This window comes from Nuphar pumila, chromosome 5 (genome assembly GCF_984573655.1).
Source record: "Nuphar pumila chromosome 5, dmNupPumi1.hap1.1, whole genome shotgun sequence".
NCBI classification, from domain to species: domain Eukaryota; kingdom Viridiplantae; phylum Streptophyta; class Magnoliopsida; order Nymphaeales; family Nymphaeaceae; genus Nuphar; species Nuphar pumila.
The window spans coordinates 41,234,492-41,306,580 of NC_143253.1; the positions used below are offsets into that span (position 1 = coordinate 41,234,492).

The window sequence follows — 72,089 nt, forward strand, 5'->3', positions numbered from 1 at the left end:
ACATGTAAGCATTCACATTCTTTTTTCTCAAAATAACATACTCATGTCCAACTCATGACTATGATATGCATTATTTCAATTATCAAATTCTCATGTCCATTCTCAGGGCATTAATGCACTCTTGTATTACAAGTTATATAAGGAACATACCTTAACTCGACATTTTCCATGTATCAGACACACACAAGCACCTTACGTGCATCAAACAAGTCTCTGACTTGCATCAACAGGTCAATCACCTGACTATAAATATGTCTTTTTTATTCACATATACAATTCATATGCAATAACATGTAAAGATTAACAATCTCTACATGTTCACATCTATATGTTTATGCATATGATAACAGCGATTCTAAAAATCTAATGCATTATTTCTCTTGATTATTCAGACTCATCTGGTACAAAAGAGGATATACACTCTCAGAAATAGTTACATGAATATTTATTATTCTATGTATTTTATTTGCCCTCCTATGGTTTAACTGAGTCTTTCTGAGTTATTCAACTATGCAATGCAGCGATTGAAAGAATGGACCCGTGATCTCAGATTTCAGCCTACGCCAAACCAATATCATCAGCTAAAATTGGGTATGCATCTCTAATTGTACATAGTTATGGTACTACCATCTAGGACTCATTGGTAGACCTATCTCCTAACCTCCGTGTGACAAAAACAAGAGGCGCCTTCAGCTCTCAAAAAGTTAATATGTCTTAAGTCGGGCTTCTCCGATTTCTCTCAGAAGGACAAAGAGATCAAGACGGACCCAGCCATCTCATGAGATCGAGATGACACCCAGTCATTTTTTAGAGCCCAGCTTCACCGGCGCCTCAAATGGACCCTTGGTCCCAGGGTTATCTTTATTATTAATAATAGGTCACCTTCTAGTGCTATTATCTCATAGAATAACTCTCTCATGCCCTCATGCATGACTAAAGAGTTCATGTCACATGCATAACTATATAGTCCATGTCATATGCATGACTTAATCTTGCATGCTCTCATGCATGTTATATGTCATCTTGTAACTATACGCTCATGCATACTACATGACATATTCATTTATGCCTTCATGCATGATCCTATCATGTCATGATTCATCCACACATGCTCTCATGTATGATTCATTTATAACATGCTTTCATGCATGATTCATTTACACTATGTGTTATGCATGATTCAATCATACATGCTTCTATGCATGAAACACATTATATATAATTCAATTTTTCATGCATGATACATGTCACGTCATAAGGCAACTCACAAACAAGATACATGTTAGAACTCATTCATGTTCACATACATGATTTATTCATTTCAAAACATACATTTATAATACATTCATTGCATATATGACATGTGTTACCAAAATATCATTTAATACGAGCATTCATAACAGTCATGCCATCACATCAATCATGCAACATTCATTTTACACAAATGCATGCTCAAACATGTACCTACAACAAACACACTCTATATTCCACTATCTAAAATCATGACAAACATGATCTCCTGAACCACAATAAGAAAAACACTTTTATTCTCATACATTCAATATAAAAAATATTTGGAGTCATTTTTTATAGGCGTTTATAATGTTTATCAATGATGAGTTGAAATCATCCTTTAAACAAGGCAAAAAATTGAAGCTCTATTAAAACAACCATATCTACATCAATATATATCCAAAATGAGTGAAACAAGATTTTAAATTCAAGATCAAGATAATCATAATGATTTTATTTAAATTTTTTGGACTGGTATTCATAGAGTTATCGATTTATTTTTTAAACTGATCAGAAAACAAATATATCAAACATCACAGTTTTAGGTTTATAAAAACCCTTTTTAAGATTATAAAACCTTTAAAATCTGATTATTTTCGGTTTATTCTGACTTAATATAGATTAATACATGAATAACACCATAAAGAATCATATTCAAACACCAAATCCAAAACAACACTGAATCCAACTCAGGTTTGGATCCGAACTTAATTCACTCCAAGGTCCATAATACAAATGTATATGCAAAATCGTTTATTCAATTGTTTAAGCCATATATTTTAAATTTTATAATTATTCTTGAAATATTCTTCATAACCCTGTGTAAACCCCTAATGTTGAGCCTTTTCTTGTTTCATTAGTTAATGACCCTGTATGACGTAGTCCATTAAACCTTCTAATATTGAGCTACGTACTTTGAATGTTTGTAATACATTTATTTTTTAATTAATAAAATAAATATATCAAGTTCATTTTTGAATGATTGGAATATATATATATATATATATATATATATATATATATATATATATATATATATATATATATATATATATATATGACCACGTTTAGTGAAAATAAATTGAATGAAGTATGAATAGGTTATTTTTATTTGAATCCCGCAACAAGTTTTTGAGAGATTTCAGTTTTCGAAAGTTTGCTATATATATGTGGCTTTAGTCTAGTATTTATGAAGTTATGTCGTTTAGATTAGCTTTGCATATATTTTTATGAAAACTTCATGAGATATGTGGATTGTGTAAGATATTTGCGAGGCTACGAGGTTCAATTTTTCAAGTTCACATTTTTTTTTTTGTAAAATTTTTATTATATATGCAAACTTAGGTATTTATGAAGTTTCAAGGCTTTCGCTTAAAAGAATGTTTACAAATATTATTATGTAAACTTGTAATGTTCGCAAAAAAAAATGTGTGAACCTCTTTTTTTAGTGAGTTTGTGATACTCAATGAGCAAAGCAATATATCACAAATACTACGTGAGTTTTGCACATGCAAAAGGATCCTAACAAAGTTGGCTATTTATGATTTTAGTCATCGAGCAAACTTTGATAAATTATATTGTTTTTAGAAAAAATGCATCATTTTTATCGTACAATATAGTTATTTTAGTATTTTTTGCATTTTTTTATTGTGGCAACTATATTCAAATTAACTTCCTATTTTTCTCACTAGACAAATTACAATCTTTAGGATCTTTTGTGCACTTCTCATGTACAAGCTTTTATGTTTTCAATGCATATATATATATATATATATATATATATATATATATATATATATATATAGAGAGAGAGAGAGAGAGAGAGAGAGTTGAGTGGTAACTGTTTGCACTTAAGTGCCTGACCAAAACAGACGCCCAATGAGTGCCCATCGTGTGTATGCTCAGCAAAAAAAATCCCGCTGAAACACCTTTAGCCACAAAAAAGTTGCCGCAAAAGGTCTGGCACCTTTAGCAGTGATTTTTGTCACTGCTAAAAGTCTGGTTGGCACCTTTAGCACATTTTTGTCGTCGCTAAATGTATTTCAGCAGAATCTTTTTGCTGAGCATCCATCACTATGGGCAATGAACGGTCATTTTGGTCAGGCAAATTACAACTTTTAGTGTATATATATATATATATAAAGTGATGCATAGCTGCGCAACCCTTACCTGCACAGCTACATGAGAAACTCGTTTGGCTTATCCATCACAGGCGTGATGGACGGCAAAAAAAAAGTGAAACATGCACAACACATTGTTTTGCTTTTTTACAATTAGGCTCACCGCCACTAGAGGTTCCAGTAGAAACTGAGACCTTTAGTGACAGTCAGAAGTCTGTCATTAAGGGCCCTAACAAAAACTGGGGCCTTTAATGACATATTTTTAACCATCACTAAAGGTTCCAGTTTCAGCTGCGACCTTTTGTGGTGATCAAAAACCACCGCTAAGGGCAAAAACAGCATTTTTGCACATTTTTTGCAAGCCGTCCCCGTCAAGGGACGACCCTGCTGTTTGCACTAGTAGCTGTGCACGTAAGGGTTGCGCAGCTACCACTTTTTCATATTTCTTAACATGTTTAACGCATTAAGGGATTCAGTTCTAAGCATTTTGTGGGTCAGTTTGCCTATCGTCATGTTTAGGTTTTATCATTTTCCAACTCATCATGACATGTTTACTCAAGAACCTGTTAACGCTGTATAGTAATTTCAAAAAAGGAATGCTTGTATGCAAAATAAAAATGTTGATCTAATGTGTTTCTAAAGAACTTAGGAACCTGAACATGTCCATCATGCAGAACTAGATTGTTATGGCAGTCTGTCCACGTGGCAGGCCCATATATAAATGATGTTTACATTAATTTATTTTACAAATAAAATGAATAAATGATATATATATATATATATATATATATATATATATATATATATATATTCCACAAATAATTAAGCAAAAAACTATAATGAAAAAATGCTGAATAAAGAAATTAGAACAACAACTACGCCTTCATCCCAAAACAATTGGGGTCGGCGATATGAACCAACAAAGAAAATCATTATGAGTCTTCCACATGAATCCTTCTCCTCCATTCATTTCTATCCAATGCCATGTCCTCGGTGAGGTTCAAAACATTCAAATCCTTTCCTATCACCTCCATCCATGTCTTCCTAGGCCTACCCCGACCTCTTTTAACTAATATATTTTCACATTTCTCCATTCTTCTAACTGGAGCATCATTAGGCCTTCGTCGAATATGTCCAAACCACCGTAAACGATTCTCTCTCATCTTATTTTCAATGAGTGCAACGCCTACCTTCTTACGTATCTCCTCGTTCCGAATCTTATCTTTTATTGTATTTCCACACATCCATCTCAGCATACGCATCTCAGCTACACTCATTTTTTGAATAAAGAAATTAGAACTTAAAAAAAATCTCAAGCTTGAGAATTGTCTGATATAGATGTAAACCAACAAAAAATCAATGGGCCCTTAAAGCCCTTAAAGACAAAACTAAAAGTGATGGATCTCTGAAGAGACGCTAAAGGAATTGATCAAGAATATGATATCGTTTATTTATTTTATTTGTTGTAAAACAAATTAAAGTAAACATCATTTATATATAGGCCGACCACATGGACAGACTGCCATAATAATCTAGTTCAGAATGATGGATATGTTCAGGTTCCAACATTCTTTAGAGACACATTAGACCGACATTTCTATTTTGCATACAAGCATTCCTTTTTTTAGATTGACTACGCCACAGCGTTTACAGGTTCTCTAGTAAACATGTCACGACGAGCTGAAAAATGATAAAACCTGAACATGAGGCAAACTGACCCGCAATCATATCATGATTTAAACACTCCGCAGTCAGAAAAATGCTTAGAACTGAATTGCTTAATGAGTTAAACATGCCAAGACCAAATGAATCCCATGTTTTCTACTTTTCAAAGCAGTGTATCATTACATCACTGAAAAGGGTCACATATCTACATAAACAGACATGCATACATGGGTGTACAAAGGTGCGTTTCAAGTACAGTCATTTCCAGTTGATCGAACCATTGCTTCTCATTAAGAATCTACAAAAAATAATCAACCTCAGACTCTCATCCAGAAACAAAAGCTAAACAAACACTAATAGATTATAATAGAAACAACCCTTGTAATGACCTAAACTTTAACACACTTGCCTGCTACATCAGCTTTACAAATTGAGACCCGCATGAACTTGCATGTCCAGTGTCCGCAGTCAAAACACTAGCTCAAGGTTAATTTCTTCTATGTTACAGCATTCCGGACCAAGAACCTCTTGGCTCCAGAAAAATATCATTTTGCAGTGGAAGCTCAACATGGAGCTGCATCAGACTAAAGAAGAAAATGTGGGAGGGGGCATGACTTTGCACAGTTCAACCAGCATGATAACATGCCAATAACCCCTACTTCTGTAGGATATGCGATGTCCTTCTCTCGTCTTTGCAAGACACCCAAGAATTCATCTGAGCTTAAATTTCCATCATGATTAGTGTCAAAAATATAGAATATTACCTCAACCATCTCATCTGTTACAGTGACACCACAAACCTAGAGCCAAAGAAAAAAAAACATTTAAACACGAGGCATGGAAGAAAAGCAAAATCAGAACCAGAGGAAGAAATATATATATATATATATATATATCAAAATACAGTACACGGGATGCGGCTCTTTGGAAATCCTTCTTTGTCAATAGACCATTTACTTTCCCATAACTAAATATGGCAAGAGCAAGCGGCTGTATTCGTTTGCGCAATTCTGCGAAGGCCTTGAATTCCTGCAAGTTGCAAAATGTGAGCAGAGGGAAGATGTTAAATGTGGGAAAAAACTTACATTACATGCATCTGACCTCTAACGTTATGCGAATCTCTCTGATATGTGGGTCATTGTCAATTTCATCAACCCGATCCAAGAATTTGTTTATATGATTCATGTCGGCAGCAGCAACCATGGAGAGAGCAAAATCTTTTGCTGATATGGTACCTCTTAAATTATAATCATAATGAGCAAACTCTAAGTGCACAATCTGTACAAATGACGCGCCTTCTCTGTCAATACCTAATCAAATATTTTGCTCATGCTACCATGAACAGCATGTGAAATGGTGCATAGAATTTGATGTCTCTCATAAATGTTGGATGAAGATTTATTTTAAAGTTTCAAACTGAAAAAAAAAAACCAAAGAAAACAGTCTCCAACAAATGCCCCATCTATGAATGGAGAACATCAAGCAAGATCAATGCACATAATCAATTTGATTTGATGGGAAGCCATCATGCATAGAATGATCCTAGCCATCATTATACTCATGCTAATCTGATGCTGAACAGGAACTAAGCACAATGACAGTAAATACACCACATATATCACAATGAACATATAAGTGAATTAAGAAATAATGTAAATATCTGATGGTCCAAGAGGTTAATGATACAAAATTATCTTAGCAGCTGGCACATCCCAAGGCCCTTGTGATAAGTAAATAATAGAAAATTGATCTTTAAAGGGTCTTGAAGTGTTATTGAAAAATATAAACTGATCAGAAATTGTGAGAACATGCACTCATACACATGCAAGGAACAGCAATACCCCTAGGTGGATACCATCAGAATCCATCATCATCATTCCTTATCTAAATCAGGTTGCCTACATGGTATTTTCTCATTAATTCCAAGGACCCTTTGGTTAACATGGTACCCTCTCTATTGATTTGGTAATAGGATTTTTTGGTTTAGAGTTTCTGGTAGATGATTAGAGTTGTTTGGATGCACATAATTCCATTTTGTACATGGACTAATTATCATCATGATCATCTTAAATTTTACCGGTACCATCACCACTATTAAAATCTATCCTCATCATGATCATCAATTTCACCACCATTATCTACCATTATAATAGCATTGCCACCACCATCTTACCCCTTTCTCTCACGACACCTTAGTTTTAAACTTTTCATCATCATCCCTCTTCACCAATACCACCTTCTTCCTATTTGACTTCACCACTGACACCACCACCCCTTTTTATTATTCCTTAATGATTCCTTATGACCATCCTCCTCTCCTTCACCACCAACATCAGGTCTCTCTCTCTCTCATTTCCTGGCAGCCATCCAAGAATAGGGGTGTCAATGGATCGGGTATGACCCAATCCCGACCCGTACCAGATCCTATAGGATCAGGGTTTGGTTACAAAGAAGGGGTCCAATTATCTATTCGGGTCGGACCCATAGGTCCGATTATTAAATGGATCAAGTATGGTTTATGAAATTTTATACCAAACCCAAGTCCGACCGGAGTTTCTATTAACTAAGATATGCATTTTTTCAATATAAAAAACCTTAAAAATATTATTTTATCGGGTATGGACTGGGTCTGGTTTATGTAATTCTTATCGGATCCGGGTATGGTTTTTCATATGAAAAATCTGATCAGCCCCAAATCCGGATCTGATATCTGCATCTCACTTAGTCAAATCTGGGTTTGGACCCACCCATTTTAGCGGGGTCTGACCCGTTGACACCCGTACTGAGAATGGATTGGCCCAAAAATAATTAAAATTAGTAGATAATGGCACCACCTGACCATTGACAAGACCATTTTCAGTAACTTTTCCAGAAATATGGTAACAAAAAGATGATCAGGAGGGTGCACTTATAATGGAAATGACACAATTATGCCCAGTCATCTCGTTGGTGGCCCAAAAAATAAGAGTTGAGGAGCAGGATTGAGACAAAAGGTTCTTATGAGTAGCAATTACAAACAAGGTAATCTGTGAAAAAGACACCTGCCTCAGGTTTTTCAATTTAGGATTGAGTGTAGCTTTTAGAGCAACTACATGGGGGAATCAACCAAATGAAATCCAAAGCTGCTTGACCTGCATTAACCATGCATAGGGCTGTACAATAAGCCAAGCTAGTTACGACTGTGTGGGCTCACCCATTTAAGCTCAGCTTGAACTCATCGAGATAAGTAAAGGATCTGAGCTCGAGCAAGGACTCAAGCTCACAAATAAACAAGCCAACCTTGACCAGGCAGTTGAGCTAGATTAACCCAATTAAAGCTTGGCTGATATGGTTTATATAAGGCAAATATTGGGATATCGACAAGTTTTTTTCATTAACAAAAAAAAGACATACCCTAATGGGTAACATGTTTGCCTCCTACCTGTTAAACATACTTAAGAAGAGGGAGAAAGGCTAGGGTTAGAGGAGGTACAACAATCCAAACAAGAGAGCAAAATGTCTTCACTATTGTTTATCGTGAATCACTATTCAAAATACAATACAAGAGTTGACCCCCCTTTAGACCTGAAAAAGAAAAAGAAAAAGATTAGTACACCCCTTCACTATAGGGTATGTACCAGTGTTGTTAAAAAGCACGCCTCAAGGCACAAAAGCGCACCTCGCCTCAAGGCGAGGTCCTTTGTGCCTTTAGGCACCAAAAAAAGCGTAAATGCCCTGAGGCGTACGCCTCAGGGTGAGGTGTGCCCCTTTTATTAATTTGGTCAAATGGGGGGTCAAAGGCCCAATTGAGCAAATTTTGGGGCTAATTATTTGAGTCCCCGGCCCTAATTAGGGTCGAGGGCCTTTTTTCACTCGCTCTCTCGTCTCTCCTTGGTCTCTCGTCTCCCTGGTCTCTCGAAAGGAAGGCCGAGGAAGAAGAAGGTACGCATTTTTTTCCTTTTTTCCTCTTTTGCTTTCCTTCTTTTTTTCCTTTCTTTTTTCTTTTTTCCATTTTCAGTTTCTGTTTTTTAGTTATATACATATATATTCTATGTTTGAACAGGTGTATATTACATATATATTATATAATATGCTTCTAAGTCATGTAATTAGTTTCTCAGTTTTATATATATATATATATATATATATATATATATATATATATATATATATATTTGTGTGTATTTGTGTGGAAAACAAATATACATACACGTTAGGACGTTATATTTTACTATCAATCCTATTATGATGTGTAGTTTTTGACATCTATATAATCAGTTTCCTCACTTATATATATGTTATATATTTAATTAATTATATACATTTGTGTGTATATATGTTGATTCTTATTGAATATGAATCTGAATTCATTGAATTATATAAAGCATTGCCTCAATTTTTTTAACTCTTTGAGTTTTTATAAATTTGTCTTAATATATTTTTTTTATATGCATTTTTTCAGTTGAACAATGAGAAAGATGTAGGATGGGATCATAGAGCTAAAGTTGCAAATCCTACTAAAGATCTCAAACTCATAGGACATGTAATTTGCAATTATTGTCGTAAAGAGACTACTGGAGGAATATACAGGCTAAAACATCACTTAGCTGACACGAAACATGTTGCACGCTTGTGAGTTCCACCTGATGTGAAAAGGTTTTTTCAGAATCATCTAAGGGATCAGAAGCAAAAGAAACAAGAAGAACAAAACAAGTTTAAAATTGAAAGGAGTGTTTATTTTGGATCATCAACAGGCGATAATGTGAACAAAGAAGTCAATGGATCATGTAGTGTTGCAAAAACAAGCACAGTTGAACACATAGATCTCTATATCAACAAAGAAGCACGACAAACCATAATAAACACTGCTTGCAAAATGGATGAGAGAAAAAGCATATGTCATGCCATTGGTAAAAAAATTTATTCGAATGCCCTATCATTTAATCTTTGCAACAATCCATATTTTGGTTCAATGGTAGAAGCTATTGCAAATTATGGGTGAGGGTTAAACCATCTTCTTGTCACGATATCAGAACGTGGATTTTGAAGGATAAGGTAGATTGTACTCATGAAATTTTAAAAAAGTTCAAAAAGAAATAACCTAAAGTTGGTTGCAGCATTATAACAGTTGTTTGAAAAAGTTGTTAAAGAAGTTGGTGAAGGGAATGTGGTGCAATTCATTACAGATAATGCACCAAATTATGTGACAGCTAGGAATATGTTAACAGCATAAAAAATATATTTTTATACACCGTGTGTGGCGCATTGCTTGGATTCAATGTTAGAAGATATTGAAAATATATCATTTTTTAAAGATATTGTGGAAAAGGCAAAAAAATTATAAGATATATTTATAGTCGTGCATGGATATTAAATTTGATGAGAAAGTTAACAAAGAAGAAAGAACTTGTATGTTCACTCATCACTCGTTTTGCTATAACATATCTCACGCTTCATAGTATTGGATGTTAAAAGAAAGAGTTGAAGTTGATGTTATTGTCTTCAAATTTTAGATCATCTAATTACTATAAGAAATCTTATGCTAAGAACATTTCTTATATTGTTCTTAATTATCATAAGTTTTTGGCTACCATATCACATGTAATTAAAGGTACACTGCCTCTCGTAATAGATTAGGCAATGGATAGAACAAAGGAGGAAATTGCTTTAAACTGCGACAATGTTGAAAGAAAATATAAACCTATTTGGGACATCATTGATAGACGATGAGACTTGCAACTTCATAAGCCTTTGCATGCAGTTGCCTATTATTTAAATCTTCATTTTCATTATGATAACAACTTCAACCCGGATGGAGAAGTTATAAGTGGATTTTATGATTGTGTTGAAACATTGGTTTTTGCTGCAAACTTTGTTGTCAAATGCGGCGTCTGGCAGCCTAAGCGTAGCCCCACTGCTTGGGCAATGCAGTTTGGGTGGTGGGGCCCTAATTTTCTGCCTAGGCGCTGCCTAGGATAATTTAGTGAGTCTAGTAAATCATCCTCAAACCCTCCTCGAAGGACTGAGAGAACTAGACAAAACCCTTCTAGATTTATTTCCTATGAATCCTTCTCACTTAAACACATGGCATGTCTTAGTGCCATTCATTCATATGAAGAACCTAAGAGTTTCGAAAAAGCCAAGAAAATGGTGGAATGGAAGGACGCAATGGAAAATGAACTTACCCTTAGAAAAGCCAAAACTTGGGAATTCCAAGATTTACCTAAAGGAAAGAAAATCATAGGTTATAGGTGGGTTTTCAAAGTTAAAACTAAAAGCGACGAGTCTCTTGAGAGATATAAAGTTTGTCTTGTCGCCAAAGGGTATGGGCAAGAATATGGTATTGACTACGATGAAACCTTTGACCCTGTAGCACGAATAGTTATCGTTAGGTGTCTAATTACTATAGCATCCATTAAAAAATGAAATATATACCAAATGGATGTAAAAAATGCTTGATTAAATAGAGACCTACATGAAGAAGTCTATATGGAACCACTTCCGAGAATGAATGTGCCAAAGGGCAAAACTCTACGTCTGCTCAAAGTTCTCTATGGTTTAAAACAAGCTCTCAAGGCTTGGTATGATCAGTTTACCAATATAATGATCAAAATGGGTTTGTTTCATGTTACACTGATACTACGTTTTCTTAAGAAATCTAGTGCAGGAACTGTTATTTTGTTATTATATGTTGATGATATGTTAATCACAGGGGATGACACTATAGGTATCAAGAGAATTAAGGCTACCGTAACTGAAAATTTTACAATGTCAGATTTGGGATTTCTGACATTTTTTGGGCATTGAAGTTGCATACTCTCAAAGGGGATATTTTTTATTTCAAACTAAGCTTGCTTGCTTGCGAAGTTATTGACAGGCCAGGTATTTCAGATGCTAAAGTTTCTGACGCTCTTGAAACAGTTGGAACAAAAATGAAAATTGATGATGGAATTCTTCTAGAAAATCCAACACCTTATAGGCAACTTGTTGGCTCACTAATGTATCTTAGCATTACAAGACCACATATTTCTCATGTTGTACATGTTGCAAGCCAATTTCAACATGCTCTTACATCCGTTCACATGAGCGTTGTTCTTAGAATTGTCAGATATGTAAAGGGTTCCATAAATAAGGGAGTATTTTTATCTTCATCTTCGGATTTAAAATTAATTTCTTATACTAACTCTGATTGGAGAGGTGATCCAAATAACCGTCACTCCACCACTGGTTCATGCATTTTTTTAGGTGAATCATTGGTTTCATGGAGATGCAAGAAACAACAAAAGGTGTCTTTATCATCCACAAAAGTTGAGTATCGAGCAATGGCAACCACCACTATGGAGATTGTCTGGATTCGACAATTACTAGAAGATATGGGAGTTCATGTTCAAGAATCTACAAAATTGTGTTATGATAACAAGAGTTATATATATTGCCAAAAATCACACCTTTCATGAGCGAACAAAACATATCGAGATGGACTGTCATTATGTCAGAGAAGAATATCTAAAGAGGACCATTGATCTGCCTTACGTGACATCAGAATATCAATTGGTTGACTTCTTCACCAATGCGCTATGTTCTCCTCGATTTCATTTTCTCCTTGGCAAACTTTCGGTCATCACACCGTAAGCTTGAGGGGGGGTGTCAAAATGTGTACACCTATATATATATCATGATTAATTGATGTAATACCTGATAAGGGTATAGTTGTCTTTTTCCTCTTTTTACGCATATTCACCTTACAAATATGTTTGTAATATTTTTTTTCTTTCTTTCTTTCTCCTTAAACAAGAGGGGCCCACAACTATAGACATTGGGGCCCCTCCCATGGTTAGTTTTCTAACCGTTGGAGGGGCTCCAACGTTCATATTAGAGCCCCTCCTTGGCTCTTGCTGTGTATAAATAGGGGACTTCCTCTTTGTATTTGGTTAAGCTTTTCCAAAAAGCTCTCTTATTTTTCAATACAAAGTTAATATTTGTATGCCTTTGTGCATGTGTATTATCCCTTCGTGGATTCAGTGTTTTATATACATTGTCTGTTTGTAGACATTTTCACAGTTACAAGCTAGGAAAAGGAGGCCAGTCTCTATGGCTTTCTGCTAAAAAAATTCTGTAAATGCTCTTCTACAGTAAAGCTCTTTCGGTTAGCCAGAATTTTTGGAACTACCTTTTTGGCCATGCCTGCAGAACTGATTTTAGATTTTACAGAGCTCGAAAGCATTTTCATGCAACTGTAATATGAAAATATGCATTTGCAGTTTCCACTTGGAGAAGCACCAAAAAGTACTTAATTCAGTGATTGGTCATAATGATGTCTCAGAAATATTTTTTAAAATTTTTTGAATTTGACTTTTCGTATTCTTGTAAAACATTCACCATCCAACTCAAACACAGGATATCATTAAGAGATGGGGAAGCTTTGTCCCAGAGTTACTGGAAGCGCCCCTATAGTAGGGGAAGCATCCCCTTTTTTTGGGAAGCACGCTTCCCTTTTATGGGAAACGCGCTTCCCCCTCGCTTCCCCCTTTTTCCATTTTATTTTTTATTTTTTATTTTTTCTTCTTTTTTCGCATCCCCCTCGCTTCCTAGGTCGCTTCCAAGACGGTTCGTGACTCGCTTCTAAGTAGTCCCACGCTTCCCGCTTTCTAAATTTTTGAAAGTGTCTCGCTTCCCGCTCCCGCTTCCCGTATCGCTTCCCGCTCCCGCTCCCGCTTCCTCGACTGGCAACCATGCTTTGTCCCCATTTTGCTTCAAGCTGTTTAGATATCAGCATATTTTTTTGCTTTTGATTCTTCAGATTGCATAACATTGGTGCAGTGAATGTGCATTCTCATTCCAGAAATAGTGATGATTGATGAATGTTACAGACTCTAAAGTTCTAAACCAAGATTTGGGTTGATGTCTTTTACCTTTCTGATTTTTTTTGGCCCCACAACTTCACAAGGGTCTTGAGCTATGTATTTTATTATGACATGGATCAACTCTTAGGATCATTCAGGTCTGACTCTCCCTCGTCAGCCCATATCCGATTGTATTCTGAATTTCTGATCAGGCCACTATCTATACTTCACAGAATGCGTGAGAATTCATCTTTGGCTTATCTGACTCAGATAAATCATGATTCAGGTGTCACTTTTGTCCATAAAAAAAATTTAAATTTATGTCTCAAGATACTTTTATGGGATATATGACATGGCTGTTTCTGTGGAGTTCTCCAATAAGAATACTACTATATAGGGGGGACAATGTTACTGGGATAAAAATGGAGTATGATGTTAGATAACAAGTTATACTTTTAAGTGAAGATTATTAACATTTGGTGAAGAATGTGTGGTGGCTTTATTTTCAAAAGAGAAAAAAATATGAGCACCAGGCTTGCCAGGTTTATAGTGTTGATTGATTTTATGTTGGATGCATGTTTGTTGTTAGTTTTAGCACTTTGTTTTAAGAATTTAGATTATTTTTAAATTATTTGGAATTTGTTGATGGTTGTTTTCTTTGATCACATTACTTGATTCTTATCATTTTTTAGAACAATGATGGAAGGGGCTTCTTCAGTGAGTGCTAGTGGGTCCACTTCAAGCTCAACATTTCCAAATTTGAAAGATATGCAAAACTTCAAGCGAGAAAATCAAGTGATCCAGCATGGGAGTGGTCGTACATTAAGGATAAACACTATCTGAATTATGTGACATGCCTTAGATGTGGAATAACTTATAAATGAGACATATATAGACTAAAGCATCATCTACTTGGAATTGGAGGAAACGTGAAGGTTTGTAATAAAACAACCGCAGAAATCAAGCAAGTATTTTCTAAGTACATGGAGAAATAGAAGAAAAAGAGACGAAAAAAAATGAAAGGGCAAGTTAATATATATGAAAGAAGTGAAAGTTTGTTCTCAACATCTGATTCTAGCGAAGGACATGCTCCAGTTTCGCATATGGAGGGGCAGCCAAGTAGTACATTCGGCTTGAGACCATCACAGGCAAAAGGGGGCCCATGGATTTGTACTTCCGAAGTAATGTAGCAGTGAAAGAAAGACAAGCAAACAAACAAACCACGTTAGAAAATTACTTCAAAAAAGAAAAAAAGGAAACAGTGTTCGAGTTAATTAGTAGGCGGTTTTATGACGGTGGAATACCTTTTAATACAGCAAAATTGGCATTATGCTGCGTTCATTTGACATTTTGGATGCAACATAATGTCAAATGGTTGGACTATTACAAAATGACGTACACTTATTAATTTTTTGGTTAATTGTCCTTTGAGAGCAATATTTTTTAAATCGATTGATGCATCAAATGAAGTAAAAGATGCAAATTTGCTTTTTCCATTGTTAAAGAAGTTGGGGAGGAGAACGTAGTTCAAGTTGTTACCGATAATACCTCCAACTACGTCAAAGCGGATAAGTTGTTGATGGATAAGAGAAGACATTTATTTTGGGATCTTTGTGTTGCACATTGTATAGATTTGATGTTGAAGGAGAATTAAAAAAATTGAAGAACATTTTTTGAAAAAGCAAGGCAAATGGTAGTATTCATATACAAACATACTCAATTGTTGAGTATGATGAGAGCACACACACACAAGGGGACTTACATAGGCATGCACTAACGAGATTTGCATTTCAATTTTTTACTCTAGAAAGCATATATAATTGCAAAAAGGCCTAAGGTCCATGGTTGTTGGAGATGAATGGGCAAAAAGTAATTTCTCAAAAAACGTCAGTTGGTAAAAGATGTGAAAGCATGATTTTGAGTTATAATGCCCCCCTTGATTGACATACTTTGATTGGTTGATAGAGATGAAAAGCCTGCTATGGGTTACATCTACGAGAAAATTGACCATGTAAAGGAACAAATCAATGTATATGTTATTTTTTTGTATTCTACTAATTGTAAATTTTGTTTTTAAATTTTAACTTAGCTTTTATAATAATTATTTTTAGTTATTTTACATAATAGGCAAATTTGCGCAATGATGGAGAAAGATATGGCCCTGTTTGGGAGATAATTAATAAAAGATGGAGCAATACATTGCACAAACCTTTGCATGAGATAAAAAAATAACTTTTAACTTAACAGGCTTATATTTGAATCCAGTCATATATTATGATTATGAAAATATCAAGTCCAATGAGGAGATAAATAATGGCTTATATGATTGCATCAATCGTCTTGATAAGATATAGAAGTGCTAGTGGGCCTTTCGGGATGGACTTAGCAAAGAAGAAGAGAAAAGTGCAAACACCAAATAAGAAGATTAAATTTCATATACTTCGCTTTACATTATTTTTATAACTCATATATTTTATTTACATCTAATTAGATTTTTTTAGTGAATTGGTGGATTTATTTTGCCATTGGTTTTCCCCAGCTCCTGACCTTTGTTGTTCGAGTATTAGGCCTCACATGCAGTGCATCCAGTTGCGAACGTAACTAGAATACTTTTGAAGCGGTAAAATATTATTTATTATTAATTAGTAATTACTAAATAGTATTTGCAAGTTTGTATATATTTGAACTTTTTTTTGCAGATTCATACAAAGAAAAGAAACCAACTTTTGCACAAGTTGAATTATTTGGTTTTTGTGCAATATAATGGGAGATTGAAGCGAAGATACGATGAGTGAATGAACAAAGGAGATCTCGACCCCATCGTCTTAAAAAAATTAATGATAACGATTTGTGGCCAAGTGAAGATGAGGCAGTCTTCGAAGATGACATGTCACTTACATGGGATCTTGTTGATAAGTCATCCGGAGCATCAAGGCATAGGGCGGGGGCAATAACGCGTGCTAATAAAAACCTAAGAAAAAAAAAGTATGACAAAGGAAAGAAGTTGGTGAGCATGGAAAAGAAAGAGAAAGAAGCTAGCTCTGCAGATAAAACTGAAGAAGAAGGATTGCAATATATCGTTCAAGATGATTAAGATAAAGATGATGGACTTTCAAGTTCATCATCTAAAGATTAAATTTAAGTTGTTATTGTAAGCTTATTATAAACTTTTTGGGGTTCTTTAACTATTTTAGACTTGAATACACTTAAAGTTAGTTATGTGTGTATAGATCTTTGTCACAGGGATTCGGCCAACCGGGTGCCGCACCCGCGTCGACGCGGGTGCGTGTGCGGGTGCGGCACCCGGTGTGGTCAACTGGACCCTGAGTGCAGTCAACACACCCAAGGTCATTTGTGTCCAATTTGACCCCACAAAAATGGCTGATTGATGGAGTATTTATTTGCTTCTTGTAACTTGTGTTTAGTTGGTAAATACTAGCCGATACATGTTCCTAGGCATCATGGAAAAAATAAGGATGTTACCACTAATGGTTACTTAAAGGGTTACATGGAAAATGAAAAAAGAATTAATTCTACATGATTTTTAGTTACTTTAATCTTGGGAAGAAACTTGGTGGAGATTTAATAAAGTAACGAATTGCTCAGTTCCAATTACCAATTAATAAGTCTCTCTCTCTCTCTCTCTCTCTCTCTCTCTCTCTCTCTCTCTCTCTCTCTATATATATATATATATATATATATATATATATATATATATATATATATAAGTAATCAATAAATGCATTAGAAAAGTTAATTGCTTTGACTGGTAAAATATCATGTCCATTTATATTTTACGCCCTGTAGTGTAGGGATAAAAGTGGGGTTGGGTAGACCTGACCCAACCCGAATTGACCTAGCTCGACTCGGTCATGCCCAAGATGAACATTCATTAGTGTTAATGTTGTTAACTGATAAAACTTCAAAATTATATATATATATATATAATATTTTTTTTGCCGCACCCCCGCACCCAAGTTTTTTGAAAGTGTCGCACCCCTGCACCCACACCCATGTGACATAGGTGTAGATTTGTTGAATATTTGCATGCCTATATTTTTATTTGGTGATTAATTGGTTATGTTTTAATTTTTTGTATACGTTATCAGTTGCATGGTTTGTTTATTCAATTGTTCTTTGTTTCATTTTTTTAAATGGTTATCAGTTACATTATTTTATGATTAGATTTATTAATTCGTGTTCTAAGAAGTTGATGGAGGGTGGAGGTCGTGAAAGATGCCTCTCAAAAGATCTTGCATTGAAATATTGTTCACCAATTGACTTAGAGATGTCTCTCAAAGGAATAGTAAAGTGTAACTTTTGTGATTTTATAATGCATGGAGGATTGTATAGATTTAAATGTCATGTTGTGAGGCATATCAACTCCACTGTGAAATTATGTACACATAGCATTCCTTCAAATATTCATGGTGAGCTTCTTACAAGTCTTAGAGAAGATAATGAAAGAAAGACACAAGTATATGCAACATTTGTGGGACAAAAATTGCCATAAGTGATCCCTAATTCAAAAGATGACCTGCCATCGTTATCTCAAGCCAAACTAAACGAAGGAAATCGTTGAAATGAAGTTTGCTACTAAAGAATGAAGATGACTTTCATATATAGACATATGTTTTTGAACTCTATGTTTAGTTAAATGTTTTGTGTTGGACAATGTATTGGGCAGGTTATTTAATATAATTATCTTATATTGTTCAACGACATATTTTGTTCTGCTATTTATTATTGTTGATTGATTTTATGTTGTATACATATTTGTCATTAATTTTAGTAGTTTGTTTACAAATTTATATGTTTTTTTATTTACCGCCTAAGCCTCGCCTAGGCTTTTTAGGGGGCTCACCGCATAGGCTCTGCCTAGCACCTATGACAACTAAGGATGCAAATGTTCGGTTGAAAATTACAACACAAATCGATGCATTTAAAAAGGCAAAGGGATTGTTTGGTAGAGAAGCAGTTGTTACAACAAGAAAATTAAAAAGTCCTAATAAGTTTATAATTATGTTGTTATTTGTTAATATTTTATTTATGTTTTATTATTTTTTTGTTAATTATGACATTCTTAATGTTTTTATCATTTTTTTTGTTTTATTTGAATATAGCTAATTGGTGGAGTTCATTTGAGCACGAAAATCCAAAATTGATGAATTTTGCAATTCGAATTCTAAGTTTGACATGTAGTGCATCGGGCTATGAGAAGAATTGGAGTACTATCGTGGTATAAAACTCATGAGTCATACTATGAAACTTTGGGAAAGGGTGATTGAGTCTAGGTTGAGGAAGGTTGTCATGATATCGGAGAATCAATTTGGTTTTATGCCTGGAAGATCAACTATGGAAGCTATACATCTTCTTAGACAACTTATTGAGAGAAATAGAGAGAGGAACAAAGATTTGCATATGGTTTTTATTGATTTGGAGAAGGCTTACGATAGAGTACCTAGGGACGTTCTCTGGTGGGCAATGATGAAGAAAGGTGTTTCTCTCAAGTACATTAATATAATTAAAGATATGTATGAAGGAGTAGTAACCAATGCCCGCACTTGTGAAAGGGTGACAACCAATTTTCCTATAACGATTGGGTTACATCAAGGATCTGCTTTAAGCCCTTTCCTATTTGCTATAGTGATGGATGAGCTTACGAGATCAATTCAAGAAAATGTGTCATGGTGTATGTTGTTTGCTGATGATATTGTTTTGATAGATGAGTCTAGAGTTGGGGTTAATGCTAAGTTAGAATTATGGAGACAGACATTGGAAGCAAGAGGTTTTAAGTTGAGTAAGAGCAGAGTTACCAGTCGAGGAAGCGGGAGCGGGAAGCGATACGGGAAGCGGGAGCGGGAAGCGAGGCACTTTAAAAAATTTAGGAAGCGGGGAAGCGGAGGACCACTTAGAAGAAAATTCTGAACCGTCTCGGAAACGACCTAGGAAGCGAACCGGAAGCGACCTAGGAAGCGAACCGGAAGCGAGGGGAAGCGAAAAAAAATGAAAAAAATGGGGAAGCGAGGGGGAAGCGAGGGGGAAGCGTGGGGGAAGCGCGCTTCCCATTTATGGGAAGCGCGTTTCCCATAAAAGGGGGACGCGCTTCCCATAAAAGGGAAGCGCGCTTCCCAAAAAAGGGGGACGCTTCCCCTCACGCTTCGGAAGCGCGACGTTTCGCGCTTCCGAAGCGCGCTTCCCCTTTTGCCTAGGCGCTTCCGGTAACTCTGAGTAAGAGTAAAACAGAATACATGGAATGTCGATTTAGTAAGCAACGAAGTAGTGATGGGAGTGTAGTGAAGCTTGGTGAGCAAGAAATACCGGTGGATGATTCTTTCAAATATTTGGGATCTATCATTCAAAAGTATGGAGAAATTGATGGAGATGTAAATCATAGGATAAAGGTTGGGTGGGTGAAATGGAAGAGTGCAACTCGAGTGTTGTGCGATCGTAGAATGCCATTGCGGTTGAAGGGAAAGTTTTATAGGACGACTATTAGGCCCGCTTTACTATATAATACAGAATGTTGGGCTGCCAAGAGACATCATATTCAAAAAATGAGTGTAGCTGAGATGCGTATGCTGAGATGGATGTGTGGAAATACAATAAAAGATAAGATTCGGAACGAGGAGATACGTAAGAAGGTAGGCATTGCACCCATTGAAAATAAGATGAGAGAGAATCGTTTACGGTGGTTTGGACATATTCGACGAAGGCCTAATGATGCTCCAGTTAGAAGGATGGAGAAATGGGAAAATATATTAGTTAAAAGAGGTCGGAGTAGGCCTAGGAAGACATGGATGGATGTGATAGGAAAGGATATGAATGCTTTGAACCTCACCGAGGACATGGCATTGGATAGAAATGAATGGAGGAGAAGGATTCATGTGGAAGACCCAAAATGATTTTCTTTGTTGGTTCATATCGCCGACCCCAATTGTTTTGGGATGAAGGCGTAGTTGTTGTTGTGGAGTACTTTCTCATTAGTATGTGACTTTGTACTTTATTTTTGAAATATATTTGTATAAGTTTAATTATTTTATAAGTGATTATCAATTATTTGAAATTATAGGTGCATACAAAATGGAAGAATAGACTAGAAGAACATGAATGCATTGGTTTTTGTCATGTACAATATGAAATTAAGAGAGAGACATATGAGGAGGACTACCAAAGACCCTATATGTCTAAATCATATAGACTCAGACGATGAGTGGATTGTGGAGAAGGAAGATCCAGTGTTGCCTAGCTATTCCAATTGGTTGGAGGATTTATTGTTGGACCTGAACTTTGACATAAATGTTATTGAGCATGTGCCTATTGAAAAAGTCACTTTGCCTCGTGATTCAGAAAGTGATTCTAGGCAAGACAGGTCTTCAAGAGATCCAAGTAAAGCTATATTCTTTTTACCTTGCTACGAATATAAATATTTTTTTTAATTAGATAAAATAAATATTTAATACATGATTTTTTATTAAGGAAAAAGAAAAGCAAAAGAAGTGATCGAGGATATGTAGGAAGAAAGTGCAGATGAAGAAGAGTCAGAGAATAAGGATGAAGGAGAACATATTTATATGGATTCCTCAGATGATGACATTGAAGACTTAGATATTGATGATGACGAACCACAAAAAGAGCCTAGGCCCTAATTCATGTCATAGGGCTATGGAGATTTATGTGTTATTTTGGGTCTTTCATTTTCACTTGTGAATGTTAACACTCTCATTTTGAAGAGTTTTGGACAAATATATTAACATTTGGTTGTTAATGCCAATATGCATTTTCTAATGATGACATAATGTTAATGCTAATATGCATTTGGTTGTTAATGTTAATTTTTTATTAAATGAATGTGCATATTTTATTTCTTAAATACTTACATAAATCAAGTTGTTGCATTAATATTACTTTTATATGTTAATCTCATATTTTTTCGGTATTTATTTGAGGTTTTTTATTTTTTATTGGTTGTTGCTTAATCAATAAAGCATTTTTTATTTATTTATAAATTTAGATATTTTTTATAGTTTTTTTTAGTTTTCAAAAAAAATTTGAGGCTTACGCTTTACGCCTCGCCTCAGTTTTGGGTGGACCTTCTCACTATGCCTCAACGCTTTTCACAATATTGGTATGTACATATAAGTCTAATAAGTTACTTTAGATAACTTTATGATACAATATATGTATAGACTTTCAATACTCTCCAAATTTGGAAGGATGTAAAGAAATCATTCCAAGTTTGGAAAGAAAAGAACTGCAATACAAAGAAGAAAGACTTTTTTGTAAACACATCTGCTGACATACTCTAAAGCTATAATCTCATTTTCATAAGCCCTTCTTGCATAATGGCAGACTATTTCAATGTGCTTAGTACACTCGTGAAACTTTGGATTCTTTGCAATATGAATAGCAATCATATTATCATAATATAGTTGAGTTTTCTTTTCACATGAAATTCTCAATTCCTTTAATAACCATCGAATCCAAATAATCTCAGTTATAACTTAGGTCATCGCTATGTATTCAACTTCTGCAATGGATAAAGCAACTCTTTGTTTGCTTCTTTCTCTTCCACAAGATCAGGGAGCTTCTAAGAAAAACATAAAACCCTATAGTGGAAAGTTGATCTCTAGTAGAGTCTCCAAAATCAGCATCTCAGAAGGCAGACAAGAAAAACATGACAGTGCATAGAATCTCTGACATACCTGATGATCATGAGTATGGCTAACAAATGAACTGATCTGGGAGCGTTCATAAATTGACTCACTACATGAGTTATATCTGGTAGGATCCTCTAACTCAACACGATCAGTTGCCCTCATCATCAAGTTTGCCTCCATGAGAGAAATTTACTTGTTTTGAGTAATCTATAAACCTTGTTTTCACAACCAAATATGTAATTTTTATGTTGGGACAAGTACAGACCCCTAAGGGAGTAGGCTATTTAAAGTCCAGGAAAATACTTCAAACACCCGAAGTTTTTCATCTTAAACATATTGGTCAGCTTCTTTTTAGTCTCTTTAATCTTCTTTATTCATCTTCGATGAGAACCCTATCATCTACATAAAGAATCAATATACATCTTTCAATATTAGAGGAAGACACAAACAATGCAGGATTATGATGACTGCTCAAAACTAAGTGACCTCACTGCTGAACTGAACTTCTCAAACAAGTTTGAAATGCTAGTTTGAGACCATGTAAAGCCCTGCAAAGCCGGCACACTCTACCTTTCGAATCTGAGTATCCTTGAGGTAATTTCATATACACTTCTTGTAAATCCTCATTCAAGAATGCATTGTTGACATCTAACTGCCAAAGATCTCACTGTTGCATGGCAGCTACTACTACTAGCAGTGTAGTACTTGTGGTCATGTGAGCAAAATCAATTCTAAAATGTACCCCTTAGCTACCAATTTGGCTTTATACCTCTCCATTGACCCATCTGCCCTTATACCTTATACACCCATTTGTTGCCAATGATATTTTTCTTTGGAGGAGGTTTTACTAGCTCCCATGCCTACATTTTTTCAAGTGCATTCATTTCATCAACCATGACTCTTTGGCACTCCTTTCATGTTGCCTCTGAATAGGACTCAGGTTCAACATATGAATGAATTAAGGCTAAGAAAGCACGATGATGAAGAGCAAAAGAATCATAGGATACAAAATGAGACAGAAGTACAAAAGGTCTAGAACTTTTATGTACCTTAGAAGATGCAAAAGAAGATGGTAACTATAAGTTTTGTTGTTGTTGTCCCGGATTAGCAGTCGTAGGAATGAGATCAAGATTGACTTCTTCACTTCCCTTCTCTTCCATTTGATCAAAAAATAAAATTTCAATTACCATCACGTCTCCTTGAATAGATCTGACAAAACCTATCTTTTTTAAAAAGCACTTGCTACCCTTGACTCTCCTACCTTCATTTTATTCAAAAGGAACCAAAAAAGACGTCAGTTTCATTTTTCAACTTTTCTCCATACTAATTAAAGTGTAGCACATTTTCTTGAAAAACAACATGACTAGATACCCACACACTCTTTCCAACCAGATCATAGCACTCGTATCATTTCTGACCCTCAACAAAACCAAGAAAGCAACATTTGACAACTTTAGGAGATAACTTGTCTTTGTATATGTTAGCTAACAAAACAAAATATATACAACCAAACACTTCTAAAAAGGGGATATGCCTTTAAGTACTCTGGAAGGCATACGATTTATTTGATAAATGCTCAATTGAGTTGCATATGCCTAAAACACTTTGGGTACCTCTCAACCAAACAGAAGAGCTCTTGTTGTTTCCAAGATATGCTTGTTTTTCCTCTCGGCTACACCATTTTGTTCAGGAGTGTAAGGACAAGACTTTTGGTGAACTGCACCCCTCTCTTGCAGAAATCTTTCAAACACATAGCTAATGTACTCACCACCAGAGTCGGTAGGTAGAGTTTTGATCTTAACTACAAATTATTTTCAACATTGACACAAAAGCTCTTAAAGATTTCAAAAAGCTCACTTTTATTTTTCATAAAATATATCCATCTAAACATTATACAATTGTTAACATTTGTGTGTGTGTGTGTGTATATATATATATATATATATATATTCCTTCTTGTACACCATAATACCCGATAGGGGTATTATGGTCTTTTCACATAATACCCGATAGGGGTATTATGGTCTTCTTCTTTTTTCTATAATTCTTTTTCTTTTTTTCTTTTTTAATTTCTTTATTTCAAGCCACATAGGGGGGCCCACCATAGAGTCATTGGGGCCCCCAACGGTCATAAATGTGACCGTTGGGGGCTCCCAACGACTCTATTGGGAGCCCCCTTATGGCTCCTTGTGTGTATAAAAAGGGGTACTCCCCCTTGTGTTTGTATTGCTCTTGAGAGCTCCTCCTTTAATAAAAAGGGTGTATCTTTTTACGTATAGCCTTCTTGTAAGGCCTCTTTGTATTATCCCTTAGTGGATTGCCTCTTTGTGTGCCTTTGTGCCAAGTCCATTGTTGGACATTGTAAATGCATTTGCATTCTTGATTTTTCCGCATACTTCATTACATGGTATAAGAGTCACTCGACCCTTGTAAGGTGAAGTTGTGACTCTCTCTCTTCTTTATTCTCATACTTCCTTACTGGAGCAATGGAGGCCAAGATTGACCTATCATTCAAGCTAAATGGCAAAAATTACATGACGTGGGCATCCGCAATGGAGAATAACCTCAAAGGAAAAAAACTTTGAGGTTATGTAATAGGGTCTGATCTGAAACCTCAACTTGAGCTCACCAAGAATGAAGGAAGTCAAGAAAAAACTCTTAGGGAGATGCTAGCCTCAAAGAAATTGAAGACCATCAACGAAAAATGAAAGATTGGGAAAGCAACCATGCAAAAATCCTAGCATGGTCTATGAACAAGGTATGTACAAATATTGCAAAATTTCGCGGGCCAATGAAGTTTGGTTTTTTATGAAGGGTATGTATACCCAAAAAGATCTTGCAAGAGCCTATTTTTGCAATAGAAAGTTAGGACTACGAAACAAGAGGATATGAGCATCCAAGATTACTATAGTGCTCTAAACCCTTTGTGGGATGAATTAGCTCTTTTAGAGCCTAAATGGGTAGCTACGGAGGATGTGGAACTTAGACAAAAACAAATGGAACAAGATAGATTGTTTCAATTTTTATTTGGGCTTCGTCTCGAATTTAAACAAGATCCTCACTCCTTCATAGATCCATTCTTCCTCCATTAGAGGATGTCATTGTCGAAATTACTCAAGAAGAGACTCGGCATGGCATGAGTAAAAGTGTGGATGAATTCTTGTCGTATCTAAACCCGGCAATCATGTCAAGACCTACAAACCTCCTTGTTTTGGAAAGCAAGAGAATGGTGGAAGGAAGATGATTATATGTCATCATTGTTATGAGCCAGAACATATCAAACCCGCATGCCCAAAATTGAATGGGACCTTCAAGCCAAAGGTGGCGTATGTTGAGGAATCCTCCGCTAAAGAAGATGAAGGCAAAATCTTGGATCTCAAGGACACACTTGGTCAAATATTAATGGCTCTCCAACAAATCTTAAAGGCTACTTCGTCCACCTCCGGTGCTGCCATTGCTTCTTCGTCACCTCCCGGTACGTATTCTTTGATTTTAGATTCCGGAGCTTCTTTTTGCATGACTCCCTATGAAAGTGCTTTAACCAATGTATGCACCAATTCAAAAATATCTTGTGTTTTTACGGCTGATGGAACTTTTCTCAAAATAAATGGCATTGGAACTTTAGATCCTAAAAATTTTCAAAAGTTCTTTATTCCAAAAGTAAGAATAGTTCCTGAACTAAATCTCAACCTTTTTTTTGTTTCCCAAATTGCCGACCATGGATATGAAATGTCTTTTTCATCTCAAGGGTGCTTTGTGCAAGATCCTCAGTCCGGGAAGCGGATTGGGCAAGGTCATAGAAAGGGAGAACTTTACTATATGGATCACTTAACGCTCCCTACAAACTCTTTTTGTACTTATGTTTAAGATAAAAGTATTGAAACTTGGCATAAAAAACTTGGACATGCAAGTTATTCTAAAATATATCTTTTTCCTTTTGGAAACAAATTTTGTAAAGAAAAAGATATCAATTGCAAAGATTGCATTTTTGAAAAAATGAAGTCTATTCCTTTTCCTACGAGAACATTTATTTCAACAAGATGTATGGATCTATTTTCTTAATCTTAAATCGGAAGTCTTTAACTATTTTAAAGAATTTTGTGCAACAATTTAAAACTAATTTCAAAGTCACATATCCATTCTTAGATCCGACTCCAATGGAGAATATTTGTCAAATGAATTTCAAACATATTTAAAACAACATGGCATTTGTCATCAAAGATCATGCCCAAGAACTCCTCAACAAAACAGTCTAGCGGAAAGAAAACATAGACACATTTTAGAAACCACTAGATCATTACTTATTTCTAAAAATATTCCTAAAAATTTTTGGGCCGAAGCCGTGTTAACCTCCACTTAATCAATCGAATGTCGTCCTCAAAATTAAATAACATCTCTCCTTATAAAAAACTTTTTAAAATAACACCTGATTTCAATCGTCTTCGTATTTTTGGATGTAACTGCTTTGTTCTCTTACATAAAAGAAATAAATTATCACCAAAGGCAATTGAATGTGTATTTTTAGGATATGGTGAAAATCAAAAGGGCTATAGATGCTTTAACTATAAAAACAATAAGTTATATGTCTCAAAAGATGTGACATTTTTAGAAGATGAGAACGGATTTGAAGTATTAGACAAACAAAATGAAATTGAATATATGTTTCTAAATGACCTTTTAGAAGATATAAATAATGACTCCTTAAGTCATTAAAAAATATTAGAAGATACACGTAATATTGAAATGCCACCAACTCATAGTGACAATCTTCATGTTTACACCCGGCGTGAGCAAGAAAAACCTATTAGTGTTTTAGAAAAAATCTCGCGACTTAACGAACCTCTAGAAGAAACTTCCCTTAGGCAGTCTTCTAAAGAATCAATTTCACCTAATAGGTTTGTCTCATATGAATCTCTCTCACCTAATTATAAAGCTTGTCTAATAGCCTTACATTTTTTCTATGAGCCCTGACATTATAATCAAGCAAAGAATATACCACATTGGATTGAAGCAATGAGGGTACAACTAGATGCTTTAAAAAAGGCTAAAACTTGAGAAATAGTTCAACTTCCTCTGAATAAAAAAGCTATTGGATGTCGTTGGGTTTACAAAGTTAAGACAAAAAATGATGATTCCTTAGAACGTTATAAAGCAAGATTAGTAGCTAAGGGATACTCACAAGAATATGACATTGACTATGAGGAGACTTTTGCCCAGTAGCTCGAATGACTAGTGTCTAGCATCATCTAAGAAATGACCTATATTCCAATTAGATGTCAAAAATGTCTTTTTTAATGACCAATTAAATGAAGAAGTTTATATGAATCCTCCGCCGAGAATTACTCTTGAACAAACAAGGTCAAACTCTTAAACTATTAAAAGTTTTATATGGCCTTAAACAAGCCCCTAAGGCTTAGTATGATAGATTTAGTGCTATCATGATTAAGTTGGGATTTTGTTCATGTTATACTGACACTGCTCTTTTTGTTAAAAGTGCAGGCAATAGTATAGTAATCCGCTTACTTTATGTTGATGATATGATCATCAAAGGCAATGATGAAATGGGTATCATTAATATTAAAAATATGTTAAAAAATAATTTTGATATGTCTGATTTAGGTTTTCTCAGATATTTTCTTGGCATTGAAGTTGCATACTCTCCCCGGGGGTATATATTATCACAGATGAAGCTTGCTGCAGATATATGTTCCAAATCTGGAATTTCATATGATAAAAAGGTGGAGTCTCCAGAGGTTATCAATGCTAAACTACGGTTGGAGGATGGGGTTCTACTGGAAGACAACTCATTGGATCTCTCACCTATCTGACTATCACCAGCCCTGACATCGCTCACGTTGTTCACTCTGCTAGCCAATTTCAGCATACTCCTACAACTGTGCATATGAGTGTCGTTTTTCGGATTATTCGCTACATCAAAAACACTCTAACTAAAGGGTTATTTCTATCCTCACTCTCTTCATTAAATTTGCTTGCTTATACTGATGTTGACTGGGGAGGAAACCCAAATGACAAAATCTCAACTACCGGTTTTTGTGTCTTTTTAGGAGACTCTCGAATTGCTTGGAGATGCAAGAAACAACAAAAAGTCTCGTTATCTTCTACTGAGGCTAAGTACCAGGCTATGGCAACTACTACAATAGAACTTGTGTGGCTTCAAAGTCTTCTTCAAGATATGGGAGTTAAAATTTCCGACGCGTCGAAGCTTTGTTGTAACAACAAAAGTGTCATCTATATTGTCAGCAATCACACCTTCCATGAGCGGACCAAACATATAGAAATTGACTGTCACTATGTTCGTGACGAGTATCTTCGTGGAACAGTTACACTGTCATATGTCACATCCGAATATCAGCTTGCAGACATTTTACTAAAGCGCTTTATGCTCTCTACTTCTTGTTTTTCCTTGGCAAACTTTTTGTCATCTCCCCGTAAAGTTTGAGGGAGGTGCTAACATATATATATATATATATATATATTCCTTGTACACCATAATACCCGATAGGGGTATTATGGTCTTTTCACAAAATACCTGATAGGGGTATATATTTTCTTCTTTCTTTTTTCCTGTAATTCTTTTTCTTTTTTTTCTTTTTTAATTTCTTTATTTCAAGCCACATAGGGGGGGCCACCATAGTCGTTGGGGGCTCCCAACTCTATTGGGAGCCCCCTTGTGGCTCCTTGTGTGTATAAAAAGGGGTACTCCCCCTTGTGTTTGTATTGCTCTTGTGCGTATCTTTTTATGTGTAGGCTTCTTGTAAGGCCGCTTTGTATTATCCCTTAGTGGATTGCCTCTTTGTGTGCCTTTGTGCCAAGTCCATTGTTGGACATTGTGAATGATTTCTTGATTCTTCTGCATACTTCATTACAACAATCATCTATGAAAGTTACAAAATAAGATGATCTTCCTTTTGACACAATAGGAGAAGGACCTCGTACATCTGAATGTATCAAATTAAAAATATTTTTTGTCACTAGACTTGAATGGAAAAGCATGGCTCTTGGTCAATCTACAACTCACATAATCTTTAACATGATTTGACACAACTAGATGACACTAAACTTTGCAACCTAGAGTTGAAAATCTGCCCGTCTCTGGTGCCACAAAACAGACTCATCCAAAATTGAAACTCCATATCCGGTTTGAACTTTTTTCTACTCCCTTATATCAATCCAATCCAAATAATACAGATCTCCTTTTCTATGGTCAATCTCAATCTTCTTACCTAATTGATCATGCACAACACAACCAACAAAAGAGAAGATGTCATTGTAATTAAGTTTGGTAATTCGACCCACAAAAATAAGATTCACGGCAAGAGATGGAACATAATACACTTGAGAAAGATTGAGTTTAATAACAAGATAAGTGTCATAACTAATAGAACCTACTTTGGAGACAGACATAGAAGAACCATCTGCAGTGCAAAAAATGTCAACGATCAGCTAAGCCAGACTCATGAAGTATCATATGGCATGAAGCCCCAAAGTCTATTAGCCAACTAGATGGACCTGAGATACCTAAAAAAGTAGAGTATCAGAGGAGGAGGCAGGAGTGCCTGAGGAAGAAGAGCCATCAGTTGACTGAAAAAGAAGTTGTAACTGTTGGATCTGGTGCTGAATTTCTTGTTGAATTTGCTCTAATCTCGGAAGTTGTCACCTCACTGCTCCTCCTTGGGAATTACACCTTCACTCTTAGTAGAAACTACAAATTCACCACCCTTTCTTTTCTTGAGAATAGGACAATAATTCTTCATATGGTCAAAACCTTGCATTAGTAACACCAATCCGAACTATGGTCAAGTCTTCCACAAATCCCATCTCCCCTCATCCTCCAATCCTACAACCACCTCTTCCACCCATTCAGCCACTTTACATTATTTGAATCCCTTCCTTCTCCATGATACCACTCACAATAAATATTACCAAAAAAAATGAAAGAATTGAGCTTACCAAAAAAAACAACTAAGGGCACTTCAAAAGTCAACTGGATAACGCAAGGCACAAATGAACATCACAATATGCTGATTTATACTTGAAATTTGTTGAATCCACACAAATGCAGCACAACCTCACCAACTAGATGCACACAAGGCACAAATGAACACCACAATATGCTCATTTATACTTAAAAGTTGTTGAATCCACGCAAAATATAGGACAATCTCACCAACCAGATGCACACAAGGCACAAATAAACACCAGAATATGTTGATTTATACTTAAAAATTGCTGAATCCACAGAAATGCAGCACAACCTCACCAACTAGATGCAATCGACACCTTTAAAAAGCCCAAAAATAGCTTACCGCAAGCTAAAAAAACCCAAATCTTGTTCAAAATCTTCTCCAAAAACACAATAACATCAACCAATGCCACCAAGACCTTCACAAACCACTTCCACGTGAGTTTTACACCCAATAGCTATGACCCAACACTATAACACAGTGAATCTAAACCAAAACAAGGAGGTTGAGGCTCAAAAACCAAAAAAACAGGTTACCGCCAGCTAGAACAACCCAAAACTTGGTTAGAACTCTCCCAAAGTGAAAAACAAGAGCACTAAACCCCCACAAGGGCCACAACAATGTTTCTAGATAAAAAACGACCTAGAAGCATCCAATATGGGCCTCAAACACCCACTGATTCACACAGATTGAGCAAAAACTCAAATCTGGTTGTTATTCACGCCCCTTTTTGAAAAATCAAAGAAAACCCATAATAAATCAACCGTACCTCCAATGAAGATGATTTTTACACACAAATCATCTAAAATCATGATCTACCTGAAGCTGCCTTCAGATGTGACAAATCTCAAATGTTTGTATGACCCGAGCCTTCGAAAATGACTTCAGAATTCAAAGTGTAGCCCTCCTCTCACGACCTTAGATCGGCTCTAATACCATGTTAAACATACTTAAGAAGATGGAAAAAGGCTAGGGTTAGAGGAGGTACAACAATCCAAAGATTCCAAACAAGAGAGCAAAATGTCTTCACTATTGTTTATCGTGAATCACTATTCAAAATACAATACAAGGGTCAACCCCCCTTTAGACCTGAAAAAGAAAACAAAAAGACTAGTATACCCCTTCACTATAGGGTATGTACATATAAGCCTAATAAGTTACTTTACATAACTCCATGATAATTTAAACTTTTTTACCGGAAATTTGTTCAGCTCCTTCAGCTCGAACGGTCAAGCCAATCTTAGGACAGGGATTATTGAAGTTGGGCTCACGCTTGAGCTATGCTTGAACATACCATTCTACCAAATGAGCCCAAGCTTTGCTTCTCTACAGCCCTAATCACATTAGACCATGCTGACTGCTCATTAGGGGTGAGCCGAGCTTGATCAAGCTTTGAAACTCAATTAAGCTCAGTTAACGCAGTTGTATAATGATAAGTTTTACCATATGTATAATTTTTGTTGCATAAAAAGCACAAAAGCTGGCTTCACCCAAGTGGTTAGGGTGTTAGGCATTTGTGTGTGAGCGGAGTTCAAATCCCGCCCTTTACACACCCATTATAAATCGGCTTGAGTCAAGACGAGTCAGGCTCAAACTTGAGCTGAGCCAAGTTTGTACACAATGTGTTCAAGTTCGGTTTGAGCCCGAGCTTGAACATACATTTTTTTGAATGAGCCGAACTTTTTGAGCCTAAGCTTGGCTCGATCCCGGCTAGTGTGCACCCTACTGCTCATTATCACATTTAGCATGTGTCATCCAACCCCCCTCGAGCCGAGCTTGAACACACATTTTTTTTAACAAGCCGAACTTTTTGAGCCTAAGCTTGGCTCGAGCCCGGCTCGTGTGCAACCCCCTACTGCTCATTAACACATTTAGCATGTGTCATCCAACCCCCAACTAAATCCAAAATGTTACCAAGTATGATGGCATTCTAAACATGAGAAACATCCCTTCCAAAAGCAAACCTGATCTAGTGAAATAGTAGCCTCTGCCAAATGAATAACTAGAATACAAAGAATCAGGGATAGATAGTTGTGCTCAACAAGTTTAACATTTTTTGAAGAATAAACAGAAATACAATTATAGGACACCATGAAAATTTGTGAAAAACATAGACAAGCATCAACAATATGTCAGCAATTCCCACCCAAAGAAAATTTGAATGAAGCAAATCTAAATTGCAGAAAGGGAGAGGACATACTTCATTATGCAAATCTCTTAAGAACCCATCAAATTTTTCATGTTGGAGACTTGAGCTGCCATCTTTTCCAAAGAAATACTCTACTAAGCCACCGTTCTCTACAGAATCCCCAGTCTTGAATCCAGTTCGCAAACCATCCCTATGTTTAGTCCCTTGTCTGTTATATGATCTCATCAAGGACATCACCTTCTTAAACTCTTCCCTTTCAATCTCTCTGCAAGCAAAGGTGTAATCATGAATAACAAGTACTAAGGATCCTGAATAAAGAATTTGAGGATGTCACATAAGCAGATAAGCTTATACTTATTGCGGATACCATAGAATGACAACTACTAAATAACAGAAGGGTGAAAAAAAAAACAATCTGAATCTCTCATGCTTCCACATTTGTCTAGGGAAAATAAGCACTACTAAGAAGAAATACAAGCTTCTGATTAGCTCCAAGCAGAATAGTATACACAAAATGTTTATGGAATATGGGTATCTCTACAATCAACTTATTTAAGGTTATACATAAAAAAGGAAATTTGCTTTAATACTTTCAACGCTACAGGTTTATACTAGTACAAAGAAAATAAATTTACTAGGTGGTTCATCTAAGGACAACCCACTACAAGCAAACCTGGCTGGACAAGATGGACAAAAAAAGAAAGGTCGGCATTGAACACAAGCTTTCCTGCTTTACTGAAACATATATTCAATATATTGAAAATGAAGTGAAGCTTTAAGGGGGGCGTTTGTTACACTCCCACTCAAGGGAAGCCTCTTTCCTTTGAAAGAGTCACTTCAGAGAGACTATGTGGGTCTCTCTGAAGTGACTCTTTCAAAGGTGCTATTTTGCATTTATTATGTGGGTCCAACCATAATATTTGTCAAAGACATGTTTGTTTCACTCTTTGTAGGAAAGAGGCCCTATGTCCTACGATAGAGAGCCCCTTTCATAGGAAAGAGAATGAAACCAACACCCCCTAAATGTTACTGAAGGAATTGGAGAAACCTGCATACTGATGCCTCAGCACACAACCAACATAAACCAATACATCAACATAAGACATTAATCATATTTGGTTACAAAAAAAATCAATGCAGTCTCATTAATATTATATATATGTCATTGTCACATAGGTGTAGGTGCAGATGAGGATATGGGTGCGGGTGTGGAGGGTGATATACAGCAATTTCAAAAAACATGGGCACAGGGTATATATATATGTGGGGTAGGTGTGCAGCTACCTAAGGGATAACACTGGCCATCCATCGCAGGGCATGATAGACAGCTATCGCAAAAAATGCTGATAAGTAAGTTTTTCGGCGTTTTTAGGAATTAGCAGCACTCAAAACCGCCGCTAAAGCCTATAAAGGACGCACTCATCCTTTTTTAAAAAGAAATTTAGTGGAGCTCGAAAAGCAACGCTAAAGCCAAATTTTGGTATTTTTTATGCTGTTTCAGCATTTTTTCGCGGAAAAAACGCTAAGCATCCATCACGCCTGTAATGAACGCTCAGCAGCATCCCGTAGGTAGCTGCGCACCTAAGGGTTGCGCAGCTACCACTCACTCTCTCTCTATATATATAATAGAAAAAATGGACTTGGTTACGGTTTAGGGTTAACCAAATCCAATTCTGGACAGAAATCAAGCACAATAAAAAAAAAAGACTTTGAGGAAAGAAGATGTGAAATCCAGACCCACCCAATTCATAAGCCTCTCAAACCCATGTTAGAATACAAGATCCAAGAAAATAGTCTAATCAATGTTGCAAGGACATTTCACCTTGTGTATCAAGTGTTTTAGTCGCCGATATTTTCCCAAGATTTTCAAAATATCACGATATTTTCCTGAGATATTCAAAAAAGATCTTTTATATATTTTAAGTATCGTTTCTGTTTCTTTTATATTTTAAAAACATTTCTAATTGTTTCTTTATATTTTTGCAAGAAAAATACTGTAAAGCCTATCATTTTTTATCTTTTTTATTATTCATTATATCTTTTGAAATTTTAAAACCGTCATATATTTTCCCAAGAATGTTTTGAGAAAAACAAATTTTGGAAAAAACTCCTAAGAAAAACCTTGCTGAGAAATTGCTGGGAATGATATTAGTGACCATGGTTGAAACAACACCACACAACACCTGGAGACACTGGACACTTCATGGACACAGTCAAATAGCAAAATATACCACTGTGGACATTATAACAATCTTGAGTTTCATACGATACTATAACCTGATTTTATGTAATGATGAGAAAAGAAAAGTTTAAAGAAAAAACTTCTATTCTATTAATTTATTTGATTGTTCAATATGCCAATGAAATGCTGAGGCCCAACCCAATTGCCTAAGGGAGCTGGCCATCGGCACCACTGACTAAATATCCTAGCACTCCTATGAAGATTCAATTCAGCTCATAATTGGTGAAATGGAGGAAAAGACCTGCAAACTGTCACATAGACCAACAGGAAAGTGATGAAATGACATGTCAACGGTACCAACACTAGACACTAGGCATGGCAGGATGCATTGTGCAGATTGTCAAACATGAACAGTATCTCATTTTTATGTACAAATAAAGTTATCTGGAGTCTCAAATTTCAGTCTGTTGTGAACTTCTATTTTCACTTCTGCAATCTGTTACAACTGGCACGCATTTATCGTATTTCCTGATGTTCGTTAGTTAATATTAATACAACCATATATGTTAGTACTTTAACTAAGCAATATATAAACTTGTCCCCAACTTTTGGCAACCATGTATGTAACCTGCATTTTTATCCCATATTGATCTCCATGTTAGATAGACTAATCAGACTATCAACCACAAGTGTCCTATTATCCATAGTAGGTGGGATAAACTGAAGTCAAACATCAATGAAGTAAATCTAAAAAGAAAATAAAAGAAATGAATCCATGTGTGCATATTGGAGGTGGAGGAGCTAAATGTATTTCAGATAAACAGTGCATACCCATTATTGTCCAGATCAAACATTTTAAATGCTGCAGAGAAGCTTGACTCCGGAATACTTAGCAGGGTCACAAAAAAGATGTACCTGTTGCAAGGTAAAGAAACAGAGATTACACAAAGATCAATGCACTTTGCATTGACCAGACAGAATCCTTGTAAACACCATGAAGATTGACATACAAACTTTCAATTTGAATTAGTACTGCTTCCATTGATGAGTTGATTGAAGCCTCGCATAAACCATTCTGCAATTGGATTTGAATTCTAATTACATCCAGAAAAAAATAACAGATTGGAAACTTACTCGGCAAATGAAATAAGGCCATCATTATTGGTATCAAAAAGCATAAAAAAGGTTGAAGCAGCACAATGTAACTCTCCAGGTGGTTGTTCCCCTCTTAAAAACCCCTCTCGAACAATATTCGATTCTGATGGAGGAAAGACAGGGACTACTGCACGCATTAAGTCTGCTGGTGTCATGAACAACTCTCCTTCTGGGTTTCGAAATGAGGCAAAATACTCAAAAACCTGAAATTTGGAATTGTTGCAAAGAATCAGCTAACATCAATTTTGCTTTTATAGGCAAAAGATGGAACTGAAACATAAATATCCAAATTATTATTTAAAAACATGAAATTAAAAGTTTCAAAAAAAAAATTGCAACTGAGCAATGAAAGAGTCCATTTAGTGAGGCCACACCATAAAAATGCATATCGTAGGTCATGTACAGAAGTGTAATGTGAACAGATCCACTCAGGTTGTGGCATATGCATCATCTCACTGAAGAAGTTTGACAAAAGTATGCATGTGTTCAAGATTCATATTTTTGTTGGGAAATGATATGCAGGAGTATAAAGAAACAATTTCAGCTTTCACGCTGCGGTATAACAGGCCAATAAACAAACATATATCCTTTGAAAGACAAAAATTTGGTAGGCAAACAATTGATTAATAAAAACTCAACTTTATGGATCAGAAATAAACTTTGAAAATTTTGTCAGCTAATGAATGATGCCAGAAACTACAACATAAATAGGGATGCAAACAGCTCGGATTCGGGTCGGATGTGGCCAATACCAGCTCGGACTAATCGGATATTGGCTCATATCAAGTCTCATTTTTTTACATGTAATCAAATTTGGATATCGACCAAATCCAGATATCTGTTGGTTTCAGCAGCCAAAAACCAAAATCGTATCCTCATCTGATGATCATCAGATATGGTATTGGCTTACCAAATCCAACTAAACAGAGTCAGATTTGGTTGGATATTGGATAAAATCCAATCCATTGACGTCCCCAGACAGAAAAGCAAAGGCTTTCACTGGCTGCTATTATTGTTGACTTATCTAGTGATGAGTTTCTTATAAATATTTCCCTGCTCCACATATGAGTATCTTCGGCAATCACATCTCACCATCTCTAGAATTTCCCAGTAGCACTATTATGCTGCCTATTAGCTTTAGCTTTATCATTAGTTTTATTTAACATCAACTTATCTCACATATAAAAGCAGGTCAAAATGTGAAACCTGACCTATGTAGTCAAAAGCGCTAGGCGGTGCCTAGTCGGTGGACCCCTAAAAGGCCTAGTCGGAGACTAAGCAGGACTAGGCAGATTAGTCGGTACCTTAATTAAAAAAATAAAAAAATATGCAAATGAACAAATAAAATTAGTAACAAACATGTATTATGCAACATAAATCAATCAACAATAAGCAATAGACAAAAAAAACATGTTGAACATTACAAAACCAGACCAAATATTAAAAACAATTGAATAAGCAAAGCAAACAACTATCAACAAATGCCAAATAATTTAAAAATAATCTAAATTCTTAAAATAAAGTGCTAAAACTAACAAAAAACATGTATCCAACATAAAATTAATCAACAACAAATGCATAAAGCATAAGATATTGCTATCATCAAGCATAGTAAACATGTTATATTACAAAACCTGCCCAAATATTATTAAGACTAACAAATCCAACATAAAATTAATCAACAAATGCACAAAGTACAAAATACCACTATCGTGAAGCATAGCTACATAGTAAACCTGTTATATTACAAAACCTGACCAAAAATTAAGCCACATCTACGTACATAAACAAACACACATAACAAATTAATTACAAAAAAAGCAAAAAATGCACATAACTCGACTAGCCCGACTAGAGGCCTAGTTGACACCTTTGACTACGTAGAACCTGACACAATAGGTACTAATTCAGTTTTTAACATCATATTGTAAAATCCAAATAAAGAATGGGACTTCATTATGTAATGCCCCAGATTTTCAGAACCAATATTGACTAAAATACCTGACTTTTTTTAATGCAGCAGAAAGACGATGGTTGGTCATCGGTTTAGAAAATGTCGGGCTGGTCACAGCTATGTATCCAACCACATACTCGAACTTTAAGCAAAACAAAACATTTTATTTACAAGTCTTTATTACAAACCATACTGCTTGGTAAAGCAGTACTACAAAATCAGAGTCTACATAAGTCACAATCCCGTGAAACCCTGGATCTTGATGCTGCTCTGCTCCGCACCTCGTACAGCAGGTCAACTGTCAAGAATCTCACAAATAATCAAGTTTACAAAAAACTTGACGAGAACATTCATTCATCAAATGCGCTAAAGCGAAAAATAACACAAAGTGCTCTAAGGCACAAATATCAAAACGTGCACTCACAAGAATATCTAATATTATTGAAGGAGGAACCTCACAAAAAAGATAATTTACAATGGGGTAATAACCCCTTATTTATAGGCCGAACACATGTTGTAGTCATTGAGCTACTTCCCAACGGCTCTAATTAGAGCCGTTGGGAACAGCCCAACGACTATTCAAGTCAGTCAACTATGTTGACTTTGAGTTGACTAAAGAGACAAAAAAGGAAAAAATAAAAAAGGATAAAAAAGAAGTATTACAAAATGTATTTCTTTTATATACGTATATACTTTAAATACATACTTATATATACATACTCTTATTTTACAAAGAGTTTATATATATATATATATACATATATATAACATGTGACGTTCTAACAGTCCCCCTCAAACTTATGGTGCAATCACTGAAAGTTTGTCAAGTAGAAAATTGAATCTTGCTGAGCACAGTGCCTTGGTAAAGAAATCAGCAAGTTGATATTCTAATGTCATATAGGAAAGATCAATGGTCTTCTTTAAGTATTCTTCATGAACGAAGTGGCAGTACATCTCTATATGCTTAGTCCCTTCATGAAACGTATGATTTCGAGCAACGTATATAGAGCTCTTGTTGTCATAGCATAATCTTGTAGGATTTTGAAGATAAATTCCCATATCTGAAATTAGTTATTTGAGTCACACGATTTTCATGGTAGTAGTCGTCATTGCTCTATATTCAACTTCCGTAAATGATAGTGACACATTTTGTTGTTTCTTAAACTTCCATGAAATCAAGGATTCACCTAAAAACACACAAAATTCAGTTATTGAGCGCCTATTATTTGGATCTCCTCCCTCATCAGCATCTGACTATGCAATAAGATCTAATGAGGAGGAAGAGTATAGAAAAACTCCCTTATTTATTGTGCCTATGATGTATTTGATAATTCTCATTACTGCATCCATATGAGTTGATGTTGAAGCATGTTGAAATTGACTAACTATATGTACAACATGAGTTATGTCTGGTCTTGTAATACCCAAATACATGAGAGATCCCACGAGTTATCTGAAAGGAGTTGGATTGTCCAAAGGGACTCCATCATGAGCTCGCATCTTCATTCCGACAATCTCTAGAGTATCAACAACTTTGTCATCTGATAATCCTGACCTGTCAATAACATCTGAAGCAAATTTTGTTTGTGACAATATATACCCTCTGTTAGAGTATGATACTTCTATACCAAGAAAGTATGCTAGGAACCCAAGATCAATGATTTCAAAAGAATTTTTCAAAAACTGTTTTACTTTCTTGATTCCTTCCTTGTCACTTATGTCTGCAGAAGAATTCTTAATAAATAAAGTTGTGTCAGTATAACATGGTTTAAAATCATATCTTGTAATAACAGTTTTGAATATGTCAAACCAAGCTTTAGGCGCTTGTTTGAGACCATACAGTGCCTTTTTTAATTTAAATACTTTACCTGAAGGAGCTATCAATCCAGGTGGAATATCCATGTATACTTCCTCATTGAGATTCTCATTTAAAAAAGCATTTTTAACATCCATTTGGAATATATTACAATTTTTAATAGTTGTAGTAGCTACAAGGATTCAAATTGTGGTCATCCTAGCAACAGGGGCAAATGTTTCTTCGTAATCTACTCTATATTCTTGAAAATAAACTTTGGCATCTAACCTGGCTTTATGTCTTTCTAAGGATCCATAGCTTTTTGTCTTGACTTTGAAAACCCATCTACAGCCTATGGTTTTCTTTTTGATGGGTAGATTTAGAATTTCCCAAGTGTTGGCTCATTCAAGAGCGTTTAATTCTACATGCATAGCTTTTACCCATTCGGGTAAATTTTTTGCTTCATTGTAACAGGATAGTTCAAAATATGAATGAATAGCTATAAGACATGCTCTATGTTTAAGACAAAATGAGTCATAAGAAATAAATCTATTTGGAATCCTTGAGGTTCATTCAGATCCACGAATAGTGATTTGTTCCGAGAGAATTTCTAATGCTTCATGATTACCTGATTTACACTTTCACCGGATATGTTTTTATTTCTTCTAGTGTATACTATTGGTTCAAGTGTTCTATTTTCAACGGAGGGTTCTACATAAGTATCTTCATCATTAGACAATAATTTAAATAAGGAGTAGTCAGAATTTACGTCTTGGGACATATTTTCTTCAAATCCATTTTCATTTTCAACAAAGTTAACATTCATTGAGACAAGGAGTTTATCATTTTTTATATCATAACATTTAAACCCTTTTTGTGTTTCAAAATAGCCAATGAACGCACATGGGATGGCTTTAGAAGATAGTTTGTCTCCTTTATTATTTAAGACATAACATTTGCAGCCAAAGGTTCTCAGTCTTTGATAGTCGGGTTGGTATTTGAATAATTTTTCAAAAAGAATTTCATTGGACAAAGTTTTTGACGGCATCCTATTTATGAAGTATATTGAGGTTAAGGCAGCTTCAGCCCAAAGATTTTTAGGAACATTCTTAGCACTAAGTAGTGTTTTTGTAGTTTCCATAATATGTCTATGTTTTCTTTCTGAAATCTCATTTTGTTGTGGAGTTCTAGGACACGATCTCTGTTGTAAAATTCATTCATTTTCTAAAAATTGTTTAAAATCATTTGACAAATATTTTCTCTCAGAGTCAGTTCTGAGAATTTTGATCTTGCTTTCAAATTGATTTTTAATCAAGTTATGAAAAGTTTTGAAGGTTCCAAATACATCAGACTTAAACTTAAGAAAATAAATCCAACAATATCTAGTGAAATCATCAACAAACACAACATAGTAGGAAAATCCTCCTTTAAAAATCACCAGAGCAGGACCCCACACATCCGAATGAACCAACTCAAAAGGCATTAAAGAGAAAAAGGTTCTTTGTTTATAAGGCAAGAATGTCATTTTTCCAAGTAAAAATTTTTTACATTCAAAATTATCTTTACAAAGATCCTTAGTAATAGGTACAAAATTCAATTTCCTTATATTTAGATACCCTAGTCTATGATGCCAAATTTTTATATCTTTTGTTTGGGCAATATTACAAAATGATTCTTTTGGAATACAAAGGAAGTTTATATAATAAAAATATCCTTGCCTAGAACCTTCTTCAATCAATTTTCCAGACAGGCGATCCTACACCCAACATTTATTTGATGAGAAAATGACATCGCATCCATAATCCGAGATTTGAGAAACGGAAAGTAAATTAAGATGAAGTTTTGGTATAAGTTTTACTTTTGAAATATAAAACTTGTTGTGTTTTGTCAAATCATTTTTAAAAATTCCAACACCCTCTATTTCCAAGGAAGTTTCATCGGCAGTGAAAACAAAGGATGCATTTGAGTTAGATTGACATTCGGATAAAATAGACTTGCGTATGAAATGAAGCTCCTGAATCAAGAAGCCAAGAGCACGTACCAGGAGTAGAAGAGGATGCAATGACCGCTCCTGAGGTAGATCCTTTAAGCAATGGTTGCAATGCCTCCGTCAATTGGGATAATGATTTGGTGAGATCTTTGAGATTCAGAGTATCTTCATCTTGTTTTGACAGGGCCGCGACAACTCATTTATCTTGAGGTCTATAGACCTTCTTGAATCTAGGACATTGAGGCCTAATATGATCAGGCTCATGACAGTTATAACAAATTATTTTTTATTCTCCTCTATTCTTGTTAAAATGAGGAGGTCTATATGGCTTGATATAATGTCCCAGTTTGGAGGCAGCAAGTGCACAATCCTCTTATTGACCATTGCTAGAAGTAGCAAGAACACTATCATTCTTACTCATGTTTAGCCTAGTCTCATATCCACTAAGTTTAGTGAGGATCTCATGAATAGGAGGCGATCACGATGATAGCAAAGCCATGGTTTGTTCAAAATCAGGTCTCAATCCATAAAGAAAAGCAAAGAGTATCTTCTTCAACTTGAACTCTCTGTATTTCAATACACTTACCTTCTTATTTGGGTTCAAATTGAGCAAGTTGAGTCCAAATGGATGATAAATTCATAAAATAATCTCTAACATTCTTATCTCATTTTTTAATATTTCTAGCTTTTTCTTGGAGATAATAATTATGAGCCATATCTTTTTCGATAAACATACCTCTAAGATATTCTCATATTTCATTTGCCTTTTTGTAACACAAAAGATTTGAGGCAATTTTTGTCTCAACTCCACTTAGCATCCATGAAAGAATCTTGGCATTTTTCATGTCTCATTCATCTAATTTTTTGTAATATTCTTCCATTGCTTTGTCCTTTTCTTTGAGACTCTTCTCGACACCATTTTCACATATTGTAATTTTAAGAGGGGGTTCAAGAATAGTACCTCTCATGTATCCTCACAAACCTTGACATTTTATGAATGTTTCCAAATGTCTCGCCCAAATGATGTAATTGCTTCCATCAAGCTTAAATGGCGGAATAAAGTTGGAGTTGCTTGTGTTGTGCAGGAAGAATTCATCCATGTTGAACAAAGAAAGGAAGAGGTCCACCACCAAGGAAGAACTACGAACAAGCTCCACGAGGCAACCCACCAATGCACACTTTACGGGTGATTATAAACCAAGCTCTGATACCATGTGAAGAATCTCACAAATAATCAAGTTTACAAAAAAATTGACAAAAACATTCATTCATCAAATGCGCTAAAGCGAAAAATAACACAAAGTGCTCTAAGGCACAAATATCAAAACGTGCACTAAGGCACAAGAATATCTAATAATATTGAAGGAGGAACCTCACAAAAAAGATAATTTACAATGGGGTAATGACCCCTTATTTATAGGTTGAACACATATTGTAGCTGTTGGGCTACTTCCCCAAAGACTATTCAAGTCAGTCAACTATGTTGACTTGACTAAAAAGACAAAAAAGCAAAAAAAATAAAAAAGGATGGAAAAGAAGTATTACAAAATGTATTTCTTTTATATATGTATATACTTTAAATACATATTTATATTTATATATTCATACATATACGTACTCTTATTTTACAAAGAGTATATATATATATATATATATATATTTATATTTATTTATTTATATTTATTTATTTATATATATACATAGATATTCAAGTACATACATATATATTGTTAGGAAACGCTCAAGCAAGAAAACGAAGAAACAAGAACAATCAAATCACAAAAAAGAGGGACACAGATTTACGTGAAAAAAACTCCCCTCAAACTAGAGAGAGTAAAAAACCATGACCGCCCAGAGAGAAATCTTATTACTCTTTTTCGACTGTTACAAGAGAGAAAGAAAAGAAAGTATTTATACAAGGCAAGGGCGACAACCCTAAACAAAACGGGTCTGATCCATAAAAAATCGAGTCTCAAACATAAGCCCAAAAAAAATTCTTTCGGGGGGGGGGGGGGGCACTGCCCCCCACGACCCCCGCCCGCTGATCGCGCCGGGGGGAGCCCCCAGATCCCCCTTCCTTCAAGGGCAAAAACTCTGAATCAGGCTCCACAACTCATTATATATAACATGTGATGTTCTAATATCAACTACCTAGATTCTCCAAAAACGGGGTTAGTATCATACCGGACTAGTAGGAAAGCATTCCATCTCCAACAAGTATTTATCACCCTTGGTTGAACTCAGATCTCTTTCCTAGTATTGATGGTGTTTGTAACCAAAGAGATGAGGGAAACGTGTCTGCTGCTGTGCAAAGAACTCAGGAAAGTGTGATCTTTGAACCATCATTGGCCCCTTAAAGGTATAAAGGCATTGTTTACTCTCGACGTGAGAAAGAGATACTCCCCAGCTCTAATCAGGAGCTGAATTCTCTTTCTGTTTTCATTCAATCACCTGTTCACAGAAGGTCTACCCGACCTCGACATCCTATTGATAGGTGGGTTAGTTGTGAGAACTTCACAATGGATTTTCAACTTTTCTTAACCTCTTTGGGCAAGGAAGATCAACCCACCACATTTTATCAAGCAATAAATTCTAAAAGATGGATTGAAGTTATGAACGAAGAAATTGAGGCTCTTCATGAGTGTGGCACTTGGGATATTGTTCCCAAACCACACAATCGAAATGTGGTTGGTTCAAAGTGGGTGTATAAGATAAAGTATAAGTCGGATGATACTATCGAGCGATACAAGGCTAGACTGGTTGCCAAAGGCTTCACACAGGAGCAAGGACAAGACTATGATGAGACCTTCAGTCTAGTCGTGAAAATGAGCACTATCCGCATCATATTATCATTGGTTGTTGAACACTAATTGACTCTCAGTCAACTGGATGTAAAAAATGCTTTTCTCCATGGAACTATGAAGGAGGAAGTATACATGGAGCAACCCACTGGGTATGCCAAAGGGAATTCCAAAGAATACGTGTGCAGGTTAAAGAGAGCTATATATGGTCTGAAGCAGGCATCTCAATCTTGGTTTGACAGTTTCTCTCTTGAAGTAGAAAAACATGGCTTTAGTTTGTCTCTTCTTGACCATTCCCTTTTCATATTCAAATGCAAAGATATAGTTACCCTGTTATTAATATATGTTGATGACATTATCATTGCAGGTAACTCTAATGAACATATTAAACAGGTCAAAGAACTTTTGAAACATAGATTTAAGACAGTGTTTTAAAACTCGCCGAGTCAACTCGTTGACTCGGCTCGCCCCTCCAGCGAGTCAACCCGGCAAGGCAAACTCGGTTTGCCAAAACTCGGGCTTGACTCGGCCTGACTGGGCTTGACTCGGGATGTTTGAAATTTGTTTTTTGAGTTTCAAATTACAATTTTGAAATATATAAGTACATATATTTTAACAAGGGTTACCCCCAAATTTTGTATAAAAAAGAAAATAAAAATCATTTAAAGATAAAAAAGCATTTAAATCCATAGAATAAAATTGTCATGTTGTTTGAACTACTGTTCACCCTGTGTTATCAACTTATTCTAGCAAAATATTTGAAAGAAATGATTCTCACTATATATGGCAGGTAAACTATGCCTATGGGAAGTCACATTTAGGTTTCATCATCCATTTGTTATGTGAACAAGCATTGTACATATTCAAATATTAGTAGTCTTTTTATAGTTGTGCCATTAATATATTTCCTGCATAGTTTTATACATGAGAAAATTGCTTATTTATGTTGATATTGGGCATTCTGTAAACTTTCAATATGCACATATATCCCTATTTATATTTATGGATTTGTTAGAGAGGGAATTAAAACTTTTAAAACAAGCTAGCATATATGATTGGCCATTTTAGGAACCTTAGGTAGTAGTAGACTGAACTCATGGTGACCAAATCCTCTAATTGAAGTCATGAATTAGTCAAAGTGCTTGTATAGATATCAAATTCAATTATTCAAGCAAACCTCTATAGCTCTTTGCAGTTGTTTTTATATTCTTACAGACATTTGGAGACTATGTTTACTCAAAAACATGGTTTCAGACAAATTATATATTGTTTTTCTTTTAAAATCAAAAGTTAACAAAACCCGGTCTGAGTCACCGAGTTGACCCGCCGAGTCACGAGTCAATAAAGAACGAGTCGAGTTCCGAGTCACGGGTTTTAAAACATTGATTTAAGATGAAGGATCTTGGTAAACTGCGATACTTTCTTGGAGTAGAAGTTGATAGGACTCCTGAAGGTATGACAGTTACTCAACATAAGTATATTGTTGATGTTTTTAGCAAGGCAGGTATGACAGATTGCAAGCCTCTAAGCACACCCAGTGTACTTCATCAGAAACTCAGTTGCCAAGATGGAGATTTGTACGAGGACTCTACAGGATGGTAGCAAGAATGCTTTAGTATCTTACATTCACTCGACCTGACATTGTCTATTCGGTCAATCAGGTATCTCAGTTCATGCATGAACCACATATTGGACATATGGAAGTTGTTAAACGCATTCTTCGATATTTGAAGGGAACTATTGGATATGGTATTTTGTACAAAAAGAGTATGCATGACCATCACATGCATGAACTTCTTACTTACACAGCTGCAAATTGGGCAGGAGATCCAGATGAGCGCAGATCAGCCTCAGGATACTGTGTTTTCATTGGCCTAAATCTTGTCTCCTGGAACAGTAGAAAACAAAAGGCCATAGCCAGGTCGAGCACAGAAGCTGAATATAGATTAATGGCAGTTGCTACAACCGAAGTAACATGGATCAAACACTTGTTGGCAGAAGTAGGAGAATCGATTTCTAAAAGCATTCTCTTGTGTGACAATCAAAGTGCTATCAACATGTCATTCAATCCTATCTACCACAGTCGTGCCAAGCATATTGAAATTGATCAACATTTTGTAAGACAGAAGGTCGAAGAGAAGGAAATTGAACCAGAATATGTTCGGACTGTTGATCAAGTTGTTGACTTGTTTACAAAAGGACTTATCAAGGACAGATTTTGGATGTTAAAAAACAAGTTGTTCATGGTTCAAAACCATGAACAACTTGAGGGTGAAAAGATGTCACAACTGGGCCTGGATCTCAGGATCCATACCCAATCTGTTTTAGTTTTATTTAAACACATGCTCATTAATGGCATGTTGTAATTTTCACACTTTATGTAAAGGGTATTTTTGTACCCTAATTAAACTGTACGTGTATATAGTTAATGAAGCAAACCGCAGACCCCAATTTGGGTTTTTTGCAGCCATCGACGCCTCTCTCCCTCTCTACTCCTCTTCCTCTTGTGATTGACGGTGGAATACCATTTCCTAACATCTTCCAAAGTGGAGTCTCAAATAGCATACATTCGTACGAGGGCATAGTTATGTCATCTTTGTTTGAGTATCCTTTGCTCGTGCAAGTACATCGCAAATTGAGGCAAAAAATTTGACATCATAACACCTTAACGAAACGGGAATCCTTTTATTGGAGAGATGTGCACTGTTGTGCTTACCTTGCACCTTTCGTGGTTTATCGAAAACCTTAGTTTTAATTAGGCCTCGAGCTGGTGACTTAGTGATTACGTGAAAAACCTCAAGCACTTTAGTGTTTTGCTCAAAATCTGAAACCCTTCCCTTAGGGGTTTATTCGCCAAACATCATTTTGCATGGAATAAAGTATTTAAAATGCTTGAGCAATAGGAATCTACCACCATACGTAACGTGTATATATATGCTACTATTGCGCAGTTATATTTATAAGTAGAGCAGGTGCGCTAAGCGCATATGTGCCAAATAAATGTATATAGTAATATACATTATTTCTACGCATATAACAGGCAAGTATTATGTAAAAGCATGGCAATGAATGAACATATGTACATGCCCAAATAGATGCACACGTAATCATAAAATAAAAATAGTAGTGTACGAAAAATGCGCACACACCCAAATAAATGCATAGACGCATGGCCTAGGCACAGAACAACGCGCCAAGCTAAATAAATGGAATAAGCACGTGGCCTAGGCACAGAACAATGCACCAGACTAAATAAATTGCAAAAAAGAACTTCTACCGTATATGTTTTATACGTGGGAACATAATCACAAGGATATGCAAGTCGACACATGGTGCAAGTGCACGTGATGGCCTAGATAGCGTAAACTGAGGACTAAGACCTTATATCATACACGTGGGAACATAGTTGCAAGGATATGCGAGTGGACAACTGGCGCAAGCACACACGGTGACCTAGATGGCGTAAACTGAGGTTAAAGGCCCTATAACATGAATTTCAACATATTAATACCAATGTCATCGGCGTACAGACCTACTTTGTATTTGTATACGACGCAAAGCGTAAGGTCTCTCTTGGGTCGTGGTCGGCACATACTTTTGTCTGGTACGGTCACAACAAGGTCGGTTCGCGTGAAAAGAGAAGGAAAAAGAGTTGAAGAGGTGGCACCAACTCATGATGTGCACCTTTACACACTTGGCTCAAGAAAGGAGCGAAAAAGATAGAGATATTGGTAAAGAACAAGTCAAACCTAGCATAGGTCAAAGTAGAGTTGACCCACTAGGTTGAGCCTAATACTGGTTAGGGAGACTCGGACATAGGTTCAGTCCAGTCCAACTAGGTTAAAAAAGAGAGAGAACTAACCTGCCAAGGTCAAGTGGTTTTGACCCAAGAAGGCTCGATCTAGGTCAAGTGGGTCCGAGTTCACCGCAAGTGAGCTCGGTCTAGGTCAAGTGGGTTTGACCCAAACAAGAACCAGGAGGCAAAGATGAGAGAAAAAACTAACCTGGCTAGGTCAAGTTTGACCCAAATAGACTCAATCTAGACTAGGCAGGCTCAAGCTCACCTCAAGTGAGCTTGGTCTAAGTCAAGTAAGGTTGACCTAGGCTAGAACCAAGAGCGAGGAGAGAGAGAATCCAAGGGAAGGGGGGGATTTTTTCTAAAGGGGTTCACCTCTATTTATAGGGGATTATGTGGGCCTTGGGTATGGATTGGATCTTATCCAGATCCAAATTCAAATAGTAAAAGTGATGTGACTTCAAGCTTATCCATCCAAGACTTAGGGATAAGCAAAAAAATGACATTTGTGTCCCTATGGGACCCACTAGTTGTTTTTATGAAATATTTTATGTGGGGCCCGCAATTGTTTTGTAAGGCCCACGTATTTCGTGGGTCCACCAATATTTTTTTGGAAAAAACCAAAATTGGTCACAAGCTTCGTCTCGTCAAGACTAAGCTGTTTGATTCGTGAAAAAACTCTTGTTTCGCTTAACGAACACGGTATGGCTCTCCGACCTTTTTTCGGCAAAAATCGTCGAAGAGATACATGTATGTATCCTAAGCATAATTGGCTTGTAGGAATTTCTTCGTTTTGTATCCTTAGATTAATACGACGAATACACATAAAATACCTCGTATATTTAACTCAAAATACTACAGAAAATTTGTGGATCTTACATTTTTTATAGAACTCATGCATTCATAAAAGGAAAATTCAAGGAAAAGCCGCATGGCCAGATTAGTTCTTAGCAACTCTAGCAAACAGATGACAACCTGTTCAAACAAATGCATTAAAAACAAAGGGGATAATCAAATTAATGGTAAGGTTTAACAGGTATTGCATGCCTTCACATGATTCAGACATAGGAAATTAAAGGAGATAATCAAATTAGTGGTAAGGTTTAACTGGTGTTACATGCCTTTGCATGATTCAGAGAGAGGAAATAAATCATCAAGTGATCCAGAAAAGCAGAACAAAGATGCTTATGCTTTCTATATATTGTTGTATGCTTGCTCTCATTTTTTTATATTAGTGACGATAACTGAAACCTGCACTTATTGAGACATATACAACCTTGTGACTATTACAACTGACCGCCAATCTTTAAGAAAATAAAATAAAATAAGAGATCATTACCAACAGATTAAATTTCACTGTTTAATTAAGACAAGAAAAGATGTCACACACTTGAAAATACCTTCTCAGGAGGACTTCGCAACCTTATTCGCTTCTCATAGTTGAAGAAGATCCTCCGCCTATATGCTTCTGCAGAGATAAGCAACACAAATAACACCATGTAATAGCTAGTGACGGTTATTCAGCAAAGGATGTATAATTTAGGGTGTTGCAATGAGAATTTATGATTAGTGTGAAATGGATCACAACAACCAACAATCAGAACTAAGAGAGATGACAAGAGAGGTAATAAGACAAAAATGCAGAAGAAGCATTTAATTGATTTGTAAGTTAGTTTTAAAGCAATAATCGAAAGGACCTGCAACTGATCTAAAGAACAAAACAACAATCCAAAAGATGGATAGATCACAGTACACCTAATAAGATGGTTGTTAACAGGAAGTCTTTGGCCAACGCACCATTATATTGTAGATTAAAAATGCTAATATATGTATTCCTGAAGAGAAAAAGACACAAATGTGAATATGGCATACAACACAGATGTGGTGATCCAAAATCCAGTTAGAACTGAAATGCAGGTTTAGTGTTGAAGCAAGTTTAGTTAATATACCCGAAACTTAAAGTAATTTGGATCTGGATTTAGGCCTTCCATAGTTTATGTTTGGGTCTAAAATTGCCATCTTGAGTTTTCAAAGTAAGATAATACATTCTGAATTTCCATTTTTCATGTTTCTGCAAGTAGTTATAAGAATTGTTTCATCTGACTTAGGAACCTTATGCAATTTGAGAATTGACCTAGAGGTGGTTTTTCTTTTTTTATGCTTTCCCAGGAGTCGGAGGAACTTAATAGGCTTTCTCTATTACAAGTTCGTATACATTAAATTAGTTTCATTATACAAAAGAACAAAGTAGTTTTAGCACAGACATTCCCAATAAATTATTGGTTTTCTGACCATGATTTGAAACCTATGGAGCTGGACTCCATTCTTAGCCGATCTTTGTTTGCATTAGCATGTAAACTATAAGAAAAAAAACTAAAAAATAAATTATGAAAATTTCGAATTGCAAGAAAGCAAAATTATTAGGTCACAGACAAGGCTACGCAACGGACCGTAAGCCAAGTGAGAACCATGTTGCACAGTTAGCGAAGAAGTAATTCAACAGTAACCCTCAGAAACAAGGATGACGCTCGCCTAATGAAGAAACAAAAGAGAAAATTGATCAAAAGGCATCTTTTTCGCTGGAAATTCAATACACAAGTAAACTAATTAATCTGGTTTCCTTTTGTGCTAAGAAAAACCTGTAGATATCATACGGTCAAGATCCAACCGCGCAGAGAAGAAAAAGAAGGCAAAGGAAGACAGAAAGAAGAGCGATGGGGGCCAAAACTCAAGAGCGGTACAACAAGCACCGAAACAGCATACCAGGCAACATATCCACCAAAATAAGAACTCTTAACGAAGAAAATAAAGATCCGGAGATGGAAAACTTACAAAAAAAGGAGAAAGAGAAAGAGAAGATGAAGGCGAACCTCCAAAGATGAATCTGGGCTCCTTCCTCCGGAAGACACCGGGATCGTCCTGCGCGGCCAAGTCGGCAAGAGAGAATGACTCGGCGGGCGAAGGCCACAAGCACACGGCCGCGCTCGCACCCAGAACGAACCCGGACATGAATCGGAGAAGGAAGCCCGACCTCCCATTGTCATCGGCAGCCAACGGCGGTTGCGAGAGATCGGGGGATGAGGAGAAGTGGCGAAGGGCATCTTGGAGGCGGTGGGCAGAAGCAAGGCGGCGTCTGCTTCTTCCCAAAGGAAGAGGAAGGGACGATGTGCCGCTGCTGCAGAGGGAGCGCCACCTCCACATTCTGGAAACAAATCTGAACCCCGAGAGAGAGGGCGGGTGGGTGGGTGGGTGGGGTTGGGTAGGAGAGGATGGCCGGGGAAGCGGTTTCTTCCGATGCGGTGAGAGGATGGGGGTTGTTAACTCCAGGCGTAGAGAGGTCAATGAGTGAAAACAACGGCGGGAATTACGCCGGTTGTTTTGGTCCACGGCCATTTTGGTCACAAATCAGAAAACAAAAACTGTCCGGGGGTAGAAGCCAGCGGTCATTAGATCGACCTACAAGGGCTATGACTCGAGATGATTGTGTATAATGACGAATATTTCCCTGCCATTCTTACGATGGAGGATGAGCCACGTTAATTATTTTTTTTTTTTTTTAACACCGGTTATACAACCGTTCCATTGGGATGCGAACATGGAATGTCTCAACACAAAGTGACATGCATTAACTGCGGAGACCCCGTTGGGAGATGGGCTCAGTTATTTACCTGGGGCAGTAAGAGAGGAAGAGGTAGAAAAGGTGATGCAAAATAAAAAAAATCGTATGAATTTTTTGATCCTTTCAAACTAAAGAAACTTTCTGCCGAGAGTTTTTTTTTTAAAAAATACATATTTTGATAGAAAACATTTCTCTATTTATGAAAAAATAATTTCTACCAAAAACAAAATTTATCTTTACACTTCACCCATCTCACATCTCACCACCACCACCACCTACCAGCATCCTCCTCTTTTCTCTCATTTTTTTTTTACATTTTTCCGGTTTATTTTTTTATGCTAAGCAAACAAACAAAAAACTTAATTTTTAGAAAACTTTTCATATCAAAAACTCCAGTAAGCAAAACTTTTTTTCTCTACTAAAGTTTTTCTCTCTTTCAAACGTGCCCCAACTCTTCCATTTTTCTCACGTAGATTTACATGTAAGATTTGGTTATTTTGGATATTCCACTTTAACTATTTGAGCTAAGAAAAGGATCAAATTACCTACGAAACTGATGGGCCTCAAACAATTATATCTACGAGAATTAGTGGCTGGGATTTTTTCTTTTTTCTTTTTTCATTTTTCTTTTTTCTTTTTTTTTTCTTTTTTTTGAGAAGCAAGCGGTTTGAAATAATAAGGTTGTGGCTTGGTCCTTGGATCTCTCTCTCTCTCAGATCTACCTTGATTGATCTGATCCGCCGTTGAAGCAACCAATACAACCAACCCCGAGAATCATGTGATCCATGTCGTTTCGGGATCTCGCTACTTATGTGTCGACGCATGCCTTCTCATATACAATACATAAAAGTTAAAAGTGGGGGTAGTCATGACAAAAATGATTATTATTTTTCTTTTCCTTTTTTAAATATGGCACAATGTTATCAAAATCAAATCAACTCAACTCAAACTCACTCAAATTCAAAATTAATCAGCCCCTTTCAATTTAATTTTTAATCTGATTTAACGGCCATTCAGCCCCATTAATAATTGTGTGTTCGACATATACATATATATATAGAGAGAGAGAGAGGGGGGGGAAGTAGCTACCAAAGAAAATACAAAATTATTGAGTAAAAATCACTATTTTTTTAAATATTTTTTAGATCAAATATTATGGATGGAACCTACATGATTGGTTGAGTAGGAAACTTCTTTTAAATCATGTGATTCCATCAAGTAATTTGTAACACACTAATTTTTAAAACCAAAAAAACAATGTAAATTTTTTTTTTTGAAACCCTTTTAAATCTTTTAACAAATAACAGCAGAAAAACTCATCGGGTCTAAAAGTTGGTGTGCTATATTCATGCATAACCATACGATTATGAAAATTAAAAAAAAAAATTCAACATGAATAAAGTAAATCAATGTCCATAACCATGCAAAATTAATTATATTTGTCTTTTGAAATAAAAATTAATTAAATAATTAGAGTCCAAAATCTTTGAAGAAAGGTAGACTTGGTACCCGTCGCAACCTTCTGCCTTCGCATGCAAGCATTTACTTACTTTCTTAAAAACATAAAATCATATGAGGTCAGACATAACATGTCTTAGTATGGTGAAACATACTAAACTTGTAAAACAGAATACGAAACACGAATTTCAGCAGACTTTTCATAAGTTAAATATAAAGAACAACGCATGCAACTACACAACTTTCATGAGTGTACAAGTCACTAAATTAAATGAGTAGACATCAATTAACTCATTCAAAATAAATAAAATGCATGAACAGTTAAAATGCATGAACTTACCTAAATGCAAAAGTCATTGAATGCATGTGCAATTTTTTATCTTTAATTACATGTTCTTTATTAAATGATGCATACAATGCTTAACTAATGCATATACATCTTAAGTTATCACTTCTTAGCCCCATGGGTACAACACCGGCAGAATATCAGGTTCAAAGTCATGGCTCAGATAGTGTTTTACATGCAGCTTTTGCCTGGCTATGCACTTTTCACCAGGAATAGGCTAATGGACGATAATTTGAGAGATATTCACAATACATTTAATCCTGATGCATCATATTTTTACTCATGAGTTTCTTACCTTCTACGCTGCAGTCTATTGAAAAGGTTTTTCATATCTTTGTGGGTGGAGATGAGCAACATTTCGTACTCAAACAGAGTTTCATGAAGTCAGATGTACTGCTTACCCTCTCTTTACAAGCTCTTACTTTAATGTCGCATGTTTTACTAAATTATTTTAATGGCTTACATGCAACATTATGATTGAATCTATTATAAAAATTTGACCACTTCTTGGGCAATGGATGCATTTATGACGCATTGATATTTAAGCATTCATTCATTCATGCTTTTAAATAGAAACATGTGCATATGTATAAATGCAAATTTTATTTGATACTTGACATTCATCCATGCATACATGACAATCTTATTATCATCATCATCACAATCATATGGATTTCAAACAAATTTCAGCATGGATTCAAGTAACACCCATAAACACATTATGCAATTTGGATTCTTTGGTCCAAATTGCTTGCACATAGCCCCTTTTCAGGCAAACATACTTTTTATTGGACATACACACATACCCTATCTTAGGCACCTTATACCCTGCATAAAATCAGACATACGCATGCATACACATTTTGTTTATTGATTGAAAGAAAAGAATTTATTCCAAACATAATGAACTATGCAAGTACTGGGGTTCGGTTCTTAGATCGGTTCTGATTTGCGAAACTCTTAATTCTGTCTGACAGTTACAGAGTTGACAGAAAAAATTTTAATTGGTAAATAGTGTTGAGATTTTTATAGATTAAAAGAAATTTTGTTACCTTTTCGCAGTGGTAAACCGTTCATAAAAATTTATCTATATGAAGGAGTTACGAACGTTTTACGATAAATATATTATTTTATATTCTGACTATCATAGAATCATGTTCATTCCTTGAATAGAGCCCAAAATTTTACAATAAGTAAAAAATTTTATTAGCTTTCCAACGCAATAAACTGCTCACCAAAACTTTTTCGAATGAGAGAGTTACGAGCATTTTACTGGTCGAATGTCTGGCCAAAAAACAGTGATATTGGGTCTATGAATTCGAGTGGGGCCAAACCGAGTCACTTGAATCCATACACCCATATTTTTTTGACATAACCTAATTTTAAAACTTAAATAAAATTATACATCTAAGGTTAATATATCTTAAATTTGACAAAACATATTTTTCCTCAGTCATTCAGCCAAAAAAATAGACCTGTCTCACACATGCCATAATTTCTCATAAATTAGTTGGGTAAAATATATAATTAAATAAATAAATCATAGAATTTGCATATAATTAAAAATATAAAAAATCTAAAAAAATCAATGAATATACCCATGAATATGATCTACCAACTACTATTAAATATTGCATGGATCTAACTGCAAAATTCATGGTTTTCCTAAATTTGCAATTTCCTTTCTTAAAAGCTCGACAGGACCAAAATCACAATATCTCAACATTTTGATCATGTAAAACCATTAAATTTTTATAGAATGTCTAAAACATCATATACTACTTACCCAAATTGAATTTTTTATAAAAATATTATCGCAATTTACGTATTTTAAAAATTTATAGTTTAATTTTTTGAGAAACTGGTTTTTAGAGAAAAATGTGTTTCCAAGATGGTTTTCTCTCGAAAAACTATTTTTTTTTTCATCTTTTGATAGCCTTAAGCCAAACCCACGTATGTGAGGGTTTGTTTAAGGTCTATGCTTATGAAAAATCAGTGAAATTTGTGTTACGGATTCTGTTTCACAAGAAAATTATAGATCTCCCTACCTATTATCAAAAAATCTACTCCTACGCGAACCAGTTGGTCTTTTTGCATGATTCGGCCATTCTACGTGTACCGCGACCTCAATGGAATCCTTCTTAAGCCTTCCTCAATCACGTGAAGCCCTCTCTTGTTGGCTTAAGAGAGAAAACACAAAGGGATAGGGTGTGACAAGGAGAGAAAAGGTGAAAAGTAGAGGAAATTGGGGAAGAGGAGTTATAGAAAAAATTTAAATTTCAAATAGGGGGGGCATGAGCCCCTCCTCTATATTTATAGTGGTTGTGTGGAGGTTAAGGACTGGAGCAAATCCCAGCCCTTGATCTCAATCAAGGTTTGTTTCCAAAAAAAAAAGATTAGCTTCCTTTCTTTTTTTTTCTTATTAAAGGTCTTTCTTTGTTTTTTTTCTTATTTATTTTATTTTCTAAGCATAGCGTATGATATATATATATATATATATATATATATATATATATATATATACATACTATATTCATAACATAGTATAGCTATTATATACTCAATATATATTATTATGGAAGGGAGTAGGTCGACCCCATGGGTTGGCTCCCTTTCCCAAATATCAACTTGCTTAGTTGACTTTTTCACTTCTTTTTTAAATTTATTTATTATTATTTTTTTATTGCTTAGTGTCCAAACCCTTTGGGCTCGACCCTTCTAGAGTCTTCCTAAAAATGGTGCCACCCTTATTGTAACACCTCAATTTTTATAATTGAAAATTGTTGGACTTTTTTAAAACCTTTAAATATTTTAGCAAATAATATCGAAAAGAAAAACTTGTCGGGTCTAAAAGTTGGCATGCTACTTCTCTTATTCATGTATAACCATACGATTATGAGAACTTAAAAGAAATAGATTCTGTTATGCATAAAATGATTCAAGGTCCATAATCATTCAAAATATTAATTACTTTTGTCCATTGACATAATAATCAAATAATAAATCAGAGTATAAAAAATCTTATAAATGCAAAGGAAAGGTAGGCTCACTCCCCGTCGCAACCTCTCACATTCTCATATAAGCTACTCCTCATTACCTAAAAAATACTAAACCATATAGGGTTAGACAAAACATGTCTCAGCAGAGTGAGATATACTAAACTTGCAAGACAAAAATACAAAGCAGGAATTTCAGTAGAAATTTTATAGTTTAGCATTTAGAATTAGCTGAAACAATTATACAACTAGTCATACTTATTCAATCAACTAAATTAAACAAGAGAGTATCAATTCATATATTTCAAGAAGTTAAAATGCATGAGCAGTTAATATGCATGACTTACCATATGCTAAAGCCCTTCAATGCGTGCATAAATTCTTATCTTTAATTAAATTTTCTTTCTTAAATGATGCATGTGATGCCGGACTAATGCACATATATCTTAAGTTATCACTTCTTAGCTCTGCTGATACGACACATGCTTAGATTCTCAGATCAAGACCATGGCTTAAATAATGTTTTACGTACAGGGGTGGCTTTAGCCTGGCCAAACCCATTCACCAATACGGGGTGAGGGACGTTAATACAGAAGAGATTTCCAACATCTTTCAACCCAATACACCAGTTTTTTCTTATGAGTATCTTTCCCTCTACACTACAGTCTAATGCAGAGTGTTCTCCATAAAATCGTGGAAGAAGAGGAGCAACCTTATGTGCCAGAAACATACTTGCCCCCACAAAGTTTTGTACCACCTGCCACTCTCCCAGCAAGTATCTTGGGTTTTAATGTCACATGATTACTTGATTACATACATATTTTTCATGCAACATCAAAACTTGAGCCACTTTATGGGCAATGGATGCATTCTTATAAAGCATTGAAATATTCACTTAATCATACTTTTAACATAAACTTGAGCATATGTGTAGATGAAAATCTTATCCATTTTCATGCTTCAGTTAGCATACATGAATGTACGTGGCCAATGCAATAAAGAACAAATTTATTGTATTAACATAGGGGCGGTGCTTGAGATAAGCCATGGATCTGAGCACTAGATCATTGACTCAAAATTTCCTTTCAATGACAAATTTTTCATATTGTCTGGCTACCCTCTGCCGATATGATTGAGCGTGCTCTGCTGCTCTGAGCCTCCTTTCATTGAGCAAATCAAGCTATAATAGCCGTTGTTGCTGATACTGATCAAGTGGCAGCTCCAGAAGTGATGCAAGTTTCAGAGCAGATTTCTGAACATGTAAAGGTAGTACTACTTCAATTTTGTAAACAAGTTCTGATGGAGTAGCATTAGATGGGGTTTGAATGGTGGTTCTGTATGCTCACAATGCATCATGGATCTTCTCATGCCAGTCACGGCCTGTTTTCAAAGTTCGCTCCAGGATTCTAATCAGAATTTTATTGGTGGCCTCTGCCTGACCATTCCTTTGAGGATAATAGAGAGAGGAGAAACGATGCTGAATTCTGAACTTTGAGCCAAATGTCCTCATTCTCTTATTCTTGAAATGACTGTCATTGTCCGACACAACATTGTGTGGTATGCCGAAATGACAAAGGATATTCTTGTGGATGAATGAGACCATGTGCCGACCTTTTATTGTACGCAAAGTGATAGCTTTGACCCATTTAGTGAAATATTCTATTGCGGCAAGAAAATATTTATAGCCGTTTGAAGCAGAAAGAGTGATGGAGCCCACAACATCAAAAGCCCCACATAGAAAAAAAATAGCCATGAAGAGATGGCGGTTTGCAAATATGTTGTTGGCGCATGAATAGAAGGTGCACGTATCTGGCCTAGAGCACACTTCTTCACAAAATGGTAGCAATCTTGCTGCATAGTCTTCCAATAATATCCTGCCCAGATGATTTGCTTGATAAGAGTTTGATAGCCGACGTGACCACCGCAAATGCCTTAGTGTACCTCCTGCACTACTTCTTTGGCTTCATCTTCATCTAGGCATCTGGCATATTCAGAACTGAATCCACGATGATAGAGGACATCAGCGAGAATAAAATATCAGGCAGACACGCGCCAAATCACTTGTTGCTCTTGCCAGTGATATTCTGAGAGGAGACAAATGTCTTTTCCTTGAGGGGAGCCTTTCCAAGATCGTTTTCAACTTGCTCAGACATCATCTTGATCATCATCTTCTTAAACAATTGATATGCAGCGGGATCAATGCCATCCCCCTCAGTCTGTCTGTCCTCTAACAGTTCTTGGAGAATTCATCTCTTTTTGCTTGATGCTTTAAAAGTCACTGATGCACTTGATATAGCAGCGTCTTCTTATCTGATCCAGACCACTTAGGAATACCGATACTTTCTGCAGAATGTGATGGATGATTAAATTTTGATAATGAAGATTCAGGATAAAAATGAATATAGGGAAAATATTTGATGAGAAATTGGTAGATAATTGGAAGAACATCCCATTACTAGAGATTGGGTCGCCGCTAGAGTCACGACATTTGTGTTGTCATTCTTTGTGACGAGAACAAACAACTGCAAATATGCCTTGTCACCTAGGCGACGTTGTCAAACCATGATAGAATGAAAATTGAAGGATTTTTTATTGAAGAAAAAATATGATTGCATTAATAGTGGACTTGAGAAAGAGGGGGCATATATACAGTCTGCCACCACTCTTAATGATCAGCAGAGACACGAGGACTGGGGAAAAGAGTGAGAATGATGAAAGAATCACAGCCATATCTAGCAGAATGGTATGTTTCAAACCACTGCGCTGATGCAAGGTCAAATTCTGGCATAACCCCTGATAGTAGCCGAGCTTCTACGCGCTTCGGTCTCTAAGAAAATTACCTGACGCATCACTCTGGATAGTAGTAGGTACAGAAAAATGGGCCAAGTAGCTTGAAATGTTTGCCATACACATATGTATATCTGGGAGGAAAGTGAGCCCTTCAGTGTATACGACCATCGCATGCTGAATTCTCTCTCGATCTATCATGGATAATGAATTTGGCTTCTGCGAATGCCCCATACTGTCGGTAGATCTCGATCAAGCTCACATATTCATTCCCATTTTCTTCAATCAGTGGCCAAGACTCGCGCCCTGTCATGCGAGCTACAACATCTTTAGGGTCCATACCCTTGACATTGATAAAAAATTGTTGCTCCAATGGATCTCCAGGCTGACCGGCTGGCTTGGGCAATCTCATGATCTCTGAAAATTCATTCATTAGCATGGTCATCTCGCCCCACGGGAACCAGAACGTGCAAGCGCGCGGATTCCACCGTTCTGCCAGTGCATGGATCAGATTGCCATTGACTGTCAACTTTCCCACTACATATGTCAGTTCCAACCCGCAATCGCTCAAGTGGTCCGAAAACATACGGGAGAAGTTTTTAAACCAAATGTAGTACCACCAGAGGAAGAAGGGTCTGGTGCTGAGAGCTTGATGCTCGGGAAGACTTTGTCGCACCTCGTAGGAGATGTGATCCTCAAGAAAAACAAAATCGAGTTGACTGGATGCCATTGGACTGAAATATAGGAAAATTGAAATTAGAATTTTAGAAAAATACAAGAATTTTGAAAATTGCAGGCAAGATAAAATAAAAGCTGAAAATTCGAAGTCCAGAGGAACGAAAGAATTGAAAATCACCTGGAGTTTTGAAGAAAAGGTGGATAATTTGGAAAAATCGTCCAGGGTTTTTGAGAAAAAGGAGATATTTCACAAGAGATGAAAAATGAGGTATTTTGGAAAATTGTTCGATATTTTGGAAAAATTGGGAAAAATATGAGAAAATAAGATGAAAAATCATACATTAAATCACAAACAATTATGCACATACAACAATCCCTAAGAAGCTGACTCTAAATGCATTGGTTTTGAAAGAGCTGTAGGACCCTAATCCTGACTCTAAGCTCAGATTATCTGTGTCCAATCATGCTATGCCGATATACTCGAGCCGAGGCTCGATGTACGTGACATAAAATCCATCTCCGAGTCTAGGCTTGTGTTTTCCCAACATCCTTGAGTGCCTGCCGATATACGTTGGACTATGAACCTTGGTACATGACAGGAGGCGTTAGCCCAAATAAGTGACCCAGTTGTGAGGCTCTGTCCCGAACTATGGTTCTGGAAGGGAGCCCAGCAACGTGAAGACCAGGTAGTCATAGGTGGGATGATTTTTGAAATATGATCACATGCAGGCAAACAGAGGGCTTTAAGTCCTAAAGAGATAGAATTTTGAAAACTTTTGAAGAAGCAAACATTGTTTTCATACAAGTCCTAGATTGAGAAGTGTTGTATTTCAGACCTAAGTCTAAGTGAGCATGCATAATTCTCCTCAATATGGTAATACCAAACCATGCATAGTCTACATGCAATCCATGTCAGCTGGGTTCAAGTTTAGGCTCCTAGGTTCACATGAAATCAGAAAATACAACTCACATTTTGTAGAGCACGATTTTGACAATTTGAGCTAAGTCAGAGCATATAGTTGATCAGACGAAGACAGGTCCCATCATGGTCGTCAAACCTGTTATCATCACAAAATTTTTTCCCCTCTCTTACGAGAGAGAAACGAATTTCGCGAGTCAAACTCGACCAAAGTTTTGAAAATGGTTTTGAAAATTACTCGCCTCCATTTTGAAAATTCGTGAGAAAATTCCGTGAAATGGGATCCGCCTGTCGGTACGAGGTTCATCCGTTCCTAGCGCCTTTACCAGGGGTAATTGAACCAAGGATAAAGTGTGTGCTTTGACTAAGTTAAATTATCTAAATTATGCTCTATTTTTCCTAAAATGCACAAAGAATCAGGCGTGTGCTATGAAATTCTGAAAATAATGCAAGTTTGAGAAAATATGATGTTTGCTTGGAAAATTGAAATGTATTTGGAAAATGATTGGAAAAGTGCTTGAAAATTGAATTCTTGGGAAAATCATTGAATTTCATTGGAAATCGGAAATTGGATTTGAAAATGAATTCTCAGGAAAACTTGAATTTTAGGGAAATCGATTTTTGAGATTTGGAATTGCTTTTTTGAGAAAATGGATTTGAGAATCTTGATAAAATCAAGAAATTTCATTGAAAATTGATTTTTTTGAAATGGAAAATGGATTCTCAGGAAACTGGATTCTCAGGAGAATGAGAAATATGAGAAAATCGATTTCTGAAAACTTGGGATTTTGAAATTTGAGAATGTTAAAAATATTGGAAAATCTTGATTTGAACTTGGGAAATGCTTTGAAATGTCATTTGAAAATTTAGAATTCTGAGAAAATCCAATCCTAAGAAAGACTTGGTAAATCCTTGAGAAAATTGATTTTTCTGAAATTGAAATTGGAAAATGAATTTGAAAATAATGCAATTTGAATGATATGAATGAATGCATATGAATTTAAAAAGGGAATTTCATTGAGGAATTGAGAAATCCTTTTGAAACTTTGAGAAATGCAGTGCATTTTTGAAGTTAGCCTAAGAGTGTAGGCTGAATATGGCTAATATGAAGATCATAAATTTTGGTTTTCTTCATATTTTGACTATGGCCATAAATATGAATCACACCGAGTTTATAAACTTCATAAGAGCTTGTGCACATGCCATTTGTTTCAACCATAGTGGATTTGGAAAAATATGCATGAATGATATATTAGATATCAGGATTTGCAAAAATTAAACTATATGCAATGAAGTCCTATTCTATGCAGGAAAAGTAACTCTTATTCCAAATATTACATTGAATTTTACATTGAATTGAATAAATAAAAGAAATAAAATAACTAAGTCTTCTTATTGAATGTTCCTGCAAAACTAAAAAACAAGGTTAGCACAAAAATGCAGGTTTTTCTGAATTTATCCAAAAATATTGGAAATTATCGGATATTATTCAGATATAAACCCAAATTCATACCCCCTTTGATATAAACATAATAAATAATAAATAAATTTCGAAAATAAACTTGAAAATTTGAAATTGGGGTCAAAATGACCAAAATGCCCCTAATGACCTTGAAATCAGGGTTCTCTAAAAGAAATTTTGTAAAATTTGGAAATTTGAAAATAAAATGAAATAAATCAAACACAGTATGATGAAATATGATAATATGCATGAAAATTTATGGAATTAGATATTGAAATTTCGAAATTATGGTCAAAATGACCAAAATACCCCTGATAACAAGACTATGGCCTTGAAACCAAGGTTTTCTGAAATAAATTTTGCAAAATTAAAAAATATGAAATGCAAATAAGATTAAAATTAACCATAATATGATATGACATGCTTATTTGCATGAATAAAACCCTAAAATGGCAAAAATAACACAAAACATCAATTTTAACTTGATTTTCGCCTGATTTTCGCTTATGAATTTAAAGATAAACTAACATGTAAATCAAATGAACTTGGAATTAAGCCAAATTTGGCATGGACACTTAAATTAACCCTAGAAACAGAATAGAACTCGAAAATCTATTTTTTTTGTATTTTCTTAATATGGAAAATAGCTAAAATCCTAAGAAAATAAAAAATTTGCCTAAAATGTTGATTCTAAAGGAGATTTTGGATATCAAACTTCCATAAAAATTTACAACATTTTATGGGGTGACAGAGGACAGTAAGGCAAGGATTTTTTTTTTTTTACATTTTCAGGTTTTGACCTATGGTCGGAGCTGTACCACTCCGGCAAGGCGGATCAGAATCCGGCGACTCTAGGATTTGAGGAAAATAGACAGGTTTCTGGATAAAATGTAGGAAAAATAGTAGACAGATGGGAAAATGGCTGAAATTATGGGAAATGTCCTTGACATACAGAGGAAAATTTTATCTTTTTGTATCATTTGGATTCCGGTTACGGTTTGGAAAAGGTCACACTGTTATCAGAGACCCAAATCTCTGAAATTTCTGGATATTGGAATCTGTCAGACAGGAAAGAAATTTTTAGGAAAAATACTGAAACAGTTCAAAAAATCCCCAAATTTTGGAAATTGACACTAAAATATGTTAGGAACAACTTTCATGTTGAACGTTTTTGCATACAGACTACGGATTGAACAGACTCAATGAATTAGGGTCTGTCTACACCCTCGCAAAGGAAAATCGAAATTTTCCCAGGGGTCTGGGAAATCCGATTTTTGACAGAGACTAAAACTAATTGGAAAAACCTTAAAATTTTCAGATCATTAGTAGATTCAATTATGAATCCACTGTGATTTTTGGAGGACAATCTGGATCTCCCACAAGGGTGGTGTTGGAGGTTCTTGTCTGCTAAAGTAGAAATTGAAAATTCAGAGCAGCAGAAAACCCGATGTAGGGTTTGATTTGTTCAATGGGGTTCAGAAACCCAACATAATCTGGATTTTTGGCGGGGAATCACAGACACGTAGATGTATTTACACTAAAAACACCATGATTTATTAGTGAAACATTATGCATAAAATAACAATTGAAATACGTGCCTAAAATCAAAACTATGTGCTATCAATGAAATCATACTAAATAGCTAAAAAAAATAAAACGAAATAAATGTAACATCAAGAAAGACATGAAATATATTTAAAATTATGAGTAAAAAAAAAAATCAGGAGGATGACATTCACTTGATGTTGGCTGCAAGTGAGAGGGACCCGATCCATCCATTGGATGGGTCCCCTCACCTAGATGGCCTTGACATAAAAGATAGATGGCCTTCGCAATATAAACTCAGTCTTAAACTGATTTTTATATTACGTTTAAAAAAAAAAACATTCATAACAGTACGAAGAAAGAGGACCATAAACTTAATCAAACAAGCACCAATGAAACGAGGGCCTTACCTTGGATCCCTTCCTTGCAACGGATGGGCTGGAAGCAGATGTTTGCAATGGAGGTTGCGGCAGCAAGTGGTGGTGCGCCGGCTAGGGCTAACTGAAGGTGGAGGCCTGCAGTTGGAGCTGGTTGCTGCTAGTGAAGGGTTGCAGCTTGAAGACGTTGGAGATGGCTGAGCTGGGCGTTCAAGGAGGGAAACTTGCTGGAAGTTGAAGCTGTGGCTGGTGTCTTATGTGGTGGCTGTCACGAAGAAAGAAGTTACCGGTGACTGTTGGCTGGATGAAGATGCAGCAGGAAGATCTGCAACAATGGAGGTTTCAAAGTGGTAGATGCTGGCTGGAGCTGCTGAGCGTGGAGAAGGAGCCAGCTGCAACAAGGAGGGTGACGTGCCAGATGAAGAAATGAGCTGTGGTGGTGGCTGTCGGAAAAGGAAGGAGTTGTGGCTGATTGAAGAAGAGCTGGAGCTTGAAGGGATGGAAGTTGCAGCCAAGGGGAGAGCTGTTGTGGGCTGTAGAAGCAAAAGGGAGAGAAAGAGAGAGTTCAAGGGGGAGAGAGAGAGAGAGAGATGCGTGAGAGGGGTTTAGGGCAGCCGTTGTCTCCTCTTTTTTTTGTTTTTGGACTTAAGGCTTAATAGCCATTTGCTCTAAGTTTTCTAGGTTTAATTTTTTTTAGGAATGAGAGAGTGGAATCAGTTTTTACGTGAATGGTTGGCAGCCATACAGTTGTGGAGGGAAATGGCAAGGGAGTAAGGAAGAAAGGGGAAAGAAGGAAGAGAAGGAAAAGGAAAGAGGAGGGGAAGAAGGAAAAGGAAAGAAAGGGGAAGAAAGGAGAGGGAAAGAGGAAGAAGAAGGGGGGATGAAAAGGGGTATACGTGAGTGGAGGGAGAGTGTAAACACCCCAAATTTTCCTCACTCATTCTCAAACAATCCTCCTCAGGCAATGCCAACCCTGTCAGGTCAGTGTAGGAGTCAAACCCCGAGTCAGTTTCAGAAAATCACCATTTTACCCATTTTCATTAGGAAAATTACCATTTTACCCCCAGGTCATCCCGGACCCCAGTCAGTCGGAGTCAACCAAGCTCATTGGTCAGTTCAAGACAGTTAGAATATCAGTCATCTCAAGCTCATCTGAGCTCACAATGAACAGACCATTTTCATTTCTGACCATTCCTGCCAAAATGGGATCATTTCTTCAAAAATGAACTCATTTCTCACTCGAATCCAAGCCAATTGTCTCCAAGTCAGTCATTCTCAGTCAGTCATGTTCCCCAGAGTCTAACTTGAGCTCACCAGAAGTTCAAGTGCTCCAATTTCAGTTCAAAACCATTTCTAAGTGTTCAGGAGCCCATTTTAGTCCATTTCAGCTCTTTCAGCTGAAATTGAGCCGAGTTCAGTCAGTTGAGTTAGTGTTTGAGACTTGATTTTAGTTCATCTCAGTATTACTGACCATTTTTTTAGCTCAAACCCAGTTCAGGTTCGTAATTCACTTCATTCCAATGACCATTCCATACCATTTCTCTAAAAATGGCAGCTTTTCTTGAAAATTCAGTTGAAAAGGTCAGTTGAGTCAGTGTCCGTTGAGTTCATTTGAGTTCTGAAACTCTAAAACCCAGCTCAATCCAGTTCATTTCAGTTGAATCCAGCTCAAACCCTAATTTTCAGTGTTACTCTAGCTTGGCAGAGCTCGAAAATCATTTCTTCAACCATTTTTGCAAATTTTGTCAATTTTAACACTTTTTGAACTGGTACAAGTGTCAATCGGGGTCTAACATCCAAAATTCTTCATTCAGGGTTAGCATTTCGCATAGCATTTCATGTCATTTCTCATCATTTCATATCATTTCTCAGCATTTCATAACATTTCATCACATTTCATTTCATTTTCGAAGTCCAGAACTCCAGCTTTATAAATTTCAATCCAGATTGAGTTTTAAAAGTTTTCATAAATCAATTTCAAACCTCGGGTTTCCAAAATTGACATTTTCACCCCAGGAGTCTAAATTTGGAAATATTTTCTCAAGAAAAATAATCTGGATTTCTTTCAAAATCAAATTTTCAAGTTTTACACTGGATTTGCTTCGCAATGAGCTATTGAACTTCAAAATCTGAGCTCGTTTCAAAAATTGCCAAAAATAGCTCATTTCGTTTAGAAATATTTTCTCGAGAAAAACAATCTAGATTTATTTCAAAATTACATTTTTAAATTCTACATTGGATTTGCTTTGCAACGGGGTATTGAACTTCAAAATCCGAGCTCGTTTCAAAAACTGCCAAAAATAGCTCATTTTGTCTGAAAATAGATTTGGAAGCATTTTCTCAACAAAAACAATTTGGATTTCTTCCAAAATTAAAATTTTTAAATTCTACATTGGATTTGCTTCGCAACGAGGTATTGAACTTCAAAATCTGAGCTCGTTTCAAAAACTGCCAAAAATAGCTCGTTTCATCTGGAAAGTTTTTGAAAAGACTATTTTACCCCTTTAATCGTCAAAATGAATTTCAAAAGTGGAATTTGGACCCGCTCTGAGATGGCCCATCCATTTGCCTTTTCTGTTTTAATTTATAAAAAAAGAAATTTTTTTTTTACCTTTTTCTTTATTTTTTTTGTTTGTTTTATTTTTTTATTTTATTTTATTTTTTTATTTTCCTAAGGTGGGACCTACAAGGTGGTCGCCCAAACCTCCAGCCCCTCTATTTCTCCTTTCCCTTTCCTCCTTCCTTTCTTTCTTTCTTTTCTTTCTTTTCTTTCTTTCTTCTTTCTTTCTTCTTTCTTTCTTTCCTCCTTTCTTTCCTCTCCCAGCCACTCACGTATACCCTATCCAGCCCCTTCTCTTCCTCTTTCCCTCTCCTTTTCCTCCCTTTCTTTCCTTTTCTTTCTCTCCTCTTCTTTCCTTTTCCTTCCCTTCCTTCTTTCCCCTTTCTTCTTTACCTCCTTTCCATCTTTTTCAAAACCCAAATGGCTACAGCCAATTCACGTAGGCTGTTTCATGAGACAATATTAGAAACTTAGGTTTTGATTTTTATCAAAACCTAAGTTGTCATAAGAAAAAAAAAAAGAGAACGGCTGGCCCATTTTCCCCTTAGCGCACCTCTCTCTCTCTCTCTCTCTCTCTCTCTCCCTTGAACTCTCTCTTTCTCACCCCTTGGCTGCAGCTTCCAGCCATTGAAACAACACCCTTGCAGCCCTCAGCAGCACCAACTGGAAGCCTCCACGCACAGCACCATTACAACCATCGATCACAGCATCTGCAGCCTTCTCCATTTGCTGCAGCAAGACCCGAAGCTATCCTTGGCTGCAACTCCCAGCCATTGAAGCCACCTCCAGAGCTCCTTTCTCCAGCCAACAGCCGGCCTACACTTTGAAGCACCATCAACGTCTTCACCTCCAGCTCAGCCAGCTCCACCAGGGATCCACAGCAGCCACCAGCTTGTAGCCACAGCAATTCTCCTCTTGGCTGCAACTTCCAGCCATTGATGCCACCACCAAGCTCCACCTCCAGCAAGCTTCAACATCTACTATCGTCAAGGCAGCCTCCTTCAGCCCATTGATCCCGCAGCTCCATCATCAAACACCACCTTGGCCCAGCTACCTTAAGACCCATCTTCCTTCCATTCTCCAAGAGGATTCACGCTCAGCCATTAGCCCTCTCTCATTAAGCTGATTTGATGATTAAAAACTTAGGACTTGATTTTTATCAAGCCCTAAGTCATTTACACAAGAGCATTCATGTAGCCACCGCTACTTTAGCCAAGACAGCCACGGCAAGGTCCAGCCCAACAATCTCCAAGGTGACGGCTGGCAGCAGCTCATTAGCACCCACTTTGATGCCTTCCTTCAGACGGCCTTCCATTGCAACTATCATTGCTCCCGGTGTATACAGACCTTCCCAGGCTCTTTCCCCTTCGGTCAATCCCAGCAAACACCAAGGAAACTCCCTCTAGCCTTTGCTTCAACCCATCCAAGGTAACAACCTATTTTTTTTGCTTACACTCTACATAATTTTTATCAATGCATGATGAGTAGGTTTGATCATTGCCTATTGAGATGAGGGATTTAGCATAAAGTTCATTCAAAACTCAGATTTGAGATCATACTTTTCTAAGTTTAAATCATAGAAAATAGCAGATGTTTTTGTTTCATATGTGTAGGCTATATGAACGAGGTGATTAATCCAATTCGATGGGTTAAGTCTCCCCTTTCAAATAGCCAAAATCAATGAAGTGCTTCATGCCTCCCTAATATTTATTTTTTTTTATTTTTTTATTTTTATTTTTATGTTTTACCATCATCATGTAGAGTTGATGTTTCTTTTTTTCACATTTAATGTTGCATTTAGTTTTATTTCTTAGTTTAATAGTTGTTTAGTTTAATTCTATTAATAGTTGATACTTAGTTCATAGGTTTTAGACTCATACGCATAGTTCAGTCAATATTTCATGCATGAATTTTCTTTCAAAAATCTTAGAAATTTTATGATGGTTTCACATGTTCATTATTGTTTTCCTGCCGAAAATTTGGTTTAATTTGGGTTTCGGAACCCTCTCAAACAAATCAAGTCCCAAACTGGGATTTCCCATTTCCAGAACTTCTAATTTCTGCTTTAGCAGACAAGAACCTCCGGCACCACCATTGTGGGAGATTCGGATCATCCTCAAAAAATCACAGTGAATTTGTAATCAAATCTACTGATGATCTGGAAATTTTGAAGTTTTTCCAGTTTGTTTTACTCTCTGTAAAAATAGGATTTCCCAGACCCCTGGGAAAATCTCAATTTTCTTTTGTCAGGGTATAGATAGACCCTAATGCATCAAGTCCTCCCAATCCGTAGCCCGTATGCAAAAACTTTCAACATGAAAGTTGTTCCTAACATAATTTCCTGTCATTTACCAAAATTTGGAAATTTTTGAATTTGTTTCATTATTTTTACCGGATTTTCTATTTATGTGTTACAGATTCCAATATCCAGAAATCTCAGAGATTTAGGTCTCTGATAACAGTATGGCCTTTTCCAAACCATAACCCGAATCCCAATGGTGTCAAACGATAAAATCTTTCTCTGTTTGTCAGGGACATTTTCCCACAATTTCAGCCATTTTCCCATCTTTCTTCCATTTTCCCCACATTTTCTACCGAAACCTGTCTGTTTCCCCTAAATCCTAGAGTCGCCGGATTCCGATCCGACTTGCCGGAGTGGCACAGCTCCGACCATAGGTCAAAACCAGAAAGTGTAAAAGTCAAAAATCCTTGCCTTACTGTCCTTTATCACCCCATAAAATTTGGAAAATTTTTATGGAAGTTTGATATCCTAAATTTCCTTTAGAATCAACATTTTAGGCAAAAATCACAAAATTTAGGGTTTTTATTTGAATTTCCATATTTAAAAATACAAAAAAATAGATTTTCGAGCTCCATTATGTTTCTAGGGTTATTTTAGGTGTCCATGCCAAATTTGGTTTAATTCCAAGTTCATTTGCTCCATGTGTTAGTTTATCTTTAAATTCAGAAGCGAAAATCAGGCGAAAATCAAGTTAAATTTGATATTTTATGATATTTTCGCCATTTTAGGGGTTTTATCATGTACATGAGCATGTAGAATCATATTAGGGTTAATTTCAATGTCATTTTCATTTCATATTTTTCAATTTTGCAAAATTTATTTCAGAAAACCCTGGTTTTAAGGCCATAGTCTTGTTATCAGGGGTATTTTGGTCATTTTGACCTAAATTTCGAAATTTCAATTTCTAATTCTCCAAAATTTCATGCATATAATCATATTTTATCGTACCATGTTTGATTTATTTCATTTGATTTTCAAAATTCCAAAATTTACAAAAATTCTTTCCTAAAACCCTGATTTCAAGGTCATCAGGGGTATTTTGGTCATTTTGAACCCCAATTTCGAATTTTCAAGTTTATTTTCAAAATTTATTCATTATTTCTTATGTTTATATCAAAGGGGGGTATGAATTTGGGTTTATATCTGAATAATATCCGATAATTTCTCATATTTTCGGATAAATTCAGAATAACCTACATTTTTGTGCTAACCTTGTTTTCTAGTTTTGCAGGAACATTCAAGAAGAAGACTTAGATTTTATTTTTTTATTTCAATTCAATGTAACCTTAAATGTAATAATTTGGAATAAGAGTTACTTTTCTGCTTAGAATAGGGTTGCATTGCATATAGTTTAATTTATGCAAATTTCAATATTTGATGTATGATTCATGTGCATTTATTTCAAATTCACTATGGTTTACACGAATGGCACGTGCACAAGCTCTTATGGAGTTTATAAACTCGGTGGGATTCGTATTTATGGCCATAGTCAGAATACGAAGAAAACCAAGATTTATGATCTTTATATCGGCCACATTCAGCCTACACTCTTAGGCTAACTTCAAAAATGCACTGCATTTCTCAAAGTTTCAAAAGGATTTCCCAATTCCTCAATGAAATTCCCTTTTCAAATTCATATTCATTCATTCATATCATTCAAATTGCATTATTTTCAAACTCATTTTCCAATTTCAATTTCAGAAAATTCAATTTTCTCAAGAATTTCCAAGTCTTTCTTAGGATCTGATTTTCTCAAAATCCTAAGTTTTCAAATGACATTTCAAAGCATTTCCCAAGTTCAAATCAAGATTTTCCTATGTTTTCAAATTCTTAAATTTCAAAATCCCAAGTTTTCAGAAATCGATTTTCTCATATTTTCCAGTTTTCCTGAGAATTCATTTTCCATTTCAAAAGTCATTTTCCAATAAATTTCTTAGATTTTCTCAAGATTCTCAAATCCATTTTCTTATAAAAGCAATTCCAAGTTTCCAATCTCAAAACCAATTTTCTCAGATTTTCAAGTTTTCCTGAGAAATCACTTTTCAATGCAAATTTCTGATTTCCAATGAAATTCAATGATTTTCCCAAAAACTCCAATTTCAAACACTTTTCCAATCATTTTCCAAATGCATTTCAATTTTCCAAAGCAAACATCATAGTTTCTCAAACTTGCATTTTTTAAAAATTTCATAGCACAAGCCTGATTCTTTGTGCATTCTAGTAAAAATAGAGCATAATTTAGCTATTTGAGTCAAATTAAAGCAAGTAATTGATCCTTGGTTCAATTAGCCCTGGTAAAGGCGTCAGGAACGGTTGAACCTCGTACCGACAGGCGGATCCCATTCCACGGAATTTTCCCGCAAATTTTAAAAACGGAGGCGAGTAAATTTTCAAAATCATTTTCAAAACTTTGGTCGAGTTTGACTCATAAAATTCGTTTCTTTCTCGCAAGGGAGGGGAAAAATTTTGCGATGATAACAGGTTTGACGACCGAGATGGGACCTGTCTTCGCCTGATCAATTATGTGCTTTAACTTAGCTCATTTATCAAAATTATGTTTTATGGAATGTCAGCATTAATTCCTGATATCATGTGAACCTAGGAGCCTAGACTTGAACCCAGCTGACATGGATTGCATGTAGACTAGGCATGGTTTGGTAGGACCATATTGAG

General features: G+C 35.9%; 1 protein-coding gene across 2 annotated transcripts; it reads right to left on the reverse strand.

Moving 5' to 3' along the window:
- Nucleotides 1-5,211: 5,211 nt before the first annotated feature.
- On the reverse strand, nt 5,212-51,653 carry LOC149837438 (calcium-binding EF hand family protein). Of its 2 annotated transcripts, XR_016432112.1 has the most exons (9): nt 51,238-51,651; nt 49,768-49,835; nt 36,011-36,234; nt 35,708-35,791; nt 32,746-32,959; nt 6,180-6,356; nt 5,988-6,107; nt 5,488-5,878; nt 5,212-5,376 (listed from the first exon to the last, which is right to left on the reverse strand). XR_016432112.1 is itself a non-coding variant. In XM_090007374.1 (8 exons), exons 1-8 carry the CDS (start codon nt 51,566-51,568, stop codon nt 5,663-5,665), a joined length of 1,434 nt encoding a protein of 477 aa, XP_089863500.1. In that variant the 5' UTR covers nt 51,569-51,653; the 3' UTR covers nt 5,258-5,662. The 2 variants fall into 2 exon arrangements, 1 of the variants encoding a protein (XP_089863500.1); XM_090007374.1 differs by having other exon boundaries at nt 5,258-5,878; nt 51,238-51,653.
- Nucleotides 51,654-72,089: the final 20,436 nt, after the last annotated feature.

Coding starts and splice junctions, on each gene's coding strand:
- LOC149837438 (XM_090007374.1), bottom strand. CDS start 51,568: ATGTGGAGGTGGCGCTCCCTCTGCAGCAGCGGCACATCGTCCCTTCCT. Junction 49,836..51,237: donor GCCCAGATTCATCTTTGGAG/GTTCGCCTTCAT, acceptor TTATCTCTGCAG/AAGCATATAGGCGGAGGATC. Junction 35,792..36,010: donor GGCCTTATTTCATTTGCCGA/GTAAGTTTCCAA, acceptor ACCTTGCAACAG/GTACATCTTTTTTGTGACCC.